We start from the raw sequence: 68,044 nt of genomic DNA on the forward strand, positions 1-68,044 counted from the left end.
GCTCCTCAGGATTATGGGCTTTTTCAAAAGTCAAAACTGCGCCGTACTGTATGGGCCGTAGATCTGCAAGAGAAGTAAGGATGGGCTTTAGTTGGGCCAAGATAGACTGGGCCGTACTTCCTTCTGGGCTCTACTCTTCTTTTACTCCCTCACACTGCACGCCTCCTAGCTTCCTCGCCGCCATGGCCGCCGCCGGAGAAGCCCGGAACCTCGCCGTCGTGAGCAACGTTCTTCCAGGCCTCGATATAAACCAACTTTGAGGTATCATTCATTCCTTGCTTATCAATTCAGTCCAAATATTTGAAGTACTGATTGCCATTGTAAATCATCCGATCTATCATTCAATTCCAATTTCACTATGCCGCCGCCGGCCCGCCATGAACAGAGGCACAGAGCAGCCGAAGCTTCCTCACAGAAACTCCCAAGAAAGGTAGGCAAGCGCGCCTAGCATCAGGCCAGAGACCGAGCTCAACGACCCAATCGATTGATTTGATAAAACAAGCGCGAGGACAAGATGCCTCGCTCGAACTAGCTAGCAGGTGGATCCAAAGAGCTCCCTTGGCATCACTAGTTGAACGACATGGCGGCATGCTCCCTTGAAACCGACGTGCCCCCAACCGATGCCGTGATCTGCAGGCAAGGCAAGACGGCGATCGAGCAATTAGCAGTCCTTGTTGAAACCACGGGCCACCAATTCAGTAGCTAGCAAATAGCATTAGCAAGCTGCGAGATCAGTTGCATTCAAGAGATCTGTGCATCGAGATCCTACTACAGATGGAATCGTAGAAAGATGAAGTACGTATTTGTGGTGGTATACAGACAATCGACTGGGGCTTCAGAGAGTGACCTGAAAGACTTTAAGCTTGGAGACTGAAGAGTTGGGGAAGAATGCAGTGCACAGAGCTTGCATTTTGGAGTGTTTCAGTTGTTTAATCCGAGCTATTAAAGAACCGAGGAGTTCGTGGATTGGCGCTTAAAGAGTGCAAAGATTGCCGACTGGTATCGATTCCCTGGAGTTAGGGTTATCCTTACCAGCCTAGAGATAAGAGATAGTTACATGTATGCTAGTTAATCTGCCAAGTTGCCCAAGAAAATCCATTCTATTCTGGAGTATGTGATTGAGCTCTTTGTTGCTGCATGCAGCAATGTCACTGTCGGAGTAGCTACTCGGCCGAGAGGATCAATCCATGTACGATTCTTCTTTGACAGTTTTTGACCTTTTGCGTCATCGTAATTCGGCCTTTTGTCCGGCTTTTGTCTGCTCGTATGAAATTTTCAGAACCGAATGAACGTCGTGGCGTTTCTGAAGGCGATTGAGAATGACAGGTTGCATGTTTGGTGCGAAACAGACGTTTTCGTTGAACGGATTGGCTATTTTGAACTGCTTGCCATTGCAAACAGACAATTTCTTTTTTTGAAACAGTTGCAAACGGACAATTGGCAAATATAATCAGGCCAGCTGTGATGATAGGAGGCATCTTTGCTTTGCTTTTCAACTAAAAGTCAGTGGGGCATTGATTTGCAGCAACTTAATTAGGAACTTTTTGAGTGCTTACATTGGTCACTAACCCTACATTGACTACCTTTGACAGTTAAAAGATAGCATATGACAGAGCAGCAATAATAATTTTATATTGTACATACTACTGAAGTTCAGTACTAAATTCAACTTGATCGATGGAACCCATCGATTTGTAAATAAATCTTGACTATCAACCCAAGGGTTGAAACTTGATACATCCCTGCAGATTATTTTTTTCACGAACATGTAAAAGAATTACACGTCAATCAATCAGAAGAAAGCAGTAACAAGTTACACAACGCAGCGAGGAGAATTAGAGGGTGATACAGAAACCGGCTTTTACATCTCTGCAGATTAGTCGCCTTGTGATTTACTATGTTAGGAGATCTTCCACTTGCACGTCACTATCACTCGAATTGTTTCTTGATGATATTTGCTACAGAAATTTGAACTTCAGACAGATTTTGCATGGCTGTCATTAGTACCCCCTACACATGTTTGGTCAGTTGGCAAACTGAATTTTTCTTTGCTCCTGCTTACTTATTGACTTAAGTGTTTGTTAGTGTTACCGAAAATAGATTTTTTTTAAAAAAAAGAAACTGACTTTATATATTAACAACTTAAAAATAACAGTACTGTATTACTGTTCTGCCTAATTCTTGTGACTGATGCCAGAGGTAATTGAACAAAAGTTGACCCAATCTGACGTGGATGCATGAATGTGCAGAAGTTCAGCTTGGTGCCAGCTTATTTGAGGCCCAAATCTAGCCAGGAACTGCGGAAAATTCTATCACCAAGAATCAAATATAGCCATGTGCGTAGCCATCTCCCTTGACCATTAGAGAAGAAATTCAGTTCATCTGCACCATCTTTCATATTATTTTAAGACAGATTGATCTACAGACAAGCATTACCAGTGTTATAAGGATTGAGATCATCTGACTTAAAATCACGTGACTTTGAGTCATTGATATGTGAGCCTTCTTTGCCATGGACCCACATATCAATGACTATAAAATCACCTGACTTAAGGCAGAGGATCTCAACCCGTGTTATAAGGGAAGTAATTTCATCCTTAAGAAGATATATCGTTCCTTTTTGCATGCTATCCAAATAATCATGAAAAAATATGAAAAGTTTTTTTACAAGATAGAGCATTTTTAATATATCATTTCACACAAATGGAAGTTTAAATTTGGCATATACAAGTTATAACAAATATGTAATAGTATGCATATTTAGCATCATTTTTGTTTTTTTTCACAACATATGTAAGTTAAATTTAAACTTGTATATTTGTGAAGTGATACATCACATATTGAATATTTTTTTCATGGCTATATAAAAGACATACGAAAACGAGAGGGATGAAAAATCCATCTCCATGCTATTAGTGATGGTGAGGTGATTTGCAACTTGCAAGATTGTTGCCCTTCGCATAAACTGGGTAGGTCTGCAGGCTTTAGCGACATCTACTGATGAACACTTTGAAACAAAAGGAACTGCCAACTGCCATTATCAAGGAAAGCAAACATCTTCTTTACATTCTCCATGTCCACTTAATAAAGCCAAACCCAAGCAAGCATGCATGCTCTGTTCTATATTCAGGCTTATCAGACAGGAGTACATGACCAACCAATATTCTCAACCTTTTAGCGATGATCGTGATTTCTCTCCCATAACCATATCGTACCAGCTAGCAGGGTTGCCGTCGTGTGGCTTCCATGTCCATGCATTGTGATAGTAACCATACTAAAACCATGAACAAAACGCATCATAAGTACATCACATCTCTAAAAAATATGCAGCATATGGCTGACATGCTACCAACAGACTGTCACGGGCGCAAAAATGACAACACATTTAGCTCTCACATATAAATGCACATATGCAACACATGCAATTCAGGCCATTGCATACACACACAGAGTTGTTTGCATTGTAGATTGACAATGGCCTCTTGTCTGTCAGTCCTGTTGCTCTTGTGTCTAGCACTTGCAGGTTCAGTCTCCGGGCAACAACTGTCGGCTACATTCTATTCGAGGTCGTGCCCGAGAGCTCTGGCCATCATCAGGGCCGGCGTGAGAGCTGCGGTGGCGCAGGAGCCTCGCATGGGGGCGTCACTGCTCAGGCTTCACTTCCATGACTGCTTTGTCCAAGCAAGTCGTGCATTTCCACACTACTTGACTTACATTTTTATATCCATCAGTCAATTACATTGTGGTCGCAGCCTTTGCAGTTTCAGTTCTTTACACTCTTTCAGTCTCTCTTCCAGTTTAATGTGCTGCGTCAGAACAGAATGGACTCGTAGCACTGTGTTGACGTTGGATTAGAGAGACTATGGCCACCGAATTTGCTCTCAAGTCATACTAGTTCCTACTACTACTCTGAATTAACCTGAAAAAATTAACTCAACGTGCTAATTGTGTGTTGTGCATCGTGGGTGACATGGATCAGGGGTGCGACGCGTCCGTACTGCTGAACGACACGGCCAACTTCACCGGCGAGCAGGGGGCGAACCCCAACGTCGGATCCATCAGAGGATTCAACGTCGTCGACAACATCAAGGCGCAGGTCGAGGCCGCGTGCAAGCAGACCGTCTCCTGCGCCGACATCCTCGCCGTCGCCGCCCGCGACTCCGTCGTCGCCGTAAGATCATGCCCATCCTTGAGCGCGCAGCTATACGTACTATACGGCGAGCGGCGAACTGAACTTGTGTGTGTGCAGTTGGGTGGGCCGTCATGGAGGGTTCTTCTCGGGAGGCGTGACTCGACGACGGCGAGCTTGGCGCTGGCGAACAGCGACCTGCCACCTCCGTCCTTCGACGTCGCCAACCTCACCGCCTCGTTCGCCGCCAAGGGGCTGAGCCAAGCCGACATGGTGGCGCTCTCCGGCGCGCACACGGTCGGGCAGGCGCAGTGCCAAAACTTCCGCGACAGGCTCTACAACGAGACCAACATCGACGCCGCCTTCGCGGCGGCGCTCAAGGCCAGCTGCCCGCGGCCGACGGGCAGCGGCGACGGCAACCTGGCGCCGCTGGACACGACGACGCCCACCGCGTTCGACAACGCCTACTACACCAACCTGCTGTCGAACAAGGGGCTCCTGCACTCCGACCAGGTGCTCTTCAACGGCGGCGCCGTCGACGGCCAGGTCCGGTCGTACGCGTCCGGGCCGTCGAGGTTCAGAAGGGACTTCGCGGCGGCCATGGTGAAGATGGGGAACATCGCCCCGTTGACGGGAACGCAGGGACAAATCAGGCTCGTCTGCTCCAAGGTGAATTAATTAGCGGTGATCATCAACGAAAATTCTGAGTGCATGAGGGGACAATAATAAGGCTATATATGCCACTGAAATCGATATTTGTGCTTTGCACTGATCAGTGATCATGTTCACGCTTTCTTGGATCAAATTGTGTCCGAGAAAGTGGCGTGTTTGCAAGAATTTGATCGTGTACACTGAATTCTGAAGAGCCCTCATGCAAATGCCCGCGAGATTAACTCCCTTGCCTAAATATGTCCTTGTGCTCGGTTACTTCTTTGCAAAACGCTGCATGGTTGGAATATTTCACTGAGCTCCCCATATATTGTACATATTGCTTAAAACGTTATTATAAAAAAAGAAGTGCTAAAAATTTGGCGACAGTTTTTTTATAAATATTATCAATTTTCTAGCCTTTGGATTACCTCCAAGATTCGTGCAGCGGGGATAGGAGAGAAAAAAATTGGCTCTTAACAAAACTAATCGATTTTCTAGCCTTTGGGTTACCTCCAAGATTCGTGCAACAGTAGAGAAAAAATGGAAGTGCGCAGGCGGACGTTGGGAATCGACCAACTCTGTAACACTTTATAAATATGTAAGTTTAAATTCAATATATATATAAATAAGAGAAAATAATAAATTTAAATTCAAACATATATGCTTGTGGAGTGATATGTCATCTGTATAAAAAATATATTTTTTATGATCTTTTTGGTGACATGAAAATAAATGCACCGGTCACACGTTTGCAGACTATCTGATCGTCCCACAAAAGGTGCAACAAACATAATATTGTCAAGCTGGATTGATTTTTCTTCTATATGAAGTTATAAACCACAAATACGTACGTACACATGCTGTGTATCTCTGAAAAATACGCAGTGTGTACCTGAAGCACGCCGCAGATTATTGGTCAAACAGCCACAATTGTTGATCTCTGCGCTATGCTTATTCACACTCACAGGAGTGTACGTTAATTTGCTTCGTGGATTTATACAGAAATTTTGAAGGAACCATCCAAACATTTTGCGCCGACCGATCGAAACATTTTTTGAACTCTTATTGCACTGTTTGCCGTAGCTAGCTTGCAAAAGAACAACTTGGAATAAAAATGAAATGTACACATGCAGTATGCACTGTCGTCCATCCCTCTCCGCGCTCATTGTGTGCAGCGTACCAAGTCGTCCACTTGTGTTCATGTCGCCATCGTCATTCAAATTTTGAAATCGATTTTTAACTACTACTACTACATCATTCAGTATAATTCAATTTCAAACCTACAAACACACTTTCTGCATGTTAGGGTTACTAACAAGAGCAAACTAGCTAAGGACTAAGATATTCGAGATCACGATTGTATTATCCTAATCCAACAGGATCAGGCCTCCGCCGCCATCGCCTCCAAGTGATCTCAGTTCATACCCTCTCCTCTGTTCGTTCTTCTGTTTATATCAGTCTCAACACCTCATGACAGCTGTCGGAACAGCACAACTCACGCACGCCATCGCGCAGGATGGACTTAGTTACTTGGCCCACTCTGGCCCGACAACACGCACACTGGGCTTCTTATGACGACGCCCCCGGCCCAGGATAGGTGCCTCCTCCCTGTCGCCCTGTAGCGCGTCATCTGCCTTGCCGTCCATCTTCAGTTCTTCAGATTCTTCAGACTTGTCGTCAGCCCTCCCTCCTGGAGCCTGAGTCCTTCCAAGGCTTGGCCTGACAATCCCCCATTCTTGAAAATTGGCTTGTCCCCAAGCCAATGCTCGCGGAAAGCGATTGCATAAATCCTCCATATCCTCCCAAGTGGAATCCTCTGCAGATGAATCTGACCAATGCGTCAGTAATTGAACCACAACGCGATTACCTTTTTTAGTCAGACGTTTATCCAAGAATTGGAGGGGAATCTGAAATGCTCCCAAGGAAGATGGTAATTCCTCTTGCACTGGTTTAGAAAACCCCACAGCAGCTCGTAATTGGGACACATGAAACACTGGATGAATGGAACTGCCAGCTGGTAGCTGTAAGCGATAAGCAACAGATCCCACCCTGTCAAGAATCTGAAATGGGCCAAAGTAGCGGAAAGCCAATTTGTGACAAGCACGTTGAGCTACCGACGTCTGTACATAAGGCTGTAGTTTTAAGTACACCCAATCCCCTACTTTAAACTGCCTGAAACTGCATTTCTTATCAGCTTGATGTTTCATCTGTTGTTGAGCTCGATGAAGATGCTGCTGTAATAACTGTTGCATCAGCTTCCGCTCATTATGCCATTCCTGCAAATCAGTGATCTGACAATCCTCTATAGTAATGCCAAAGTGAGCTGGAGTGTACCCATATAAGACTTCAAAAGGAGTTTTGCCCAAAGTAGAGTGAAAGGAGTTGTTATACCAGAATTCAGCAAGATACTACCAAGATGCCCACTTCCTTGGAGTAGCATGCACAAAGCAACGAAGATAAATTTCCAGACACTGATTAACTCGTTCGGTTTGCCCATCCGTTTGAGGATGATAAGCTGAACTTTTATGCAGTTTAGTTCCAGACTTAGAGAAGAGCTGCTCCCAAAATTGACTCGTGAAAATCTTATCTCTATCAGAAATAATCACATGAGGTAGGCCATGGAGCTTGTAGATGTGTTTCATGAACTCTTGAGCTACTGCACTTGCTGTGAAAGGGTGGGAAAGGGGAATAAAGTGACTGTATTTGGAGAACTTATCAATTACCACCAACACACAATTATAATGAGATGAACGTGGCAACCCTTCTATAAAATCAAGCGAAATCACTTGCCATGCTCCAGCTGGAACTGGCAACGGCTGCAGTAGTCCAGGATATTTAGCCCTGTCTGGCTTGGCTTGCAAGCAAACTTGACAGGACTGCAGATGAGTCTTAATCATTTTCTTCATTCCAGTCCAAGCAAACATGCCTTTAGCTTTTCTATAGGTTACAGGAAAACCTGAGTGATCACCGAAAGGAGTAGAGTGAACCTCAGTGATGATCCTGTGCTGCAATGCAGGATTGTCTCCCACCCAAATTCTGCCCTTGTACTTCAATACTCCATTGCACAATTGATAGTGGGGTCTGCTGCTACCATTGACAATTAGCTCCGAAATGATCTGCTTGGTGTGAGGATCCTGATCATAACCTTGAATCAGGTCTTGCATCCATAGCGGTACACATTCAGACACAGCGTGTATCTCACTGGTAAATGGCTCCCTTCTTGAAAGAGCATCGGCAGCAGCATTAGAAGAACCCTTTCGATAGCAGATCTTATACTGAAGACCCAAGAGCTTAGTGAAAGCCTTCTGTTGCCAAGGAGTATGCAACCGTTGATCAGTTAAATGCATCAAACTATGATGATCAGTGAGGATAGTAAATTCCCCATGCTGCAGGTATGGTCTCCAATGTTCTACAGCCAGCAATATAGCCATGTATTCCTTTTCATAGGTGGACAAGCGTTTAGTTTTAGGACCAAGAGCTCTGCTAAGGAAAGCAATGGGATGCTTGTCTTGAGAAAGAACAGCTCCAATCCCAAGTTCACTGGCATCAGTTTCTACAGTGAATGATTTAGAAAAATCTGGCAATGCGAGTACAGGAGCAGAGCATAATGCTTGTTTAAGTTGTTGAAAAGCAGTTTCAGTTTCCTCAGTCCACTTGAATGGTATTCCCTTTTTGAGTAATTGAGTCAGGGGTCGGCTGATCACACCGAAATTCTTAACAAATTTTCTATAATAACCTGCTAAGCCCAGAAAGCCCCTCAACTTCTTGATAGTAGTTGGTTGGGTCCAATTAACTACATCTTGAATCTTTCGTGGGTCAGTAGATACTCTTTGAACTCCTATCACGTGTCCTAAATAAGATATCTCTTGTTGAGCAAAGGAACACTTACTTAGTTTGACCTTCCACTGACTAGCAGAGAGTAATTGTAAAACTGTTCTGATGTGGAGCAGATGTGATTCCAATGTGGGACTATAAATCAAAATGTCATCAAAAAAGACCAAGACAAATTTCCTTAGGACAGGGGACAATGTGTCATTCATGGCATTAAGGAAAGTAGCTGGGGCCCCAGTAAGGCCAAAGGACATCACCTTGTACTCATAATGCCCAGAATGAGTTTGGAAGGCTGTTTTATACTCATCTCCCTCAGCCATTCTGATCTGATGGTATCCAGCTCTTAAATCTAACTTGGAAAACCACTGGGCCCCTGATAATTCATCTAACAGCTCTTCTATTACTGGGACAGGATACTTGCTCTTGACAGTGATATTGTTCAACTGTCGATAATCAATACAGAGACGCCAGGATCCATCTTTTTTCTTGACAAGAAGGGCAGGAGAAGAGAAAGGACTGTGGCTGGGTTGAATGACTCCAGTCTTAAGCATTTCAGTGACTTGTTTTTCGATTTCATCTTTCAGAGCTGGCTTATACCGGTAGGGTCTCAAATTGACAGGTTTGGCTCCTTCAATGAGGGGAATATGGTGGTCACATGTTCTCTTAGGAGGTAATTCAGTAGGTTCAGAGAATAGTTCCTGAAATTCTTGAAGTAAGGGTTGTACAATAGTGGGGATGACAGCATGTTCAGGAACTTCCACAGCATTCAGCTGAACCATACACATGATAGATCCATTCTTGGACATACCCTGTAACTGTGCTCCTGTTATGGTTGGACAGCAATCAGTCTGAGGAACAATGCCCTGAAGTTTCACCAGCTGATGTTGATGTTGGAATTCAAGCCACTTATGAATCCAATCAATTTGCATAGGGCTAAACTGCTCCAGCCAATCCATTCCCAATATCACATCATAATTACCCAGTGGCAATAACCTGAAATCACTGGTAAAATTATGACCCTGTGTCCACCAGTTGCACTTAGGCAAAAACATATCACAAGCTATCTGCCCTCCATCAGCCACTTGTACCTTAATGGTCTGAAGTAATTTCTGGACACCATGCAATTTGGAGCCAATCTTAGTGTCAATAAAAGAATGAGTACTACCCGAATCCACCAGCATGAGTAACTCTGTACCCTGGACCCAGCCTCTGAGTCTAATTGACTTAGGAGAATCGGTACCATGCAAAGCATGAAATGATATTGCCATCAAAGAATCGTCATCAATTTCAGGAGTTCCATCAGAACAGCTATTTTCTTCACCTCCAGATTGCAGGGCATGAATCAACTCCTCAACAATATGGAGTTGGACTGATGTAGCACATTTGTGATCCTTACTCCATCTCTCACCACAAACAAAACAGAGCCCCTTTGATCTTCTGTAAGCTCTGAGGGCCGATATCTTATCATCCTTGGGCCTGCTAAACTCTGCACTCCTTTTCTCTTCAGTATTTATCAAGGCTGTACTCTTGCTAGGAAGGACAGACTGAGAAAAATTTGAGGTGGATTTAGATTTAACAAAGGTTCCAGAGTCATTTTTCTTGACATTGATAGCCTGGACACCTTCCAAAGCTTCTTTCTGCAAAAGAGCTAAAGTACATGCAGTGTCCAGGTCCTGTGGCCTGTGCCCCATCACACCAACCCTGATATTGTCCTTGAGTCCATCCACAAATTTGGTCACAAAATAGATAGGTTCATTTGCCCCCCCATAAGCCAACAATTGATGCATGATACTATCGAACCTATCCACATAATCAGCCACAGAAGAAGTCTGAGAAACATGAATCCACTGTCTAATAAGAGCTTGCTGTCTGTCCCGAGAGAATCTAGCACAAACTCTGTCACATAATTCAAACCAAGTGACCCCCATCAACTGAGCCCTCACTGACTGAAGCCAGAACGCTGTGTTCCCACAAAAATTCAGAGTGGCTACCTTGACCCAATTTTGAGGATGAATCCCATACACATCAAAATACACTTCACAGTTGGATTTCCACATGTGAGGGTTATCTCCGTTGAATTGCGGACAGGACATGGGCGGTACATTACCAATCATCCTGGCACTGAACCCCGTGTTTTCAAACTGAGATCCCCAACCCTCATTTGAATGATGAACAGGAGAAGTGGGGTCAAGCTCACGCGTACCTTTGGTCGGTGGTGTCGCCTTGTAGATCGGCTCCTTCTTGGGTAACGCCACGGTCGTCACCTTGCCGGCGAATTCATCTCCTGAAGGAGGCTGATTGGGGTTGTGCTCCAATTGCTCCACCTTGTTACTCAGCGCCACCAGATCGATCCCGAGGTCATCCACCTTCTTCTCCACCGCGGGCAACCTGATCTCCAGAGACTTCTTAAGTTCTGCGAAATCAGCTCGCATGCGGGCCTCAGCCTCTTCCCGTTTCTTCTCGTTTTCCGCCATTGACTTCAACAGCAAATCCAACTTACTATCCTGCGCCATACCTCCACTCTCGTCTCGATCTCACACACCAACTCACCCACGCTCCGAATTCAGCTAACCTGAGGAAGGCAAGTTGCCTTTTCGCGGGGTCTGATCCGAAGAACAGCCCCAATCCTTCCCCCGGAATTTCACAGCCGAATCAAGAGATTAGAGGGGCGAGTTTGGCTCTGATACCAATTTTGTTAGGGTTACTAACAAGAGCAAACTAGCTAAGGACTCAGATATTCGAGATCACGATTGTATTATCCTAATCCAACAGGATCAGGCCTCCGCCGCCATCGCCTCCAAGTGATCTCAGTTCATACCCTCTCCTCTGTTCGTTCTCCTGTTTATATCAGTCTCAACACCTCATGACAGCTGTCGGAACAGCACAACTCACGCACGCCATCGCGCAGGATGGACTTAGTTACTTGACCCACTCTGGCCCGACAACACGCACACTGGGCTTCTTATGACGACGCCCCCAGCCCAGGATAGGCGCCTCCTCCCTGTCGCCCTGTAGCGCGTCATCTGCCTTGCCGTCCATCTTCAGTTCTTCAGATTCTTCAGACTTATCGTCAGCCCTCCCTCTTGGAGCCTGAGTCCTTCCAAGGCTTGGCCTGACACTGCACAGCGCCTGTCATTAATTATATCTGCAGTTATTAAGCTCCCCAGGCATGTGTATGTCCTAGCTCGCCTAGTTGACTCGAAATAACTTCGACTTAGAGTGACTTAATCCTTATCCTTCCAGATGATGCAAAGAACCAGTTGAAGATTTGCATGACCTTCTTTGATGCTCCCATCTGCAAAAATCACAGTCGATGTCCAAAATCAATCAATTAAAACCCATAGTTATTGTTGACTGGAACACGTACAGCTGTAAAAAAATATATTAGAGAATTAATTAGATCGAATGCTCCAAACTGGAAATCTAGCAGCATGGGCATTTGCCAATTTCAAATTTTCAATTTGCATTCCGTGTCATGTAATTGCCTGATGTGAGTTTTGCCTAGATTTGAGGCTGATATCTAGCAAGGAACCTCGGAAAATTGCAATCTAGTACTCCCAACGTTCCAGAATATAATAAGTTTTAGAGTTGGATACGGTTATTAAGAAAGTAGGTAGAAGTGAATAGTAGAGGGTTTTGATGGGTTGGGAAGAGAACATTGGTAGATAAGTTGTTATATTTTAGAACAAATTCTGAGAACTAAAAGTTGTTATATTTTAGGACGGAGGGAATATCAATTATATGAGCCATGCTCATAACAGAAAAAAAACACTATACATATTGACATGCACATTTGCTTCACGGTCAAGACTTGAGGCACACACGAAAGGCAGCCGACATATCGAATACTGCAAAATACTATAGCTTATATATATATATATATATATATGCTAATCCGTCTATCGTGCATTACAGACAAATTATCTGTCATGCAAGTTGAAGAAGCAATCATAGATATATCGTATATATTTTTCAGATGTTCATTTGACTCCATGCACAACACTCCACAGAATGCAGAATTCTACGATTCTATATCTGCTATCAAAATAGCACGAAATGGCCATGTGGCCAAAAACGACATTACGATATGGAGGGCTATATATATCTGCATGCGACGCAGGCATTGCATTGCATCGCATCGCATTGCATCTGCAAGAGTAGTAGTAGTGGTGCTCTGGTAGTCTACTGCTGCTTGATCGATCGATCGATCGCCATGGCTTCTTCTCTTTCAGTGGCCGTGCTCCTGTGCCTCGCCGCCGCCGCGGCGGCGCAGCTGTCGCCGACGTTCTACGACACGTCGTGCCCCAGGGCGCTGGCCACCATCAAGAGCGCCGTGACGGCCGCCGTGAACAACGAGCCTCGCATGGGGGCGTCACTGCTCAGGCTGCACTTCCATGACTGCTTTGTCCAAGCAAGTCCCTGATCTCATCGATCTCATGGCTAACTTTAGCTGCAGTAATTAATAAATCTATGTTCAGTTTTCGTTTTGCGTCTGATTGCACTGTGTTCAGAATTAGCTAAGTTATGTGACACTGTCAATTCAGTTGGACTGACAGAATTACTAACGTCAAAAGGCTAGCTTTGGACTCGTCACTGACACTGATACGAGATTCCATTTCCAAGCTTAGCTTTGACCATCTCTAGTTTGACTCAAGTAAAAAGAGAGAGTAGGAGTTGATAACAATTGACTATTAGTACTCGTAACAATTATTATTATTATTATTATTATTATTATTATTATTATTATTATTATTATTATTATTATTATTATTATTATTATTATTATTATTATTATTATTATTATTATTTTATTTTGCAACTAGGACTGACAAAGTAGTAGTAACTGTCAATTTATCAGGGGTGCGATGCGTCCGTACTGCTGGCGGACACGGCCACGTTCACCGGCGAGCAGAATGCTCTTCCTAACAAGAATTCTCTCAGAGGCTTCAACGTCGTCGACAGCATCAAGACGCAGCTCGAGGGCATCTGCAGCCAGACCGTCTCCTGCGCCGACATCCTCGCCGTCGCCGCCCGCGACTCCGTCGTCGCAGTAAGCTAGATCATCATCCTCGCCGCCGCACCGGCCGCTTGTGCGACATGAAACTCACGACGATTAATTAAGGAATTAATTAATTTCTTCTTGTGGTTGCAGCTGGGAGGGCCGTCATGGACGGTTGGTCTCGGGAGGAGGGACTCAACCACGGCGAGCATGGACAGCGCTAACAACGACCTGCCTCCTCCTTTCTTCGACCTCGAGAACCTCATCAAGGCGTTCGGCGACAAGGGTTTCAGTGTCACCGACATGGTTGCTCTCTCAGGTAAACTGATCAATCGATCGGTTTCTGAATTTTCTGAAGTCATAGCTCACTCTACATCGCGATATGACATGATGGATGATGCAGGTGCGCACACGATCGGGCAGGCGCAGTGCACCAACTTCAGGGGAAGGATCTACAACGAGACCAACATCGACGCCGGCTACGCGGCGTCGCTCAGGGCCAACTGCCCGCCGACGGCCGGCACCGGCGACAGCAACCTGGCGGCGCTGGACACGACGACGCCCTACTCCTTCGACAACGCCTACTACAGCAACCTGCTGTCCAACAAGGGGCTCCTGCACTCCGACCAGGTGCTCTTCAACGGCAACAGCACGGACAACACGGTCAGGAACTTCGCCTCCAACAGGGCGGCGTTCAGCAGCGCCTTCTCGTCGGCCATGGTGAAGATGGCCAACCTCGGACCACTCACCGGGAGCCAGGGACAGATCAGGCTTAGCTGCTCCAAAGTGAACTAATAATTAAGTAAAGAATCAAACTGGATACAAAAGCAAACACAAATTTGGGAATAAGGCTGGGCCATATATGTCACAGTAGTAGTATTTTACTAGTCTGAAATGTTTGCTAAGAGTGTTTTCTCTGATCAGCACAAAGTGTTTGAAACAGATCAGGAAGCCCATGTTATGTACCGATCAGTATGGTTTTGAAGTTATCAAGGAATGCATGAATGATAATCTCTAACTGTCCCTTGCTTCAATATGTTTGGCTGCTAGGGGCATTTTAGTTTGATGCCCTCAATCTTAATGACATTCGGATGGCCCTTTCTTCGGCCATCCTGGCCAAAAAATAATTAAAAAAAGGTTTAACGCCTATCAAAATACTAATAGTCACAAATGAAGACACATGATAGAAATAGCACAATTTTCAATGTACAAGGTGTATACATATTACACTGCACCATCCTAGGAAAATATACAGTGAAAACCACCTATTTGATGAAAACTATCGTATAAAAGTCTTTAAGAAAATCACATATCTAGATAAGATGATATTAAAGAACCATATAAAATTGCACGACCAAATTCAACTTCGTTCATGAGATATAAAATTATCAAATGTCTATGAAAAAACATAATTCCTATTTTTTTGTCTTGTTCTTCACTACTTTTCATTCATACAACTCATAAATAAAGTCGAGTTTGGTCTTGCAATATTGTACAAAACCTCCGTTTTTTAATAGATAACGCCGGTGGCTTTTTATCACACGTTTGAGCATTCGCCTTTATTTTAAAAAAATTATGTTATTATAATTTATTTTGTTGTGAGTTGTTTTATCACTCAAATTACTTTAAGCATGATTTATATATTATACATTTGCATAAAATTTTTGAATAATACGAATGGTCAAATATGTGTTCAAAAGTTAACGGCGTCATCTATTAAAAAGGAGTATAATTCTCAAATATCATCTTATCTATATGTGTCAATTTTTTTTAGATTTTCTTGATAATTTTTATGATGTTACTTACATAGTTTTTACCGTTGTGATTTTCACCGTATATTTATCCATAAACCAGAGCCGTTGTGCCTAAGCATATAGGTCAAACTAGAGATGATCCAGAATAAAGCCTAGACAGTTGAGGCAACAACTGGTGGTCATTTTCCTTGGACTGGGAGAGCAAAATGGTTGCATAACGGTCAGAGCAAGATAGAATTGTATTTGGACAAATGCGGACCTTTTGTACGTAATCAGTCATGATCATGATGGACCTACATGTTGATGTCCAGCTAGCTACACGAAAATGACGTGCCATTATATAGCTGCTGTTATATATTACTCTATTAATTACTCCATAATTAATCATACTCGCCTACTAGCATGGCTCTTTCCGATCCAGAGCTTATTTAATTTGTCTGTTCTAGCTCATCCATGATATAATATGTAGTATACTATAAGTAACCAAAATGTATCACCAAACATACCTAGATTAGCAATTTAGTGTATCAAGGAAAATTTAGCACGTCTCTGTGCCTTCAGTCTTCAGTATCATGAGATACCAAATTTACACTAAAATTTGATATTTCTTGATATCTATTAGGGACGAAAATTTCTCGTCTCGAATATTAAAAAATTTGGTACCTCTCAAAAACTATAAAATTTCTTGTCTTCAATATCACCATATTTAGCGATTAATCAACTTTTTTTAATCATCCGCATATTACACTCGACGATGATTTTTTTAAAAAAATCTTGTGGGACTTTGTTTATGTTTTGTTGCAATTTTTTATGTTCTACTTATCCAATATAAACCTTGTCACTATTTGTGTATAACTGCAAGTGTTGGAAGTTATATTTTAAGTTAATGTCAAGTTATGGCTTTCAATTGAAAAACAACACTAATATATTCTGATTTTGTTGTTGTATACATTTAAATCTCAAAAGAAGGCCATAATATTGTAAGATGTGCACATATATATTCATGAACGCCAAATTTCCGTATAATTCTGACTAACAATCATATTTCGTCTTTCACAGTACTGATTGTATGTATTATATAGTGCTATGTGTGCGTGTGCGTCTTCTGATGAGCCTAGAAAGGCAACTTGCCAAGGGGATTGAGCCATAATTTGCGGGATGCATGTATAATGTATTCCAGCTTATCATGCCATGGCGCACCAGGAAGAAAAATCTGCCGTCCGACGCATGCCGCCTGTTTATCTTGACCAACAACAGCACAATGGGCTAATTAATCAGCAACCATTCCGAATCATACATATATCATATTCATGCTGCAAATATTGTATACGTCCGGAGAGAGATGTATCGAACAGGCCCTACACTGAATGAGTGATATACAGAGTTGGTGTTGGATGTAGCAATTTAAGTCTGACGCTATCACAACTGCCGGATGGGGGCATGTATGCAGATGACGAAACTTCTATTGTTCAGGTTGAACGTCTTGTACGTACGCTTGTATGCCAATGTGGACAAGTTGGACTTGGTGGTCACAAAGTTTGGATGTTTATATCCCTACAAGAGTGGCATGCTCGTGGCAGCGTACAAAATCTCTGGCTATAAATATGCATGCAATGCAGCAATCTCTTGCAAGCCACAACGGCCAAGCAGAAAGTGCAATTAGCCTGCAGGCAGCTAATCAGTAGTAGCTTGCTAGCCATGGCTTCTGCAACTAATTCTTCACTTAGCTTAATGCTGCTGGTGGCTGCAGCTATGGCGTCAGTGGCATCGGCGCAGCTCTCGGCGACGTTCTATGACACGTCGTGCCCCAATGCGTTGTCCACCATCAAGAGCGTCATAACAGCCGCCGTGAACAGCGAGGCTCGCATGGGGGCGTCGCTGCTCAGGCTGCACTTCCACGACTGCTTCGTCCAAGCAAGTTTCACACAACCAATTGTACTAATTTTCATGAAATTATAGTATATTTCGGACGAGAAAATAACAGAGAACATATATCTAAAATCACTGCAGGGGTGCGACGCGTCAGTTCTGCTGTCCGGGCAGGAGCAGAATGCTGGCCCGAACGTGGGGTCGCTGAGGGGATTCAGCGTCATCGACAACGCCAAGGCGCGGGTGGAGGCCATCTGCAACCAGACCGTCTCCTGCGCCGACATCCTCGCCGTCGCCGCCCGTGACTCCGTCGTCGCGGTAAGAATGTCACAGCCCTTCGATCGCCCGTGACTTTCTTTCTGTTGTTCTTTCACTGATAGAGCTAGCTCCCTCTTGGTTCGCAGCTGGGAGGGCCATCATGGACGGTTCTGTTGGGGAGAAGGGACTCCACCACTGCAAGCGAGGCCTTGGCAAATACCGACCTCCCTGCCCCTTCCTCTAGCCTCGCAGAACTTATCGGCAATTTCTCCAGAAAGGGACTCGACGCAACCGACATGGTTGCTCTCTCAGGTAATCCGATATGGAGTATTATATACGAGTATATATATAGATAGATTAGGATACCATGTATATATGTGTTGCAGATTTTCTGATAAGATGAGAGCGCGATTAATTATTTCGCAGGAGCACACACGATCGGGCAGGCGCAGTGCCAGAATTTCAGGGACAGGATCTACAACGAGACCAACATCGATTCCGCCTTCGCGACGCAACGCCAGGCCAACTGCCCACGGCCGACGGGCAGCGGCGACAGCAACCTGGCGCCGCTGGACACGACGACGCCCAACGCCTTCGACAACGCCTACTACAGCAACCTGCTGTCCAACAAGGGGCTCCTGCACTCCGACCAGGTGCTCTTCAACGGCGGCAGCGCGGACAACACGGTCAGGAACTTCGCGTCCAACGCGGCGGCGTTCAGCAGCGCCTTCACGACGGCCATGGTGAAGATGGGGAACATCTCGCCGCTGACCGGGACGCAGGGGCAGATCAGGCTCAGCTGCTCCAAGGTGAACTCCTAATTAAGGAGTAGTATGACGGGATGCGTTCGTTGCTGGAAGCAAATCGTGTCGACGACGACATAAACGGGCCACACCACATATACCCATATATGTAGTATAACCACAAGTATAGGTACGGTGGTGTTGTACTAGTACACGTAAAGTATATGGCAGCCAGCTCGCTCTAGCAATCCATCAAGTGTATGGAGCAGAGCAGCCATGGCATTAGCACCTAGTATACCAAAATAAAAGCTCCTCATGCGAAGGCATGCATGGAGGATTAATGAACTGTTACCTTCACACACATGTCCGTTCACAACTTCTCCAGACTTTTACGGTACATCAAGCTCCGTTTTTTCAAGTAAACAACACTAGATTATGTTTTTTCATTAGATAGAGAAAAAATAAATACAACCTGCCCCTAGGAGCGAAAAAAAGAAGAAGAAAAAGCCCGTCTTTACAAATTATATACTGATAGGTAATAACTCTCTAAGTCATTTTGTTCCTGCCATAGTCCAAGTCTTCTTCCTCTATTTTTGCTAGGAGGGTTATTGTCGTGGTCTCCTTGTTAGAAATTTTGTTGGTTCCTCTCCTTCCGTATCTTCTAGACGACAAGGAGAATTAGGGAGCGCAATCCCCGCTTTGGCATAAATGTCGTGTTTGGCACACACATTGATAGGGGTGGCTAACAAGCCGACTCGGCTCGACTCGTAAAAACTCATTAAGTTAATGAGCTAGCTTGGCTCGACTCGTTAACATAACGAGTTAAAAATGGAACTCGACTCGACTCATTAAAAAGTCCGAGTTGACTCATTAAACGTGTTACACCAAAAAACATGGTTTGAAATTCATATGCAATATAATTTGTGATTCTATGACAAAAATTATGATTGGCGTGCTATGTATCATGGCTCATAAGATTGTACTACAATGTATAATTATGAGTATATGACTTTTACACCTGTAAAATATGAACAATTAACTTCTATCTTAGTGTATCATGAGCTCAACGAGCTAATCGAGTAACTCACGAGCTAGCTCGAGTTGGCTCGTTAAGTAAACGAGTAAAAGTTCAAACTCATTAACTACTCGAGTTAAGTCGAGCCGAGCCGAGTTTTACACAAGTTGAGCTAGCTCGTAAGTTCGATTTTTTTTCCACCCCTGCACATCGAGCTCTGTTTCGCTATTGATGTTGGTTGACACGGTGAACTTTGACTCTTTGAGTATCAATTATCAAACGGTGTACTCCTACCGTCTTACGTGCCATTGCCATCCCGCGCGGCCGCACCGTCCCAAACTCCCACCGACGCAAGCAAGCGCCGCCCTTCCGCTTGGGCCGTTTTACGCCCGAATGGTCCGAGACCTACCTATTGGGCCTTTGGACCGTGTGACGCCACATTTCGCTCGCAGTGTCTGTCAGACCAGGGATGGTGGCCCGTGGGCGCTGAGCAGGCCGGCCTTTCATTTAGTTCGTGTCACCTGTAGGCGGCTAGGCCGGAGGGAAACTAACGTACACTTTTGTTGTTATTTATAACTTTATCGACTATAAATTTTGATAAGCAACAAATCAAACATGCCATAATCAATTAGGCAAAATTCAGTAATTTACCTTAGCAAAATTTAGTAATGGAAAAATTAGGAAAAACTAAAGTTATATTCCCTCCTCCTCAAAAAGAATACAATTTTAGATTTTAAATTTATTCCAACATATAACGTACTCTATAGTATTGCTTTTTCGTCCAACCACCACTCATTCACCCATATATTACTAACCTAGCTACTCCACCATTCCCAACTGTCCCTCATTTGATGAGTGGTCGAGTATTTTTCCTATACTATACTAGTTTGTCTTTTAAATATTACAATTGTATTTTTCTTTTTTAGAATTGAGGTAGTAAATTTGTAAACAAAGTGAACAGGCCACCAACCTACTAGGTGGACCACTGTACACGATAATATTATTTGTGCTATTGTGTTTATTTTAATCTAAGTTGCAAATCAAGAGAGTATTTTATTTCATTCAAAAAGGAATAATTTGTGAAACACTCAGCAACTGTATAATATTAGCCGTGAAACTCGGTTAACCATAATTTTTTTTCAAAGGAACTATACGATAATTTAATTATTTTACTATCCGCATTTTATGGCTTAAGAAACAAGAGTAACATACGGCACATGCAACAACCACCATTCTAGCTAGAGCTAGAAATGTCGGCCCAACTTGTGATAGCTAATTACGTTCGAATGGAAAATCATATCACCAACATGCATGGTTTAATCATGGCAACGCTGATGCGAAAGCTCTCGCAGATCTATTATTTTTTCCCTGGAGATTGATCGAAAATGATGGCACAACGGTATGTAATGCTATAACAGCATATATTGTCTTGTAACACACCGTTTGCACTTAAATTAGACAATTAGTCCGAACGTACATAAGAAGATGAATTGCGATAGACCATTCTAGCTCGTCACGAGCTGAATAGTTCTCGCACTATTATACCCGAGATCAATTAGCAGAGTATTAATAAGGTAAAGTTATTTTCATAAACTCTGTACGACGATAGTGCATACATACCAATCTTTAACAAAGGGACAAATTATCGACGGCATTTGTATGTTCATGTGCTATTCTATGGCACGGGTGCTCTTTTTTTTTGGCTTAAGCAACGCGTGATTAATGGTTAACAGATTAAGGTCAAGCGAAATGGACCGAACTGACCCTACATTGCATGAATAATGCAGAGGTGATGATGTTGGCCGTAGGCCGTACGTAGAAACTTATGTTGGACACACATGTAAGTACTAGTAGTCTAGTAGCACTAATAAAGTTAACTAATAAATTATATATGATGTCACTTTAAAAAATACAGATTCAAATTCGATATATTGAAGTTGAACAAATTAAATTCTAGCTAGTTAGTATGCACACATTCACACTCATATTTGTTTTTGTGTTGTAATTTATAGAAGTTAAAATTCAACTTGCAATTTGTTAGTAAAAACATAACTATTTAGATGACTAGAAACATATCCTTCTGTTGTAATGTGCCAGGCTCATATAAGTAGAAATATGCTATTAGAAAATTAGAGATAGTACTCTGTGCGTGGTGGGAGGAGGGATGAAAAAATGACGAGTTCGATTTTAAGGTAGTAGAGATATGTACAAAGCAATAGGATATTCCTATTGAGATTAAAATACATTCCCCTGCCCAGCTCCCCTCGTATGATTAATGTACCTGCATATTTCGTCTCATCTCGGCACCAATCGATGGCGTCAAGCCTGTAGCTAAGCTAGCTATATAAGATGCAGCGTGGCACCAGCCTCTCTTGCAAGCCACGGCCAGCGAAAAAGCTTAAAAAAAACTGCAGTTATTTAGGTAGGATTAAGCATACGCGCACGGCGCATCATATCGCTCACTCTGCATGGCTTCGGCTTCTTCTGTCAGCTTAATGCTGCTCGTGGCTGCAGCTATGGCCTCAGCCGCCTCGGCGCAGCTGTCGGCGACGTTCTACGACACGTCGTGCCCAAACGCATTGTCCACCATCAAGAGCGCAGTGACGGCCGCCGTGAACAGCGAGCCCCGAATGGGAGCCTCGCTGGTCAGGCTGCACTTCCACGACTGCTTCGTCCAAGCAAGTTTTGATCACCTAATCTAATCAGCTGTACAAGTAGTTCTCCTTAGACTGTACTTTGAGACAAGGAAATTAATAACAGAGGATGTATCTATGGACTTCACTGATGATGCAGGGCTGTGACGCGTCTGTTCTGCTGTCCGGCCAGGAGCAGAATGCAGGCCCGAACGCTGGGTCACTTCGGGGATTCAACGTCGTCGACAACATCAAGACGCAGGTCGAGGCCATCTGCAGCCAGACCGTCTCCTGCGCCGACATCCTCGCCGTCGCCGCCCGTGACTCCGTCGTCGCGGTAAGATCACGGATGAGATTACTACATGATGCATATATTTCTTGTAGACTGTAGTAGTACGTACTCCTAATCGCTCTTGGTTTGGTTTGGAATCCTTATATTTGCAGCTCGGAGGGCCGTCGTGGACGGTTCTATTGGGAAGAAGGGACTCCACCACTGCGAACGAAAGCCAAGCAAATACCGACCTCCCTGCCCCTTCCTCTAGCCTCGCTGAACTTATCGGCAATTTCTCCAGAAAGGGACTCGACGTAACCGACATGGTTGCTCTCTCAGGTACATATATATGTACACAGATTATATCAGTGATTGATTCTCTTACAAATTTTCTGATAAGAATCATAATACGATGAGAACTTGCAGGCGCACACACGATCGGGCAGGCGCAGTGCCAGAACTTCAGGGACAGGCTCTACAACGAGACAAACATCGACTCCAGCTTCGCGACGGCGCTCAAGGCCAACTGCCCACGGCCGACGGGCAGCGGCGACAGCAACCTGGCGCCGCTGGACACGACGACGCCCAACGCCTTCGACAGCGCCTACTACACCAACCTGCTGTCCAACAAGGGCCTCCTGCACTCCGACCAGGTGCTCTTCAACGGCGGCAGCACGGACAACACGGTCAGGAACTTCTCCTCCAACACGGCGGCGTTCAACAGCGCCTTCACGGCGGCCATGGTGAAGATGGGGAACATCTCGCCCTTGACTGGAACCCAGGGGCAGATCAGGCTCAACTGCTCCAAGGTTAACTAGCCGGTGATGACGAGTACGTGATGGTCTCAGGGAATAAAGCTAGGCCCCGACATTGCTGCCAATAGCGTGCAGCTAGCTGTGGCCATCTCATCACTTTCATGGTTCAATGGTTTCATCAGCAAGTGCACGGAACAGACTAGAGAGTGTAGGTGTATGCATGTGTGATGTCATGTAACGAGTTGCCATGCAAAGGCATGAGGATTACGGACCTCTCTTTCGTCGTAATCCTAGCAGCTACAGATTTCAACTGTCGTGTTAACCAAGTGAAGTGCTAGTTTCGAATGTATTGGCCCCTCTCTGCTCTTCTCTGCTCTGGCGATCTGGCCTCTGCGATGGTTTCTTCTGGGGAATAAGTTCATCTAAGTTCCCTTAACTTGTCAACGAATCCGATTTTTATCCTTCAACCACAAAACCAGATACAATTGGTCCCTCAACTATCAAAACCGGTGCATATTATGTCCCTCGGCGGTTTCGATAGTGGTTTTGGCTGACGTGGCGCCTACGTGGCTAATTTTGACTCGGTCTTGATCTGACGTGGCACTGATGTGGCGCTTACGTGGCAATTCGATCCGGAAAATAATAAACCCCGTGGGACCCACATGTCAGTTTCACACACAATAATAATAATAATGGTGGGACCCACGCGGACCCCACATGTCAGTCTAATTAACCCCTCCTCTTCTGCTTCCTCTCTCTCCTCCTCCCCTCTCTTCGTCTCTCTCTTGCGCTGGGTCATTCTGATTCTCCTCTTCCCCATCTTCTCTGTCTTCATCTCTCTCCCCTCTCCTCTCTCTCTTCTCTCCGGTTCACGGGCGGCGGGGAGAGGACGGTGTCCGGCTGGGAGAAGGGGCGCGGCGCGGCGGCTAGTGGGAGGGAAACTAGCGGATAGAAGGGAACCAGCCCGGTGGCGGAGGCAGCGCCGCCGCGGCCGTGGCTGCGGACGACGTCGACGTCGACCTCGGCATCCTCGGCGGCGGGATGAACGTGTCCCGCCGACCGGCCGACACACGCGCGCATCCTCGGAGGTGGCTGTCCACGTGGGCGGGTGAGGGGGCCACCTCGCCGGCGGGAGAGGGGAGAGGCGGCCGGCTGCGAAGACGACCCTAGTGATGATGACGACCGTGCGGCGCGCGGCGGAGGCCGATCCCGTGAGCAGGAAGCTCTTCGTCCACGGCCTCGGCTGGGGCACCAGAGCCGACGACCTCCGCTCCGCGTTTATATGCCTAATCATACAAAGGTAGAAGAAATAGCGACTAGTACTAGCTGACTGGAGTATATTTTGCTTCGTCATCATCATTTGCTTGTGTTATGACGGGGTTGATGAATGAATAAATGATCATTGTTTTGGGCAAGAAAACACCGTTCCGGCCGGACTGACGAGGAACCCATATCGATCCGCTCGCCGCGGCCCATGGAAACCCAACAGGAGATGGCAACGCTACCTTCCGCCGTCGGCGACTACTAATGGTGGGTGATGCTCGAGCACATTGATGAACTCGAGGTCGACGACGAGGACTCCAACTACAACTCCTGCTCCGCCGCTGCCGACGACACCGCCAATCCCGTGAGTCCATGACGACCTCGCTCACCTCCAACGGCCACGTCGTAAGAGTCTACTTCCGCCTCAAAGCGCCCCCGGCGACGTCACACCTATGCCTCTGGCAATCACTCTTCTCCATTTCCGCCGCCGTCGTCGTCGCCGGCCGCATCCCCTAGTGCAAGAGAGAGATGAAGAGAGGAGAGAATGAGAGAGAGGAAGCAGAAGAGGAGGGGTGAGTAGACTGACATGTGGGGCAGCGTGGGTTCCACCATTATTATTATTTTTTTTTGTGTGTGAAACTGACATGTGGGTCCCATGGGGTTTATTATTTTCCCGGGTCAGATTGCCACGTAAGCGCCACGTCATACCACGTCAGATCGAGACCGAGTCAAAATTAGCCACGCAGGCGCCACGTCAGCCAAAACCGCCATCGAAACCGCCGAGGGACCTAATATGCACCGGTTTTGATAGTTAAGGGACCCGTTGTATCTGGTTTTGCGGTTGAAAGACGAAAATCGGATTCGTTGATAAGTTAAGGGACCTTAGATGAACTTAAGAAGTCCGCCTGGAGAGCTGAAATGGGCTGCACCTTTTAGTGTCCCCGTGATGTGGCCCAACTACGCCTAGTTAATGGGCTACTGGTCTGGAAAGTGGATTGTAGTCCGCTTGTGTACGCTGGAATAAGTTCACTTTGCGTCCCGCATCTTTGATGGCAAGTTTGAAAATTCGTTGCTGAACCGCAATATCAAGTATAGCCTGTCCCCGAACTCGTAAAACCGTGTTAACTTTCGTTCTAATATAGTATGGCTCCTGATTTCGTCCGATGTGGCGCTTTGACTCTGGTCAGTTGTGCTGAGTTAGCGTGGGACCCATGCTAGCCCGTGTGTTAGTAACTAACTCTTTCCTCCTCTCTCCCGCTCTCTCCTCTCTTCCCAATCCCCAACCAGGAAGCAGGTCGCAAGCAGCGTGGATAAGGTTGGCAGCCGACGTCCAGCGGGTGTGTGGGGAGAAGGGCGGCCAAGCCCGATGCGATGCAAGGAGCCATGTCCAATTTGAGAATGTAATTCGAACTCAATGTTAAGAGGACAGATCCCCGGCTGTGTTCGGGAGGAGGGGTTGGGAACCCCTCCTCTCCGGCAGGTATAACGAAACAATCATTAGTGTATAACTAATTAAGTATTAATTTAAAAATTTTAAAAAATAAATTAATATGATTTTTTTAAAAAAAACCTTCCTGTAGAAAACTTTTGAAAAGAACGTATCGTTTAGTAGTTTGAAAAGCGTGCATATGAAAAAAAGAGGAAAATGAGTTGAAAAAAAAAGGGAATAAGTGGACTTATTCCTGTGTACGCCTTAAATCGCCATGTGCATGTGTATAGCAGGGTTGTATGGCGTCCAAAAAAACACGCACACGGATAGTTTTGTTCGGTTTGGCATAACAATTTATAGCATGTTGACTGTTGACCTCATCCTGTCAGTCGCTCGGTTCATCATTTCAACTGCTTGTGCATCACCCAAATAATTCGACTGGCTAAGGTTTATCAGAAAATGTGTGTTCGTCTATTTTTTCTGGTAGAAGATTTACTTCGGAAATAGTTGTGGTCCAAATACTGTCCAAACTCTTTTCCAAACGAGTGAGAAGAGAAATGGTGGCCAAATGGAAGATGATCACGTACACCAAAAAATAGTAATCTTATAGATATATCATCAACTAGTAGTGCACAAGCTCCCACGTTAATTAAAAATTTTGATCAATTTATTGTCTACATGCCCAATTAATTAATGTTTGAATCCTAATACATGCATGGAAGATAAAATTAGAACCAGATAATAAAAGCAATGATGTACTCACTCCTTCCCATGTTTATCCATCATATAATGGAATTTAAAATTTCTTAAATCGATCATCATATAACCGCATGGACACAGATTTTATCAAAATACAATTAATACAGCATGAAAGAATGTGTACATGCTAAGATGTAATTGACATGGTGTTTTAATCGATACATACATTATGGGAGAATGTGTGCATGGTGTTTTGATTAATGTGATTTAAATTATACTTGGTCCTCGTGCATAAACATATATGATGATCAATTTAGGAATGAGGAAGTATTTAGTTTGTGTGTTTATATGAGCGTTTGCACGACTGTACTATGTTTTTAAAAAATACTGTTACCTTTCTACTCCCTACATTCTCCCATGATGTATTAATTGTATTCTGATAAAATTCGTGTCCATGCAGTTATATGATGATCAACTTGAAAAATTTTGGATTCCATTATATGATGATTAAATTGGGAAAGAGAGAGTATTAGCTTTTTCAAATAAATATAGGGGGGGGTGGTTCAGCAATTAAAATGGGGCTAACCTACCTGTAAACTCTAAACAGAAATCTGTGCCTAAAGTGAAAACCACTTATGTCGGACAGGTATAGAAACTAAAAGATAATTAAAATTGTCAACATCGGTTTATCCAGCCAAGAGGAACTAGAATGCAAAATTACTTTACAGCAATGCAGCTCTGGCGAAACGTTGACAGATTTGGCCCTCTCCCACACGAATGCTGCATATGTTGGCTTGTAGCAGCCATCGTTTCTAGCAAATCAAGTCTGGTGTTATCAGACTTGGACACATGCGTACTAGTAATATTAGGGAGTCCCTACAGAGAAGTAGAGAACGACCAAGATTTTGCACTTTTGCTGGCATATGTGAAGACATAACTCCCGAATATACTTGTTGGCTGTTTATCTCCAATGTATCTACTATCTAGCAATATGCAGGCTCATTTTGCTGGGAGAAAATCGCGAGCTATAAATATGCATGCAATGCAGCGTTTTCTCTTGCAAGAGCTGCTTAGACAGGAGTAGTTGCTACGAGTACTTGCTAGGAAGAAACTGCAGTGTGCTCTGTTCCAAAGAGTAGTGATGGCTTCTGCCTCTTCTCTTGGCCTATTACTGATGCTCGCGGCGCTGGTCTCCACGGCCACCGCGCATTTGTCGCCGACGTTCTACGACACGTCGTGCCCCCGAGCCATGTCCATCATCAAGAGCACCGTGACGGCCGCCGTGAACAACGAGCCACGCATGGGCGCGTCTCTGCTCAGGCTGCACTTCCACGACTGCTTCGTCCAAGCACGTTTCCATCTCACAAACCACCCTGTTTTTTTTTTTTACTTTGATTTAAGGCCGAAAAGTAGCTAACAGGTTTGCCTGTCTGTCAGACTACGTGAGTTAGCAGCGTTGCAAGAAAATAATCGTGGCTTAATTTTTGTCTGAATCAACACAGGGCTGTGACGCCTCAATTTTGCTGGCCGGAAACGAGAGGAATGCAGCCCCAAACTTTTCTGTCAGAGGCTACGACGTCATCGACAGCATCAAGACGCAGATCGAGGCCGTGTGCAAGCAGACCGTCTCCTGCGCCGACATCCTCACCGTCGCCGCCCGCGACTCTGTCGTCGCGGTAACCATGCATGCATATATCAACGACACAAGATATCGAGCTCGCGATTACGAATTCTGTGATGCTGAATTGCTTTATTTGGTTTTTAATTTGGCATGCAGCTTGGAGGTCCGTCATGGAGTGTTCCGCTAGGGAGAAGGGACTCCACCGGAGCCGCTACCGCGGCCCAGGTGATTAGCAGCCTTGCTCCTTCTACAGATAGCCTCGCACAGCTCATCAGCGCGTACGCGAGCAAGGGACTTAGCGCCACTGACTTGGTTGCTCTCTCAGGTGCACACAATATATATAACTCCTCGATCGATCTCCTAATCAACCATGGAAGTGTAGTAAACAACAGCTTGTGTTGAAATTTGAAAACGATATGTTTTTGTTTCAATTATGCAGGTGCGCACACGATTGGTATGGCACGGTGCAGGGGCTTCAGGACGAGGCTATACAACGAGACCAACATCGACGCCGCCTTTGCGGCGGCGCTCAAGGCCAACTGCCCGGCGACGCCGGGCAGCGGCGACGGCAACCTGGCGCCGCTGGACACGACGACGCCCACCGCGTTCGACAACGCCTACTACCGCAACCTGCTGTCGAACAAGGGGCTCCTGCACTCCGACCAGGAGCTGTTCAGCAACGGCAGCACGGACAACACGGTCAGGAGCTTCGCGTCCAGCGCGGCGGCGTTCGGCGCCGCCTTCGCGACGGCCATGGTGAAGATGGGGAACATCTCGCCGCTGACCGGGACACAGGGACAGATCAGGCTCATCTGCTCCGCCGTCAACTCGTGATCTGATCGACCGGTTTGTATATATCCAGACGCTGGGCACTCGACAACATGATTAATTACCAGTGCACGAATGCATCAAGGAAAGAATTCCAGTTGCAATTAATTACAGGTGAAACATACTACTCCGTCTTAGAAAGAATCCAATCCTAACAATGAATCTTGACACATGTTCGTTATTAGGATTGGATTTTTTTTTTTTTGGAACGGAGGAGGTACGCTCGTATTAGCATACGCAATTATAGTCCTTTAAAATCGTAGAGCATTCAGTGAAGATGTCACCGAGAATGTCACGGGGAATGTTACTGAATCTGCGTCCGTTTATTAGCAGGTTTGCATGCTTCTTGATCTGTACCGACTTCTCTCTCCAATACAAAATCCACTCCTGTTACAAGTTATTTTTTCCCTCTCTCTTTTTTTTTGAGAGAGAGAGGACTCCCGCTCTTGCAATCTTGCTAGACCTGTTCGTCCTCCATCTTGCAGTAGCAAGATTTTTTGTTTTCTGGATTGCCGTCGGCCGGTGACCACACGCGCGCCGCCGGCGCGAGTTAAGATATCTCCACCGCCTCGGCGATATTTTGCTCCACGTTGCAAAGGCCCGTGAAGGTGACGATTTGGCCCATCTATGCCGGTGAGCGTGCTACGTGGTGGATGGGGCGTGGGCCGGCTTATTTTCGCGGCGCAAAGGCCTACTCTTTACTTGGCAGGCTGCCACTACTTCGGCCCATTAAAATTCACCAGCGGCAGAAATTGAAATGCTTTTTTTTGGCGGGTAGAAAATGAAATGATTTGTTTTTACAGGAAAAAAAATGAATTGAAAACTAAAAAAAGCTGTCAACGTCGTTTTAAACATTCTGAAGGTGAAAGGAAAGCAAAATGACTGCACAACGGTCAGAAAAGGAGAGAATTATCTTGGACAAATGCTGACCAATCGATTCATCTAGGGTTGTGTTTCGTCTGTTAGTACGGAGTTCCACACCGAGTGCACATCCGGTGGATTATGTTGGACCTGCACTTGTCATGAAATATATTGGGTGAATGTTTCTCGTATACGTCCTTTTTTCATTTTCTTCGCGAACCCTTTATGTTTTTTCTTCTTCTAAATCATCATTCATATGCTGCTGGACACGATATTGTAAATACATGTGTTTGTATTTCCAGTATTTGATTTCAGTTTAAGAATCATAATGAGTGCTTAAATTTTGACTAATTGTTTCTGCCATTCTTCTCGAGGACAGTCCATATATTTGAACTAATCTAGATTCTGAACGGTGAAGTTTTACCTGTATATTGAAAATTCTCCAAAAAAAATTGACAACATTCACAACATATATATGAACTACTCTAAAAAAAATCAAGTAAAGACTCAACTCACACATTGAGAAATGAAATTAAAAAACAAATCCAGCATTAATTGGTACTATTCACATATGAATTTGTCTTTTTATTTCTCAATGCGCGGATCAAATTTGAATATAATTTTTGGTAGAATGGTATATGCTGTTTATACTCTACATTAGTAATTTTTTAAATAATTTTACAACTATTTATATTAAATATAAAAGAAAAGGTTATACGCGTTGATATTCTCTCGGGGGATTAGAATCCCTCTTCCGTGAAAGTAACTTACAACTTCAGATTCTTCTGAATCTTTGCTGATCAACTAGTATAATGTACGGGTGTACAGATTCTGATTAATCACAAACAGATACTGAGAGCAGAAGAAATATCAATATATTGTCATTACAACTTAATTCAGTACTGGCCTTGATTGGCTGCGATTGCTGCTACAGACGCTGTGGCTGAGGTAGTTGAACCGTTGCAAGCTACAGCCATTTTGAACTGCCGCAATAACGGCTGTTATGGTAGCAATCACATCCGAACATGCCCACGTATGTGATAGATCGAAATGGCAATGGAGTTCGGCCCCAGCTTAACTGAAATGAACTCTGCTTGATTGCATGGCAGACAAACTCATTATCATGGATGCGAGAGCTGAACATTCAACTGTTACATGGTTTAAGGCGAGGCGTGGTGTCCTAACTGTTAGGACATTCTCTTGGATCAGTGTCACAACAGTTACTGTTCTGGTGCTACCTACAGTAGTAGTGCACTGTACTGTTATTTGTTTCCTACGAGTATATACTGGTAGCCCAAAGACTGTTTAGTGAAATGGATGACCAGGGATGGTGGCTGTTCTGTTCTCCTCACTCCGTTTTTTAATAGATGACACCGTTGACTTTTTCTCACACGTTTAATCATTCGTCTTATTCAAAAATTTTATACAAATGTATAAGATATAAATCACACTTAAAATACTATGAGTGATAAAACAACTCATAACAAAATAAATTATAATTACGTAAATTTTTTGAATAAGACAAATGGTCAAACATGTAAGAAAAGAAAGTCAACGGCGTCATCTATTTAAAAAACGGATGTAGTATTCCACACTTTTCCACTCACTTGCTCATAGAAAGTTCACGAACACAGCTGTAACTAAAGTGACAAAGCCATGTTACGCCATTGTTTCACAGACTTTTCCTGCAAGCGATGCCTGACAATTCCAAGGATATACTATAATTTTGCCCGGTGAAAGAGGGAAGCAGGGGTTAGTGTTGGCGGTTGCAATTTAAGTTGGGCGCTGTCACCCGATCATGTCTCTCTTGGGTGCATGCAAGCCAAATTACTTCACCACACAACGTGAGCACGTCGAATGCCAACACACGTTGGTCAATACTGTTCATACCCACGATCAAAATGGCTGCACAACGACAGTGGATTGTGAGGACTAACCCTGGACTGGTAAGGCATCAAATCTGAATGTTTTGTCTCTGCTGGAGAAGTACAGAGATATGCAGGTAACCAAGTGGGCTAATTAAATCTCTAGCTATAAATATGCATGGGATGCAGCACTCTCCTCGCAAGCCACAGCCAAGTGCAGATAGCTCATTGCTAGGCAGAGATAAACGTATATATCTTTGGTTAATTGTTAGCTTAGCGATGGCCAAAGCAACTTGCATTTCCTTGCTTGTGGTCGTGGCTCTGGCCACCGCGGCGTCGGCGCAGCTGTCGGCGACGTTCTACGACACGTCGTGCCCCAGAGCCATGTCCATCATCAAGAGCGCCGTGACCGCCGCCGTGAACAGCGAACCCCGCATGGGCGCGTCGCTGCTCAGGCTGCACTTCCATGACTGTTTTGTCCAAGCAAGTTCCACACATAACCAGCGCCTTTGTTCCATTTTGACTTAAACGTTACTGCAGTATATCTCTAGTCAAGCAACTTGAGTGATATTTGAATTGAACTAGAAAAGTTAAATATATATTGTACATGTGTGCATGCAGTTAGATGACATGTTCAGACAAATAACCATATATTGTACATGTGTGCATGCAGTTAGATGACAATTGACAAGCAAGACAAATAACCATACATTCTTCCTGTTTGACTAACTGTACAGGGTTGTGACGCGTCTGTTCTGTTGTCGGGAAACGAGCAGGATGCTCCTCCAAACAAGGATTCTCTTAGAGGCTACGGCGTCATCGACAGCATCAAGGCGCAGATAGAGGCCGTGTGCAATCAGACCGTCTCATGCGCCGACATCCTTACCGTCGCCGCCCGTGACTCCGTCGTCGCTGTAAGATCACTTTCCCTGCATGCATAGCCTGCACGCTTGGTCTCGAACTCTCCTCTCGATCGATTCCTGTATGGTTGTACGTGGGAAACGGATCCTCTAACGTGAACTTCTTCCTAACGTGATCACTAACAGTAACAGGTGAGCCCGTCAGTGGTGGAACTCATATATCAGTTATCACGTTCCTCTGGTTTTACGTCAGATGATCCCGATCCATATATATGACATTATTAGGCTTCGGCTTTTGTACTTAACCAATGGAGTAATAATCATATGAACGCGCATGCAGCTGGGAGGGCCAACGTGGACTGTCCCGCTGGGGAGAAGGGACTCTACAGGTGCAAGCGCGGCGCTCGCGATCAGCGACCTCCCTCCTTTTACCGCTAGCCTCCAAGAACTCGTAGACGCATTCGCCAAGAAGGGCCTTAGCGTAACCGACATGGTTGCTCTCTCAGGTAAAGATCCACCATATATGCTCACAAACCATCAAACCAAGCAAGCTTAATTTTCTGCACTCCTATTTCAGGCGCGCACACGATCGGGCAGGCGCAGTGCTCAACCTTCAGGGGCAGGATCTACAACGAGACCAACATCGACTCGGCCTTCGCGACGCAACGCCAGGCCAACTGCCCACGGACATCCGGCGACATGAACCTGGCGCCGCTGGACACGACGACGGCGAACGCGTTCGACAACGCCTACTACACCAACCTGCTGTCGAACAAGGGCCTCCTGCACTCGGACCAGGTGCTCTTCAACAACGGCAGCACGGACAACACGGTGAGGAACTTCGCGTCCAACGCGGCGGAGTTCAGCAGCGCCTTCGCGACGGCCATGGTGAACATGGGGAACATCGCGCCCAAGACGGGAACAAACGGCCAGATCAGGCTCAGCTGCTCCAAGGTGAACTCGTAAGCGAGTACCCTGCAGACACTGCAGTAAGTAGTAACAACGTTTGTAGCAGTATATGCAGTTATGCACGTATAAGACGATGGAGTGCGTGAAAAAATAAGGACCCCCACAACCACTACGACTGAATGAATAGCAATGTGTACGTGGAGATGTGGTACATGCAGATTTGCCTTGCTCTGTTTCTTGTTCCATCTGTATGTGCATGGAATACAGAGGACAGAGGGGCATATGCATGGCGTATATGTAACGAAATTTCTGGTGCAAAGGCACGGAGGATTATACTATACTCATCTTCTAAATATTATTCCTACAAGCTACTAGTATTCCACACGAGAGACCGAGAGACCCATCAGAAGGGATCAGAATGCGTGTGGCTGGGCTGCTGGGTCATCTCCACATGAGACATTTTTTATTGGGCCGTGAACTTTCTCGTTCGTAACATGTCGGTGCTTCTATGAAAAAGCCCAGTATAACTGGGTCACGTCCCATTAAGGAAGTAGCTCATTCACACTAGTACTCCTGTGTCCACCGTCGGATCCGAGTTTCAAAAATAAAAGGGAAAGGTCTGAACAGATATTAAATTTTTGGTTGAAATGGAACATAATTTTCAAAACAATTCAAATACAAGAGCAGGCCATCACAAAATCAGAAGTACATGCAAGCACACCCTTCAAGAAATCAGCAGCTACCACAGGTGCCATGCAAATTCGTGGCGATGACTCGTGTCGTGTGTCGCTTGACCACACCAGGATCGATCGATCACTCACTGGTTAACAACCCGGCAGTTCTCCCTGATCTCGCCGTCGTCGCCGGTGAGCGGGCTGATGTTGCCCATCTTCACCATGGCGGCGCCGAAGTCCTCCCAGAACTTGTCCGGGTTCTCGCCGTAGTACTTGACCAGCTCGTCGCTGTCGCCGCCGCCGCCGCCCTGGTACAGCTGCTGGTCCGTGTGCAGCAGCGCGCGGCCCTGCGTGAGGCCCTGGTAGTAGTCGGTGTCCACGGTGGTCGGCGTGTCGTCCAGCGAGGCGAGCGCCTCGTCGTCGCCGACGATGGGGCACTGCTCCTCGAGCGCCGCGGCGTAGGCCGGGTCCAGCGTGTCGGTCTCGTTGTAGAGGCGGCTGCGGAAGAAGAGGCAGCGGGAGTAGCCCAGCGTGTGGCCGCCGGAGAGCACGACGAGGTCCTGCAGCGACAAGCCGTGGGACTCGAAGTTGTCGACGAGGTCCGGGAGGTCCATGAACGGGTTCGGGATGTCGTCGTTCGCGTCGTCGATGCTCGCCGTCGTCGCGTCGCGCCGCCCCAGGAGCACCTCGTACGAGCTTCCCCCGAGCTGCAAACAAAATGAATCGTACGTGTCACGTTGCATTGACATCAGGGTCTGTTTAGTTCCCTAAACTCCCAAACAAAATTTTTCGTGCTGTCACATTAAATGTTTGACATATGTATGTAGTATTAAATGTAAAAAAAATCAGTTACATAGTTCGCCAGAAAATTATGAGACGAATCTTTTAAGTCTAATCGCGTCATGATTTGACAATGTTGTGCTACAATAAATATTTGCTGATGACGGATTAATTAGGATTAATAAATTCGTCTCGCAGTTTCCTGACATAATCTACAATACGTAAAAGTGGTTGTGCCTTATATTTTACGATGGATGGAGTATTAGACTACGTTTAATACTTCAAATATATATCTATATATCCGATGTGACATGCAGGGGCAAATTTTTTTGCCAACTAAATAAACCCTCATTTTGGCCTCACCAAGTCAACAGGATCAGGATGTGCCGCAGTTTTTCAGATAAGTGAATCACGACTCATTCTCTTGTGAAAATGATGTCATGAAAGCCGGTTATTGGGTTTAGGTTGAAGAAAGATTTTCAAAAGGAGCATGGTTTGTCTTATGGTCGATGACGTTGCCCTGTTCGATAGATAGCTTTCTACTACTAGTAGTACCTTTCAATCGACAGTATGTGTAACGTGGATAAGTTTTACACTTGTACTGAACTTACCGCGACGATTGAATCACGAGCAGCAACTGCCAAGATATCAGCGCAGGAGACAACATTCCCCAAGCAGGCCGTGTTCACCGCCACCTTGATGGCGTCGATCACGTCGAACCCTCTCAATGACATGTTGTTCGGCTTCGCCAGCTTCTCCCCGATCATGTCGTCGGTGTCGTCCAGCAGAACGGAGCCATCACAACCCTGCATCACGTTCGTTCATCACCAAAACATCTCATCTGCTTGTAAAATCTGCAGCAATTAACCACTAAGTTGAAGCGTGCATGATTTAGTAGCTAGCTCACATTGACGAAGCAGTCATGGAAGTGCATCCGGACCAAGGACGCGCCCATCCTCGGCTCCTTCAAGATGGCGGCGCCGACGACGAGCTTGATGGTCGTCAGCGCCTGCGGGCACGTCTCGCTGTAGAAGTCCGGGGTGAGCTCGCCGGAGCCGGAGGCCGACGCAAAAGCCGCGGCCATGACGGCGAACACAACAAGAAATGGCGCCATTTTTGGCAAGCTGCTACTACTGCTTCCAGTACCAGCGATTAGCTAGTGAGATGGTCGAATGTGCTGGTTTGGAGTGTGATGCTGATGAGACTGTGTGCTTATATAATGGGCTAAATATGTGCGATTGACCCGTCACTATTAGCCAGGTTAACAACCGGTGCTTTTTTTCGGTGTATGATAGAGATCTAATGCAAATCCAGGCTTTCAGAATGCGTCAATGCGAGGCTTGTCAAAGAAGAGATCAGTTTCTTCTCCATCTTATCAATTACCAAATTGTGACAGGCATGTAAAGTGCTACTGGTTTCTTGCGAGTAATGCCGACCTCTTTACAGGATTTTTCTTTGTTTATTTTCTGAAACATAATACAGGCTTTTTCTTAACAAAATGTTACTTATTACACGGATATTTACCTGATGAACCTTTTTGGTACCGAATTGAATATGAGCCATCGTCCATAAGTAAAATAATGAGGAACTACTTTTGTTAAGCAAGTTTGTTAGCATAGTTTTCTTGCAGAAACCAGCAAAATCGACTGATCATATCCTCCTTTATAATGAGCCAGTTTAACACGATAAGAAACCATCCGAACGCTATAATCTATGCTCCAGCACTGCGTATAAAATGCTTTATGGAACAGCTGTTTTTGGGTTGTTTTGCAGGTTAATAAACTGCCACTGCTTTAGAACAGAGGCATGTATCAAGGCGATGCTTGACCTAATCAATGGATCACAATCACACGGTTTGGTCAATCACTTGCCGCAAATATTTAAACGCGTGCTTTAGACATAGGTTGAAACTTGAAATATTTCTCTCTGTTTCCTCCTTGGAATAAGTTCACTTTGGGTCCCTCAATTTGTCACCCAGTCTGATTTTCATCCATTGATCGTAAAACCGGGTACGACTGGTCCCCCAACTTACGAAACCGTTTAAATAAGGTCCCTGGGCAGTATTTGACCCCTGTTTTGGCTAAGGTGGCGCCTACGTGGCTAATTTGACTTGGTCTTCATCTGACGTGGCAGTGACGTAGCGCTTACGTGGCAATTCGATAAAAAAAATAATAAAACCTACAGGACCCACATGTCAGTTTCACACACACACACACACTAATGGACCCCACCTGTCATTCTCACTACCCCTTCTCTCTATCCCCTCCCTCTTCTCTCTCCATCCGGAGCGGTGGGGGTGGCAGCGGCGGAGCGGCAGGGAGGAGTGGCGGCGGCCGGAGTGGGTGGGGAAGGAGCGGCGGCCGCCGAAGTGGGGTGGGCAAGGAGCGGTGGCGGTCGGAGTGGGACGGGCAGGAGCGGGCAGGGCACCTGGCGGCGACAGCCCCCGCACCCGCGACCTCCCTCGTGGCGCGTCGATCCATGGGTCCCCCGCCGCCGCGTCGCGAAGCCAGAGCACGGCGGAGACGTAGGCGGCGGGGAGGCAGTGCTCAGGCGCGAGGCGGTAGTCGAGGGAGATGACGATGGCTGGCACGGCCGCGGCCATGGCCTCGCACGAGGCGTGGTAGAAGACGCTGCCGGTGGAGAAGAGGACGAAGCCACCGCCGTGGAAGTAGACAATGACAGGGAGCTTTGACGCTGGCGGCGGTGGCGGGACGAGGTTGGGGAGGTGTCGAGGGAGGCGTCGAGCGGCCCGTCGCGGGAGAGGACAAGGCCGGTGGCAGACGGCGGCGCGTCGGGGACGAAGGGGCGCGTGATGGTGCCGCCCGGGTGAAAGAAGGGGAAGGGGAAGCTCCTCGCTCCGGCGGGCGGCCGCTGACGAGCTTGGTGGCGGTGGAGAAGAGAGGGGCGACGGCGAGGTTTTATTCTCCTCTCTCCCCTCCCTCTTTCTCTAGATCCGCGCACCGCTCCGCTGCTGCCGGCGGCGTCGAAGAGCGTGAGGAGGCGACAGTGGTGGAGGCTAGTTGCGGCGGAGGGCGTGCGCCGCTTCCTCTCCCGTCGGCGCCGCCGCGTGCCGCTCCCTCTCCATCACGCGTGAGAGAGGAGGGGAGAGAGATGAAGAAAGGGGAAAGAGGAGGAAGAAGGGGGAGGAGTGAGGATGACATGTGGGGCCCACGTAGGTCCCACTTTTTTTATTAATTTATGTGTGAAACTGATATGTGGGTTTCACAAGGTTTATTATTTTTCTTAGATCAAATTGCCACGTAAGCACCACGTCTGTGCCACGTCAAATGAAGACCGAGTCAAATTAGCCATGTATGCGTCACGTCAGCCAAAACCACTATCAAAACCGCCGAGGGACCTCGTTTACCCATTTTCGTAAGTTGGGGGACGGGTTGTATCCAGTTTTACGGTTCAGGGACGAAAATCAGACTGGACGACAAATAGAGGGACCTAAAGTGAACTTATCCCTTCTCCTTTATGTTGATTTCGGACCATCAGGCCCCTGTATCGATACTCTGTGGGCCTTTTATGGCCTGTCAGCAGGCTCTTTTACGGCCGTATATCCCGTCCCGTTGTAGGGCCGAAAGCGGAACATTCCGGCCCATTTACTGCAAAATCTCATAATCTAAAGCTGGCACTTTTGCTAGCTTTTGATTGGTCCACTTGGCGCCTCTTACCTTGGAGAAAAATTATAAATTTATACTAGAGAACAAACACCTAACAATCATATGTGAGAAAAAATCTAGAGAAAAATATCACATATAGATTCGGCTTCCAGATCTTCTCTTTCCAACCACACGAACTTCTACTCCCTTGTCTTCTATAAATATACCACGCCTACTCGGTACTACTCCTATAACTCTACAATATATAATAAACCTAAAATTATTAAGAAAAAACAAATCTAAAATAACGAATTTACATTCATTTTCCTTCTTTAAATATCCTACGTCTACTCGGTACTATTCATATAACTCTAGAATATACGGTAAACCCAACATTATTATGCAAAAAAAATCCAAAACAAAGAAAAAAAGAAAATCTTGTTTTCTTATATCACAGAATAGGATCATTAATACCTACTCAGCTAAAAAATGATTGTGTTTTTTTGTTACACAGGATATGTTAAAAAAACTCTAAATATAATAAATAATTGATCTTTCAAAAATTTAAATCCACAAGTAAATATATTTGAACCAATTAATTCTGATGAATCTTAAAATTTATTTTACTTGTTTGAATTCATCAGAATTTATGCATAAAATGACACATTAAATTTAGTACAACTTTGGCCTATAAACTATGAATAGCAGGAATCATTTGAAAAACACATTTTTCTTACTTCCAAGCAATAGAAAAATCAAATAGAGCCGCATATGATCTTGCTGAATATAAGTAACTTCAATTTTAGGACTAAAGGCAGCACTACTTTACAATTTCAGAGATCAAGTACTTTACAATTTTAGAGATCAAGCAGTTCATAATTATGCAGCAACCCAAATTTAGACTCTCAATGCCGTGCTTTCACATGCGTGTCCCTGTCTCGGTCATTGCATAGTCATGTTGTATTTGAAGTCGCGGTATGAGTGCAGCCATGAAATTTATGTCTCTGGTGAGACGAGTATTGCGGCAATAGTGCAGCACAAACCAATCGTCAATCGTGCTAAAAATACAAACATATTTACCACAATAAATAAGATAAAAATAATATAAAAAAGTTGAACTAGATTTGCATCTTACCTGCAACGATATACCCTCATGCACAGGCATAAGTTGAGTTGTAGAGAGAACTCCATAATCGCACATTGGGAATGTTGTTATTGACCTAATATCAAAATAGCAATTTGTATAAAAAAAACTTATTTTCTATTCAAAACTTCATTCAGTGGCCATTATTTAAAAATGTTTTTCTTTTTAGGATAGATTACATAAAAATCGATAAATTCATAGTTTGCAAGGAATTACCTAGGCGACGACTAGTACATAATCCCGTGGGCGCATTTCTTTTTTAGATAGATTACATAAAAATCGATAAATTGATAGTTTGTAAGGAATCGCCTAGGCGACGACTAGTACATAATCCCATAGACGCATTTCACGACTAAAGTATTCTGTGGGCCATATACGGCCCAATTATGAGGAAGTTAGGCCTTACGGTCTAATAAATCGACGCGTGCATGATGAACTTTCATGAAAACGCTTCGTGTAAGACATTCGACCGTGTTCGGCCCCACCATCATTTACCCATCTCTTATGGGATCATCTGTACATTTGTCGACAAATTTTCTCCTAAAAATTTCGCATCCAATTATAGTACAATCGTGATGTGATTATATTGTAACTTGTATATAACTCTTAACAATCTCTTCGTAACATGCTATTTTGGTGAAACGGAGATCGTGGGAATGAATCCTCTCACATGTGTGCGTGTAGTGACTTTTTTCCTTCTTCACTTGCACATGAAACAAATCTAATGGTTCAAAATTGTTGGAACAAAGTCTAAAATGCATGGCAAGGGCCCTCTCCTCTATAGGAGAGAGCCCATGCTTGAGTTCTTTAGGAGAGAGGTTGAGAGAAAGAGGATAAAGTTTGGATGGCCGAGAATGGAGTGGGGGTGTGGGGGGGAGATCCTCTTGTCCTTGGAGGGCTTATTTTATTCATATGTAACGGGAAATTACATCTTTACCCTTAATTTACTATATATGTACAACATCCTCTTGGGGGTATTTTAATCCTTTTATACATTAGTTTATACGACACTCTAAGTATGTGGTTATTCCCCAACAAGAAATATGTGAAAGTTACATGCAAGTTGCATTATAGTTACATGTAAGTTACAATGTAATTACATGTAAGTTACAGTGTAATTATACTATGATAGTACTTAATTACATCTGTCAAATTTTTAAGAGGAAATTTATAGACAAATATATAGCAAAATTGTCTCTCTTTCACGCGATTTCCATCTAACACATCAAGCCTCTTTGACCCCTTCCCTATCTCTCTCTATATTTTTCGTCGGCCTGACATAGGGGGCCCAAGGTCGTTTGTTGCCATCCCCACAATCTCCGGTGAGCGACCAAAGATTGAAAGATCTTACAATAAGGGAGACAGATCCATTTGTCAGAGTGGAGGAAGGATGCAGGAGGTAGGCCATATCTTATTTTTTCTTTTTGGAGCTTTTTGTGAGGATGTTGCAAGCTATTATTTTCCCATGCATGTTACGCCTTGGTGTAATTGAATGTTTTACTATATTTTAATTGTATGTTGCGCACTTTAATTCTTAGGTGTTGCGACTAGCTTATTTAAATATTGCATTTGGTTGAACATTTTTCTCTAACCGCTGAAACATTTTTACCGAATATTGAAACATCTTAAATATTTTTATTGTAACATTTCGGTGAAACATCTAAAACATTTTTGTACGGACGTCTGGGCCTTGCTCCTCTCCGGACTTTCAAGGTTAGTGCTGTAGAACTCTGGAACTAACATGCGGCTGATTAAATGAGTTGATGGGCAGCTTAATTACGGCCCGCCTGTTTAGCCAATTGATACTCAGCTCACATACGGCCTAATTAAGTTAGATTAACTAGATAAAAGAACATCCAACACAGGGGCCCAGCTCCCAGCTAGTAGTACTCAGTACTCGTCTCGATGCTACGAAACCCCACCTTACAGAAGCGTAAAACTGCGTAAGCCCATCAGGACTGGGCCCACATGGCAGATAAGCATGGCCCGAGTTCGTAGTAAATCCCCCAAGTCCTGCACGGGGTGATCACATCAACAGTGTGTTCCTCAAGGAGCGTTGTCACGCTACAACGTGATGGTGGCGCGCCACGGCGGAGAAATGGCACTCACTGTTTCCTCGTGACGTGCGCCAAAACAGGCTCGCCACGGCACGCCCCTTGCCGCCGGGGAAATGAATGATCCAGGGCGGCAGCAGAGTACCAGACCCTAAGCTTCAGACGCGGCCCCATCTACAGCCACTGTTTCGCAATGCTTAGAAAGATGGCAGCCTGAAATAATTGAACTCGTTCGGCCGGGCCAACCCGGCAGAGAAAAAAAGGGATTATTGAACTCCAAAAGTGATCAAATGCGGTGGAGCAGAGCTCTCGTGAGTCTAATCCCGCAACGAGAACGCATATGAATAATGGTTTTGCGGCGGGTGCGTTCTGCAATGACAGGCCAACGGTCAAAGCATCCCAACTCCCGCCTCCTCCTCGTCTAAAACCACTCGCTTCCAAACAATCCAAACCTTCCATGCCATTTGGCATTTTTGGCTTTGCTTCTCTTCTCTTCCTTTGCTTTGGCTCTTCCCCAAAATCACAAGACCCAAGAAAGAAAGAGAGAGAGACAAAACAACAGATCATCTTTGCAGCACTGTATTGGCACTGTACCGCTCGACATGAACGGCGAGGAGGCTCCGGCCGGGAGCGGCGGCGGCGGCGGTGGAAGGGCGGAGATCGACACGTCGGCGCCCTTCGAGTCGGTGCGCGAAGCCGTCGACCACTTCGGCGGCGGCGCCGCCGCCGTCTGGAGCTCCTGCCTCGTCAACCGCATGCTCACTCCCCCGAAGGTGACGCCTCCTACAGTAATCTTCCCAATATTCGTGCTTCGTTCTCCATTTCTCCCAAGTCCAAACACCGTGCTGTTGAGTGTCGAACGAACTGTTAATGTTTCAGTACAGTTGGGAGTGTTTTGTACTACTAGTTTTGTCCTCGTTGTATTAGCAAAATCAGCTTGCAAATCTGCATCAGTATTTGTATGCTCCCTTTTGTCTTATGCTACTAATCCGATTGCAGGAACATGACCAGATGAATGGGCAGACCTTGCAGCTAGAGAAGGAGCTCATCATCAAGGAAAGCCAGACGCTTGATGTGCTCAAAGAATTAGAGTCCTCCAAAAGGATCATTTCGGACTTGAAGCTAAAAGTGCAGAATGATTCAGCCATCACTGGACACCCGGGCCAAACTGAAGCACCAGGTGCAGGGCCTGAGGAGAGGCGCTCTTCTGAAAATGTTGAAACTGATGGGGAATTGGGTGGCCTGGATTCACAGAATCTGCAGCCTCCAAGTTCAGTGCTAATGCAGCTTGAGCAGGCAAAAGCGTACTTGACCAGAACCACAGCTGATCTAGCCGAGATAAGAGCCTCCGTTGAGTCGCTGTGCAATGAGATAGCAAAAGAGAAAATCTTGGTGGAGAGAAGTCGAGAGAAGGTTTGCTCCAACACATCCTTGATCTCTTCGCTGGAGGGTGAATTGGATCGCACTACACATAAGCTGCAAACGCTGAATGATAGGCAAAGAAGGCGCGAGGATTCGTCACACATTCTGATGGAGATCAAGAAGGTGACATCAGAGATAGAGCAGCTCAAGAGCGCATCAAATGCATCGAAATCTGAAGCTACGATGTTGGCTGCCGAAATTGAGCAGACAAAGGCAAGCATTGCAACCGCTGAGGTGAGGTGTCTTGCAGCCAAGAAGATGGAAGATGCAGCAAGAGCAGCAGAAGCTCTTGCACTTGCTGAGATCAAGGCCCTACTTAGCGGTGAAGCTTCAGCTGGAGATCTCCAGGGTACTGATGGAGTGAACTTGTCCTTGGAAAAGTATTTTGAGCTTGCTTCAAAAGCTCAAGAGTGTGACGTCAGCTCGAGGAAGAAGATTGAAGCGGCAATGTTGCAGGTGGAAGAAGCCAACCGATCAAAATCCAACTCGCTCAACAAGCTGGAGGAAGCTAAATTGGAATTTGAGAAATGCAAAATTGCACTGCAGGATGCTCTGAAGAGGGCACACGCTGCCAATCGGGGGAAGCTCGCAGTGGAAGAGTCTGTTCGTAGATGGCTATCTGAGAGTGGCTACAAGAGGCACTCATTTCATGATTCTTCCAAGTTAAAAAATGCAGCAGATATCACTGACGTTTCAAAGAGCTTCTTGAAGCCAACACTGTCAATTGGGCAGATATTGAATCTGAAGCTAATGGGACCTGATGGGTATGACAAAAGCGTTTGGGATGATACAACTGAAGCTTCAAATGTTTCACTTGGTCAGATCCTGAACCGGAGGAATGCTGTTTTCTGTAACAGTGATATAACTTCTCAGAAGATATTGTCAGGAAAAAGGAAGAAATTTGCCTTCACAGGGCTTTCAGTTTTGTTGGCAAAACAAGCCAAGAGGCAAGAGCAAGAGAAATAGAGGATCAGATTAGAGCCTATCTGCCCAAGGTTTACCTAAGCCTGAAACAGTAGGTGATGAATGTTGTGACCACTATTTCCATGTTCATGTATGTTAGTTGGTTCTGGCCCTGCGTCCTCTGAATCTGTTATTGCCCTCTCACACATGATTTCTCTAGGATGACTGGTTGCGGATTAGGAACGTAAAACTGACGGTATTGCAGTCCTTTCTATAAATTTGCAACTATGCTTAACATGAGTGAGGCCACAAGATGAGCTGTTAGTACTTTCCCATGCTTGATTTTAACCGTTCATATTGTGTGCAATTATTAATCCCTAATAATTACTATAAGTCTAAACTTTAACTTATTTATTACCCACCAAATATAGGTATTGCTAATTATTCTTGCTCATGATTGTTACCTACAAGTGTCCGTAGAAACGTGCGAAGTTACACATAGTTGGAACCACAAAGTTTTATCACGTACTGCGTGCTTTTGAAGTATAGCGAAATGCATTTCTTGTGGCCCTTAATAGTACTTGTGTTCAGAATTAATAGATATAAAGACTTGAAGTCGAGCAAAAATCATACCGTCGATATGTCCGAGTGGTTAAGGAGACAGACTTGAAATCTGTTGGGCTACGCCCGCGCAGGTTCGAACCCTGCTGTCGACGCATGATTTTTTGTCCCTCAACTAGCTAATTTAACTCGGTCTTCAGACGTGACAATTCGATCCGAAAAAACAATAAAACCCGTGGATCCGAAAAAACAATAAAACCTGTGGAACCCACATGTCAGTCTCACACAGAAAATAATAAAAAAATGGTGGGCCTCACATGTTAGTCCAACTCACCCCTCCTCTTCTTCCTCCTCACTCCCCCATCTCCCCTCTCTTCATCTCTCTCTCCTCTCCTCTCCTCAGACGACGGAGAGGCAGCGGCACGCGGTGGCAGTGCGGTCGGACAGTGGGGCCTATGCGGAGGAGCTCGGACGAGCGACGACGGCGCCGGTGCAGCGGGGCGCGGCTGAGCGGCGGCTCGACGCGAGCGTGGCCGTGCGGCGGCGCCGGCCCCGGCGCGGGTACAGCGCGGGTCGCGGCCTCAACGGTGCGCAAGGGCAACGGTGCCGATGCGGAGGAGCTCGGCCTAGCGACGGCGGCGCCGATGCGGTGGGGCGCGGTTGGAAAGAACAACACGGAATCAATCGACACCAAATTTTTATCGTATTTCTTTTATGCTGTTTTTCCTTCTCTACGTTTTGCTCCTCCCGATCTACTGCAGGCAGCTGTCATCGTCATCGTCGTCTCTCCGGCCGGCTGGTGGTGACGCTGCCTCGAAGCAGCTGCTGGCTGCTGCGTAGATGCACACGCAGCAGCGTTGCTGCATGAGTTAGACGCAGCAGCAGGTGAATTTTTGTGTTGCTTTCCTGGGATAAATTTTGGTGGCAACATTTTCTTCTTCTTTCCTCGGTTCTCTTCTTCTTCCTATGGCGCCGGTCGCCGTGGAGTGGCGCTCGCGGCTGCTCGGGCGGCGCGGCTCCTCCGGCCATGCGCCCCACCGCATCGGCGCTGTCGTCGCTCGGCCGAGCTCCTCCGCATCGGCACCACTGCCCTTCCGCACCCCCGAGGGCGCGACCCGCGCTGTGCCCGCGCCGGGGCCGGCGCCGCCGCACGGCCACGCTCGCGCGGAGCATCCACTCAGTCGCGCCCCGCCGCATCGGCGCCGCTGTCACTCGGCCGAGCTCCTCCGCATAGGCACCGTTGTCCGGCCACATCGCCGCTGCCTCTCCGTCGCCTGATGACAGAGGAGAGGAGAGGAGAGAGAGATGAAGAGAGGGGAGATGGGGGAGAGAGGATGAAGAAGAGGGGTGAGTTGGACTGACATGTGGGGCCCATGTGTGTCCCACCATTTTTTTATTATTTTCTGTGTGAGACTGACATGTGGGTCCTATGGGTTTTATTATTTTTTCTGGATCGAATTGCCACGTAAGCGCCACGTCAGTGCCACGTCAGATGAAGACTAAGTCAAATTAGCCACGTAGGCGCCACGTCAGCCAAAACCGCCCTCAAAATATCGAGGGACCTAATCTGCACCGGTTTTAATAGTTGAGGGACCCGTTGTGTGTGGTTTTCCGGATGAGGGACGGAAATCGGATTCGTTGACAAGTTAAGGGACCTCAGATGAACTTATTCCTTTTTTTTATATCATTTTTACCGAATTTACTGGGTCTTGTGTTGCCAAATGGAAACCTTTTTTCCTTAATGGGCTGGGCCTTGTGTTGACATATGGGCCATTTTTCTCCTAAATAGACTGGGCCCAGTGGACATATAGGCCCTTTTTCCTAATGGACTGGGTCTTGTGTTGACTAATGGGCCCTTTTCGTGATACACCGGGCCTTGTGTGGACATAGGGCCGTTTCAGCAACTCGTTACTTACTATCCTCTATCGGTTCTCTATTGCAAAAATTTCTTCTTGCTTGCTGCTTTGTTCATGCAACACCCATGTCCCCGAATTCGCCCTACTGCAGAAGCTTGGATTGGAGCCAATTTTTCCCTGCCAATATTTTGGCACTACCAAATTTAATACAGCACTAGCGTAAAATTTGACTAGTGAGAGAAAAATGGGTAGCAAACCAAACACCCATGTAGCTCCGATCCAAAAAAGCCATAAACATGATGACGTGCCCTTTTCATACTACAGTAGCAAGAACAAATGAACAATTCCACGGCGTAAACCATTTACTGTCTGTCTGTCCGTAGGGTTATGATTCCCAAATTACGTGCTTGGGTTGGGTTAGACCAAGCATCGCTGCCTGCAAGCAGCAGCTTTTCTTCAAGGCTGAACTGCTGGAATCAGATCAGAAGTTTTCCGAGTTCACGTGCAATCCAATGCGTCTGAAGGTGAATCACGTTGTTTGCGTGGATGGAAAAAATATGTTGCTCCGCCTTATCGTAGACGGACGTGCTGTCTGTCCAGGTTCAATACACTTGCCTATAAAGTATAAACTCCATTCTCTCATGTGCAATTCGAAATAAACTAGTGATAGTAGTACTGAATAAACAAGTCGTCGACACTGCAGCATTATAGTACTGTACTACATTTCTGAACCGGAAACGGCTGGTATACTCGATTGTAGGAACCAAATCGACCAATACATTCCATGCTCTCAAATGGGATGGATATATCAACCTTCGTCTTTCTGCTCGAGCAGTTGAACCGAACGCGAGCCACCACCGGTTCTTGAGAAATATCAGGCCTGAACATCGACCCAAGTCCCCGACATGAATACATGATTGATGATTGAGTATGGGTCACTTTACTGAAGATACGCAATGCGGTGGCTGTTTACAGTTCAGCTCCGGCCAGCTTATCAATGATGGCAGAGCAAATTTCTATTACTTTCTCCGTTTTATATTATAAGATTTTCTAGTATTACCCACATTAATATATATGTTAATAAATCTAGATATATATATTAACATTTATATAAATAGATAATACTAAATAGTCTTATAATCTGAAACGGAATAGGTACATTACATATATGCCGTTTCAAGAAGTATATGAAAGCAAAGCCCGTACCATGCCATATTGCCATACACCTAGACGAACAGTCCATCACCATGGTTAATCAAGGAGCACGCATCAGCGAAAAGCAGCACACGTATGATATGGGTGGTGCGCATTAGCGTCAAGTATGATGAGGATGGAGCATCAATGAAAGCATCGGCATGATGTAACGCCACGGAGACATATGCGACGTGGACGTGTCGAGAGTAGCACGAACGCAGACGCTGTTCCTGATTGGATATTTCTTTTTATTAGTGTACTAGAACTACTATCTTGCCAATACTTGAAAACTATAATAAACTCCAAATAATTGCGATGATGTTGAAAAATATAGTACTAATAAACTCCAAATTATAATTGCGATGATGCACTAGTAACATCACTTACACGTGGGGTCGTACGTTCTCCATTATTGGAGCTGGAAGAATTCTCTGGGCAGCTGCAAACGTAACCAAACTCTCTTTGGGCTGGTGGTGGTGGGATCAGAACTCACGTACAACACTGCTGGCCCAATAAGCAAAGATGCCAGATGCACGGGATTTTTCCGGTGGATGCCCAAGCATATTCCGAGCAGAAACTGCCGGCTTGCGGCAACCAGAAACTCTCCGGATCCAGCCAGGAAAACGAAGGAATTTTACTACTTCGTCCGAAATTATAGACGGACAAATCCATACTGGAAGGAGTACGACACGCTAAGCTCGTAGCGAGAAATCTGCGGGCAATCGAGCCGTGGAATCGTGGTTTTGCCGTGTGCGCGGCGCGCCGCACCGTACGCGCATGCGTACGTGGTCCAGGAACCAGGAGAGCGGTCGCCCACACGTACGGCGCTCACATGGATCGAGCCGCGCGTACGGGGGAACAGCGACTAGCCTCCCTCCCTCCCACCCACGGCGCGGCGGCACACGGCCCATCCGCATCCGCGTTCGCGCTACGTTGTCGTACACGAATCATCGTGTGGTTGGGACTTGCTTGGGCGCGGTTGGGTCACGTTTCAGGCTTCAAACAGTTGAGTTTGAGAGATACGGTACGAGAAGATTTTTTTTTTCACTTATTCCTTTTTCACGAACACACAAAAGGTTTACACGTTAATATATTAGAAGAAAAAGAGTTTTTATTAAATAATGCAATCAATCAGACTGGCTTATGCCAATGAAAGAGAGAAAAAGAAAAACAAAAACCGAAGCCAGGAAAAGATTACTACCGCGGTTAAACGCAACTCCTAATAGCGGGAAGGGGCAGAGCCACGCTACACTCCCAACAAATTCCCAAAAGCGGCAACGCCAGCTAGAGGCCACATATTACCCTCCGAAAGGATGGACTACAGCACCGAGATCGAAGAGAGCGCGGAGTTGAAAACCCTAGAGTTTCATTCCTTCCATAGCTACCAAGAGAACAGGAGAACCAGGGAGTCAAAATTGGCGTAGAGATGCTCAGGCAAGCAGGCCCTGGAGGAAGACCACCAGTCCTGGAGCTAGCTGCCACGGGAGGGGGAGAGAGCAATTCAGCCAGGAGTGATAACACATGGAGCCAGACTTGCCGAGTGAACACACAATCGAGAAGGATGTGGTTCGCCGTCTCAAGCTCCTGATCGCAAAAGGGGCAGGCCAAGTGGCCATCGATGCCACACTTCTGGAGGAGGTTGCCGTCCAGTAGCGCTACTGAAATGCAAAAAAAAAAGAACATGTATTTAGCAGGACCCTTTGCATGTCAGAGGAGATCAACACATGCAAAAAAGTGTTGGCCATAGAAGAACGCCTGGTACACCGAACGCACCGAGTAGCGCTGGTCACTCATCCAACGCCACACAAGACGATCCCCGATGCCCGACAAGAGCTGTATGTGAAGCACCACATCCCAAATAAGAAGAAACTAGGAGATGACATGGACAGTGAGGGCGCCGCGGATGTCAGAAACCCAGGAATTGTTCGCCAAACAGGCCAAAAGCAACTGTGCGTGAGCCTCAAAGGCGTTGGGGCACGCCGAAGAGGAGATCTCGAACCAAGGAGGCCACCGAGCGGTCGTCGATCCATTGTTCAAACCAAAAAGAGTATTGACTCGCCATCTCCCGGCATGAAGAAGGTGGACGCCTCGAACATGTCGAAAATGGTCTGCTCGGCTGGGGCCTTCAGGCCATCCCAGTAGGGATGCTCTGAACGCTGAAGCCAGAGCCAACGAATACACAGGGGCACAGGGCAAACCCTGCCATCCTAAGATCATGAATTCCCAAACCACTAAAAGCTTTGGGACGACAGTCATTCGTCCAGAACACTCGGCACTGCCCCCATGAGCCGAGTCCATACCCGTCCACAAGAAGGCGCGACGCTTCTTATCAATGGCCTTAATAACCTGGACTGGAAGGCAGGATCACCATAGACACATGGACTGAATTGGAGGAGAGAACCGACTGGACCAGCATAGAGCAACCAACCAGAGTGGTGAGTCGTCCCTTCTATGGTGGAAGTCGATGGAAGACTTTATCCACAAACGGTTGCAGGGCCGTCTTTGGCAACTTGCGAACGGACAGCGGAATGCTGAGGTAGGTGCAAGGAAAATAAAAAATCGAGCAAGGAAAGCAAGGCTGAACCAGTTCCAGGTCCTTAGCCGAGCAACAGATCGGAGTAACCAAGCATTTGGCAAAGTTGGTGCGTAGCCCGGACGCTGCACTAAAGACGGAAAGGATGCTCTGGATGAACTCAAGATTAAGGCATTGATGCGGTACAAGATTAACATGTACTTAGTAGTGATAGACTGATGAGTAGGTACTTTTTTTTAATGTAAATTTAATAACTCTTAGTATCTAGATACTATGAGATACTAAATTTAATACTAAATTTTGGTTCCTCATAATATCTTCCCAAGAATTGTAAAATTACTCTAGACTGCTAGCCTCACATAGTAGCAGGCTGCAAGAAATAGGCCACACCGAACGGGACTTCACGGTTGTACTGCATCTGTGACTGTGACGATGGCGAGGCTTAATTTCGTGGATCTCGAACCTTCTTAATCTTGTTTTCTCGCATGACAAACAAACGAAAACAGGTGGAGCTACTGAATCATTAGCCTTTTGTTACCAAAACAGAAAAAAAAAACTGAATCATTAGCCTTTTTCTATGGTGGCGAGACACGTACGGCCGGCCCGTGCGACGTGCCAAGGGCTAAACTGTGGCCGTGACGCGGTGCACGGTAGAAAAAAAAATTGCACCGTAGTAGGAGTAACAATTATCACCAAACAATATTAGCAAGTACGCTTTGCGAATGCCTTTGTTGGTATGATCACGACGTCGCGACGTTGATAACATAGAGTAAGGGGCCATGACGTATTTCGATTTGACATAAACGACAATACAAAATTGTTTTCAACTTTTTTAGTGAAACAGACAGCTGATTCCACCCTCTAATTGGGTGTCATTTTCCAGCGGGCGGCGGTCGATCTGCTAGATTTGATCAATCGTGGATTCATCAGTGAATTCGTGGAAAAACTGGGGTAATTTGTGAGGTCAAAAGAGAGCTAAACGGTACAGTAATATCTCAGGAAACCACCAGGAAAGATCGATGACGTTGATGCTTCATAGATAGGGTAATTAATTAGCAGCTGTATATTGGGAGGACTTTGGTCCTTTTTGGCTGCATGCTTGGAAGAAGAAGAAGAAACAACGTGTACAATGCGCAAAAACAGTGACAGTTAAATTGTTGGTCCATTATTTATTTATTTCCTGGACATATGGACTTGGTACAGTTCCTTAACTCGGACAAAACACATGGAAATTCCAAGCCGCCGAAATACACTGGAGAGTTTAGTTGATACTAGATCGAACATGATGTTTTTCTTCTCGATCGGCGGCTACTAATTATTTTCTCAAAGAAATGTTCGTAGTACATACGAAGTAGACTATAGAGTACGTTTTACTAGTTAGAGTACTTGGAAGAGAAGGTGCAAGACGTGCACAGTACGTGTAGGGAGGATGAAGCAACAGTCCAAACCGCCAGGGCGACGGTAGCACGCCATATACTTGTTTTTTTGAGAGAAGAACTATGTATATATGAGTACTTGTCCATGTTGCCAGCAACGTATCAGTTGTGGACCACAATTATCATTTGATAAGCTTGTTCAATTCTCATTACAACAGCTGGAACCTTACATGATCAAACAAAGCAGCCAGCTACTGTACGCTCCTCTGTTTGACCGAAATCACCATCTGAAGCTGGAAATCTGCATTTGCCAATGCCATAAGCTTGCATTCCCAATTCGTCGAGCTTGCCGGCCGGTTTCATGCATCTGCCAATTGCTCATCCACGCAATTGCCGAATGCATGTGACACTCTGCCCGGCTTGAGCAAATATCGGGGAGAGAATTAAACACTCTAGCTACTAGATTGGGCCAAAAGACGTTTTTAGTGTGAACTATTTTCTGGTTCCGCTTTGCACAACCAAATCACCTTGTCATGGTCATCCCTGTTTCGTTTTCAGAGACTCCGACCCATTGAGAGACGAACAAGTACACTCCATACCCTTCATGATAGTTTCACAACACCCATTGTACAGCTAGAGACCGATAAAGATCACTAGCTAGTACAATGAATCTAGATAGAAGATACTTTCTAATACAACGAATCTGAACATATACAGATTAATTATTTTTAAGATAAAAGAAGTGAGTAGAACTTCGGTAGAAACAAGGTACTCGTGTTCATATAATAATATAAACGATCACGTTTTTACTGTCTTTCGTAAAAGAAAAGAAAAGGAAAACAGAAGAGGCATTGAAAAGGAAAGGGTGGATTTGTGCTGCATGCTGTTTTCCCGTGGTGAAAATGGAACCGTGCAACAGGTGGGAATCCTCCGCGTCGTTGGACGCATACGTACGTGATGCTCCCCTTTGCGTCCGTCTGCTCCACGAGTTGTATCTCTATCGATCCTCTCTTTCTCGAGTTGTGCGATGCAGATATCGGACGGATGGATATATCTGTGACGGTACGCGACTGTAGATCTATATATATCTAGATTTTCGCTTTGAGATGTTTGTGTCACTTGTGTGACGTATACGGGCTTCGAAACGTTTTAAACTCGACTATACGAAAGGACTTCGATCTTTATGGTGCTGGAAAGTATTTTTGCCAGCAATGCAAAGACGCCTTGCTTAAATGTTTGTTTTAAAATTGCACTTGTTCCAACTGGAGCTTAAATGTTCGCTTAAGTGAAACAAACATTGCTGTTCTACATCAATAACACCTTCCAAATGGTACTATTTCGGGCATCAATTTATTCCTACTCGATCAGTGCTACCCAACCAGTCCACTACAATAATTTATTTAAGTGTTTTTCTTTTCAAAAGAACAATTTAATTAGAGGCGTTTTTTTCCTAAAAAAAGAACAATTCATAATCGTTTCTTCTCTGCACCAAACACGCACGACAGCACACATGATTTTAATTTTAATTTGAAAATCAGAACAGTACACATAATCATAAGACGTAACTATACAGCTAGTGGTACCACTCCATCTAAGAGAGATACTATCCACTTATACTTTAAATGCAATTTTCTCTTAAAATACTCATCCGATATACGATCCGATTGCACCGTTGTGTTCGTAACAATTAATTCTTTATAACAAGATCTTACATGATTATATTTTGATGAAAAATTATAAATTACTTTTATCATATATCTAAATTACTTCTTAGACATATAAAAATAAATTCAATAAAGCCTAAAAGTAATTTACATATATTATAGAAGTAACTTATAATAAAAAGAAAGTAACTCTAATGAATGCCTTTTTTCATTGGACGTGAAGTCATATTTTTATCCCTACAACGAATTTACTTCTAATGTCGTGACAAAGTTACTTCTGTTTTGTTTTTAAGTTACTTTTATAATATATGTGCATTACTTTTAGACTTTATTGAATTTACTTTTATATGTCTAAGAAGTAATTTAGTTAAATCTAAAAGTAACTTATATACATGATAAAAGTAACTTATATATATAATAAAAGTAATTTATAAATATAAATATTTTTTTATCATAATATAATCATGTAAGATCTTGTTATGAAAATTTAATTGTAACAAACACAATGGCGTAATTGGATTGTAGATCGGATAAATAATTTGAGAGAAAACTTTGTTTGAAGAGGAAAAATACATGCATGTCTATTAAAAAAATGCATGCATGTAGTACGAGTACGATGTAGTAGACTCCACGTCTTCTCCATATTTAGGCGTCGCTGGTTAAGGCAAAAACGGGAGGCCTCTCTAAATAGATTTTATGATAATCATATAATAGCAACGCAATCACACCGTATACGAACACCACTAAACATAATCCCTCCGTCCCATAATATAGCAACGGGTACTAGGTTGCTATATTATGGGAGAGAGTAATAAACATTGATAAGTACGTGTTGTGATGACGTGAACTTTCTCGGTTGCTACCATTGCCAATGTGCCGTCGGGCCCACCCGGCAGTGTCACCGAGAGAGTCCCGTCTCCTCCCGCAGCGACCAACCGCGAGACGGATAAATACCGCCACGCGCTCGCACCCAAATCTTCTCCAACTCAAAACGAGCCCCCAAATCCCAGAGAGGAGTCGCGAGCTTTTCATCAATCCTCTGATTTTCCCCCAGGTTTCCCCACCCGCAAAGAGCCTCAAAATTCCCCCTCCTCTGTCGCGACCGATCGCGACGACGGCGCCGGACGAGCAGACACCGCCGCCACGATGCCGCCCTCCACCGGCTCCGTCCCACCCGCCGCATCAACGCCGGCGGCTGGGGACGAGGCCACCGCCGCCGGGAGGGTACTCCTCGGCAGGTACGAGCTCGGCGGCCTCCTCGGCCGCGGCGCCTCCGCCAAGGTGTACCTCGCCCGCGACCTCCTCACCGGCCGCGACGTCGCCATCAAGTCCTTCCCCAACCCCCGCCACGGCGGCGGCCTCCGCGGCGGCGAGGAGGATGTCCTCCTCCGCCCCGCGCCCATCGAGCGGGAGGCGGCCATTCTCCCCAGGCTGCGCCACCGCCACGTGATGCGCCTCCGCGAGATTCTGGCCACGCGCAAGAAGGTCCACTTCGTCCTCGACCTCGCCGCCGGCGGCGAGCTCTTCTCCCTGCTCGACGCGTCCGGCCGCATGACGGAGGACCTCGCGCGGCACTACTTCCGGCAGCTCATCTCCGCCGTCCGGTACTGCCACTCCCGTGGCGTGTACCACCGCGACATCAAGCCGGAGAACCTCCTCCTCGACGACGCGGGCGACCTCAAGGTGGCCGACTTCGGCCTCGGCGCCGTCGCCGACGGCGCCCTCCACCACACCCTCTGCGGCACCCCGGCCTACGTGGCGCCGGAGATCCTGTCGAGGAAGGGGTACAACCCAGCGAAGGTGGACATCTGGTCCTGCGGCGTCGTCCTCTTCGTGCTCGCCGCGGGGTACCTCCCCTTCAACGACGCCAGCCTCGTCAACATGTACCGCAAGATCTACGCCGGCAAGTTCCGGTGCCCGGCCTGGTTCTCGCCGGAGCTCCGGTGCCTGGTCCGCCGCATCCTGGACCCCAACCCGGCGACCCGCATTGACACGGAGGAGATCATCACCCACCCGTGGTTCCGCCAGGACGCGAGCCACTTCGCGATGGCGCAGCTGATGCAGCACGGCCACGACGAGGAGGCCAAATTCAAGACCGAGTTCAAGGAGGACGACATGGCCCGGGACATGACGGCGTTCGACATACTCGCATGCTCCCCTGGCTCCGACCTCTCCGGCCTCTTCGGCGCCGAGCCGGGGAAGGAGCGGGTGTTCGTCGGCGAGCCGGCGGCGGCGGTGCTATCCCGAGTGGAGGAGGCCGGGAAGAAGGAAGGGTACATGGTAACGAGAGAAGGGAAGAAGGGCACCGGGCCGGTGTACGTGAAAGGCGAGAACGGCGGCATTGTGGCCAAGGTCTGCGTGTTCAAGATCGCCGACGCGGTGTCCGTCGTCGAGGTGGTGAAAGGCTACGGCGCCGAGGCCGCCCGGTTCTGGAAGGCCAGGCTCGAGCCGGCGATGAAGCCTCCGGCAGCCATCTGAGCTGCCGACGAGAGGGTGAGCTGGTTCGTTGCCGCGTGCTTGCAAATTGCAATCGAGATTTGTTCTTGTGTTGTTCAGTGTAACCGTGTGAGTGATGTCTCCCGTCGGCGAATTGTTTGGGTTTTTTTGGGATGTATTTGTTCATGGACGGCGTCATGGAGGTGGTATGTAAGCACGATTTGGTGATGTCTGGGCTGGAAAATAAGAGGCAAAAAATTCCCTGCTATGATGAGCGGACAAGAATACAAGATACTGAAGTTCGTCGACTCGTCGGCGTCAGATGACACAGGATGGACGAAAATCTTGCCTCTCTTGTGGACGAGAGCTGCCGTTCGACTTTTCCTCCCTCGATCGATTGCCCGATAAAACAGTCGACCAGTTCTTAGTTTACACAGCTTCTCATGGAACGATGCCAATTGGTTCGCTGAAAATTGTTGGAAGCCAGAGTCAGCTATGCAAGTGGCGTTAAAAAAAAAACAGAGTCAGCTATACAAGTTGCTGCTGGTGCGAACCCGTCGCGGATGGGCAGAGAGAGAGGCTGGCACTGCGCTTTTGTGGCGGTTCTCGCTATCATCGTGTCGTGCGTACCTCGAACGCGTCATCGGAACACCGTTCAGAGGCTACTGTCTACTCCCTCCATCTATAAAAAAAAAAAAAGACAAACCGTGGTTTTCGTGTCTAACGTTTGACCGTCCGTCTTATTTAAAAAATTTATGAAAAAAAATTAAAAAGACAAGTCATGCATAAAATATTAATTATGTTTTATTATCTAACAACAATAAAAATACAAATTATAAAAAAATTTTATATAAGACGGACAGTTGAAGTTGGACACGAAAATCTAGGATTTACCTTTTTTTCTTGGACTGAGGAAGTACTAGGCGCCACTTGCAAAAGGGAACATTATCCCCTACCTAACGTTGTTCTTTCTCCAGGCTTCAGCAGCCATCCGTTCGTTTGGGCTCCTTTAGAACGTATAAGAAATTAAGAAAAAAAAATGGAAAAATAGAAAAAAAAACACAGTAATTAAATGTCATGCTATATGAAATCTGACATAAACTCAAAATAAAGACATTTGTCAAATTAGTCGTTTGGATACTTCACAGGAAGAAGAAAAGGCATTAGAGTAGTCTTAGACTTCTCAAAAGGAATTCAAACTATGAGGTTTGAGATCATGTTTAAAATTGTTCATAGTAGGAGCTGGGGGATGATAAGAGGGCCGGCGAGTCGATGTGTGCATTATCGGGTAGCTTCGAGATCTGATCTGATATGATATCTCCATGGATGATGATACTAGCACGGGGTGACCTGGACTGTAGCGATAGGCCACACCTACTGTTTGGCCGTGCTCTAGGCGCTGATCACCAGAGTACATGTTGGTACAGTTGCCATGTGACCTGGTCGTTGGATTGGCCCTGCGTGAGAGCAGTATAATAGGGGCTATAAAAAGATTTATAAAAAGATTGAATGCTGAGGTAGATGAAAGAAGAGAGAAAAGATGAAAAACGAGCTATAAACCTAACACAGATTTAGACATAGAAAAAAAATATATAAGACAAACAAGTAAAGAGCTAACCACTATATTTGCATGCAAGAGACTGCATGCAGCCATGAACCTGACCACCGCCCGGCCCGGTCCCGTTGGCCCCATGCCCCGGCGCAACCGGACGCCGACGCTTTTCCTGCGCTTTATTGCGGTGGTCCGCCGCCACCCTCGCCGTCGGCCTCAGCTCCCGGAGGCGTTGCCGTGCACGGGTTCGTGTGACGGCGATCGCCTGGCGGCATGACAAGTTCAAAATGTAATGTACATGCCGATCCAAGTTCAGATAACTGTAAAAGGACGCCAATCGGTTTCAATTCGCAAGCGCGTAAAAGTTCAGTGTCCAGTCGGATTGATGGCGAGAATAATAATGCGTGGTGTTCTAATTTCCTCTCTGATGGCGAAGCCTGTGGCCGAGATAACCTCTTCGAAGAGGTGTAGTTATCCAGCAGGGCCTTATTTATGGCCAAGTGATAAATTCTACGTACATTTCTATGAATGGATGTCAGTTCACGATTGTACTATCAATTGAAATCCGACGTCTCACTAATCCTGAAATGTAACAACCAATAATGTTAGTAAGGAGGATCACGGTGATAAAAGAAGTGCTCCAAATCATTCTCACATCAAAATGGTACAAAGCGATCAACTGGAATCGTCAAAACTTGTGGATGTCACAAAACTACTGATCAACGAAATGGCACACTTAGCTACTGATGAATAGTGAGCGAATACAACGCTAGAGTAGATGCCACGAATTTTCACAGGCTCCTTGTTTCAAGCCAATACTCCTATAGTCTGTCATCAACACATCTCCACGTTGTTACCTGGGTTGATGCCGTCAGAGGGAGCTTCATGATGGTGCAGAGTTGGAGCTCGGCTGCTTGGGACTGTAGTACCACAGAGGGCGGGAGGTGGAGGGACGAGACGAACGGACGAGCCGGCGTCCCCGACCCTTCATTTCATGTTATATAATGTCTGTAGCATCAAATATATTATCACATGAGAAAAATCTGATATGGCAAGAGAGTTAACGAGGGGAGAGGTAAAAAGATGAAGAAAAAATTTCTTATGCAAGAAACCATTTCTACACAAGAATTAAGAATGAAAACAAGAGGATAGGTAGATAAAAAAAAAAGATAAAGGAGATGATTAGATGATAATTTAATTTGAAGACACCATCCATTGGATTCGTAGTTTCTATGCATGGTGTCTATATAACATGGTAAATATGAAAAATACTTTATAGTTTCTGGGTTGGGGATGGCCTAAGAGAGAGGGGAGGAAGTAAGGCTAGACCCAAAAAAAAAGCGCTCGTCGGTAGCTAGCTTACTCAGCTCGTGGCTAGTTTCGGACATGTTTGGCGGAGTTTAAAATTCTGAAAAATTGCTTGCTGGTATCCAGATTCTGAGAATATGAAAAAATGCTTCTAGTTTATTTTTAGATTCTACAACTATAATTTCTCAGAATCTGGCTTAAAAAACTGACTGTTTGGGGGATCTTTTGAATTTGGAGAATCTACAGCTACCAAAGCTTCTCAAACAGGCCCTTAGTTCAAACTCGTTTTGATTTGTTAATGACTTGAGCTAAGGTTCTAGTTCGTTAGGTGTAATGAGGTAGCTCCTGACCTGCTTGCAAGCAAAAAGAGCCAAGGCAAGCAACAGGTTAACAAACACAACATTCTAACAAAGAAATTAAAACACATCTCTAACCCTAGGATTCCAATCCTAGTACATACTATCTCCGTTTCGAAATGTTTAACGCCGTTGACTTTTTAGTACATGTTTGACCGTTCGTCTTATTCAAAAAATTTAAGTAGTTATTAATTCTTTTCCTATCATTTGATTCATTGTTAAATATATTTTTATGTAGGCATATAATTTTACATATTTCACAAAAGTTTTTGAATAAGACGAACGGTCAAACATGTGCTAAAAAGTCAACGGTGTCAAATATTTTGAAACGGAGGGAGCATGTTATCTTCACCTATGACATGTGGCTTTCTCGAGTCTCAGACTCATCCTTCCGTCCACTTATCGTCTTGCGTTGCTTTGTTCGATCATAGAACTGTATATTTAAATTGATTATATGGAAGTTTTGGTTGATTGTATAGAAGTATGGAAATAATGATACTTTTATTAATTCGTATATTAGTTTGCTACTTAGACTGTATGCAAATATTTGTATACTTAAGTTGATGTTGTTCTGAATGTGTTGGTTCGTGAGCTTAACAAGCCAGCCTAAGCAGGCAAACAATCCGATCCGAGTTAGTTTTTAGCTCGATAGGATAACAAGCCAAGCTAACTTGTTATCTTAAAATGAGCCAAGTCAAAGCAGGCTCTATGTACAGCCCTAAGGACAAGGGATGAGCGGATGGTTGACCGATTTTAGCTACGACGCACATACTAAGTTTGGCTAGCTAGATAACCAGCCGGTTATAGTTTCACTTTTTGTTATGTACTGTAGGTAAAATTTGGTATGGCTAGTCATATAGCTGGCCTGTTAGAGATACTATGCATTTGGTCTAGATAATCTCTACTGCGAGTAATTATTCAGCAAGCTTTCGATGTAGATCATAGGACCCTTTTGAATCGTATGAATGAAAAAAATAGAGAAATAGAAAAAATATATAGGATTTTTATAGGAATACAAGTGTAAATAGAGAATTGCAAAATACAGGAAAAAAAACATCAATGACCATTTGATTGGACCACAGGTTGAACCTCTTGCTAACTTTTCTTCAAAATCTATATAGTATTACTCATTTCATAGGGATTTCAAATGATAGGATAGATCCAATTCTTTGTTTCAAAGGCTTTCATAAGAATTTCTTTCGTAGAATTAAAATCCTTCAAATTTCCTCCGTTTTTCTTACAATACAAAGGGCCCGTAAAGGTCAGTTCGCAGTTATCAGCCTGAAAGCTGACGCCTCACTAATCCTGAATTCTGTCGAATCGGATAAAGAACAATCCCAATAATGTTCATGGGGATCACAAAGGCAAAAGTGCTCGGAATCACTCGCACATCAGAATACAGTAATAACGCGACCAACTGCAATCACCAAAACTTGTGGCTGCAAACAAAACTAGTGACCAATAGATCGAACTGCAAACTTCGCTACCGATGAGTACTTAACTTAACGAGTACTACAACGCTAGGAGCTGATCTATCGATGCCACGAACTTTCACGGGCCCCTTGATTCAAGAAAGCACTCCTATAATTGTAGCAATCGTACTACGATATATTGTCGTATAACCATTAGTCCTTATCAAATCTCTGCCACCTCACCTCTCATAATAGGAGCAAACGACGAACCATGAAAACGTTGCTCGCATGCCTCCAATTATTGGTGCTCCACATGCTCTGAACTGGTTAAAATAACAGCACATCGGTTCACGGAAGCGATGCTGCTGACGAGCCCGGGGATTCTCTTTAGGTGGTGTTAGGATCTGGCGATTTAATTTTAGTCCATGTATTTAGATACTAATTTAGAGTATTAAATATAGACTACTTACAAAATATATTACATAAATAAAAGCTAATTCGTGAGACAAATTTTTCAAACCTAATTAATACATAATTAGAGAATGTTTACTGTAGCATCACATAGGCTAATTATGGATTAATTAGGCTTAATAGATTCGTCTCGTAAATTAGTCCAAGATTATGGATGGGTTTTATTAATAGTCTACGTTTAATATTTATAATTAATATCCAAACATCCGATGTGATAGGGACTTAAAAGTTTTAGTCCCATCTAAACAAGGTCTTAATTTGGATAGATGCACACTAACACTTTACTGATCTGGACAGTACGTGTGCATTATTCAGTTATATACTCTACATATTTTGAGGGTTTGGAGAACTTGTGGCCATGTGACGAAGTGTGTGACACGGGGAGATGTAACTCGTCAGCTACCATGGCTAATGAGTGGCCAATATTTTTATCCAAAGAGAGAATAAATTGAAGTTCCTTGTTTTTTCCTCACTAGCTTTGCTGGTGTAGGGGTAGGAGTATTAACCAAACTTGTGGGTTGTCTGTACATGACTTGATGTATTTGATTAGGGTTGATTAGGCACAACGATGGTGATGGACATTTGGGTGTGAACCGTCGACTGCCTGAAAATGCGCTAAGCCGGCATAATCATAGCGAAAGAAATGCTAGACTGTTGACGTCGCTATTGGCAATATGTAGACAAGGCCTTTTAGTCCATAAATTAACCCATTTTGCTTGTGGAATTCAAGCTCTAATTCTTTTGGTTTTTTGGCTAGTAAATGGTGGCACATACTATTCTGACCGGGTACGACGTGACAACAGCCAATTAGCCTAACCTTTAAACGCTTTTGTGTTCCGACAATGCGGTATGCAGGCTGTCAGGTCTCAAAGTCGTATGGTGGTTCGTGAGTCCCCATCTTTGTTCCCAGAAGCAAGATAGGTAATGCTGCATATTTTCAAAATAAGAGATAGGTAACAGTACGTATTTTGAAAAGTTGGCAAACAAATTTGCAGCAGTAGAAAATTAGCATGGGAAAACGAGATCAACTGTCAAGAGTGACGAATACGAATTCAAATTGATACTCCCTCCGGTTTTATAATTCTCGATATTTTAGACAATGGTCTTCAAAATATAGGGTCTGTTCACTTTGATATTATTTTCAACTATACCTTTTTTTTTAAGTTGCTAAAATTTTGGTTACGTTTAGTTTGTTAACAAATTTTAGTAAGTGCATATGAAATCTTGCCAAAATTTGACAACCTTGCCAAAATTTTGACAATATTACCAAAATTTGGTAATGCCAAAATTTGGTAAGGTTGAAAATGGTAGCAAAGTGAACAAGCCCATATATTTAACCTTAATTTTCTATTTTAATATATACAGTAAATAAATGCATGTTTACATTTATTATAGTACGTTGAAAGATAAATATATATATATATATATGGTGTTATAGTTAAACAAAATAATTATAAAATTATTGATAGTGAAGTTATAAAAAGTTTGACCACAACCTTATCCAAAATGTAAAGAATGTAACCGGAGGGAGTACAACTTCTAGTTTTCACTCCATGGTATACTAAGGCGAATACGAGTTCTAAAGAGAAGTCAGGGAAGCTGGCTACTCTATCGCTCTCCATTAGCATATTTCTCAAACTCCTAAACGTTATATCAATAAACTCTCTCAGTTGTATGTAGACTGTTTTTTTACATATGACAGATTGTATGTAGATGACTAGATGGATAAAAGAGTTGAGGGTAATCCAAAGTGTCAATCTACATGCAAAATGAAAACATTTATTAAATGATGATACAAAACAAAACACTGCAATAAAAAGTGGCCAAAAATGAAATCAACTCTTTCTTTTATAAAAGCTTTCTATATAGATTTTTTTAAATATATTATATATATATATATATATATATATATATATATATATATATTTCAAGTTTATAGTGATTAATATTTAATTAATTATATGCTAATATTTGTCTCGTATTACATGTTAGAAAAGCTAAATCCCAATTTATCTTTTGAACGCAACCTAAATCAATTAACCAACGAAACCATCAGTTAATCAGAGCGTGGAAAAACCATCATTCACAAATGAATAATAGGTGTAAACGTAGCCATCAAAGAAGAGGATAACAAATTGTGCTACTCCTGAATGCAAACTGGTTTAATCCGGATAGTGAACCGTACGTACATTGGGGTCCGAGGGGATGAACCGTACGGCTCAACATCCGGTGATAATGTTGCAGCCGTATCATTCAGGTTATCAACTCAACTGTCACCGGCTAGCTAGGTTACAACTCATGTGTATGTCTGCCAGTTTTGCCGGCCGCCGGTTGTGGCTTGCCAGGCAGGCAAACCTGCGGCACAGCTCAGAGCACATGTTTTGTTTAGGCGAAATCACATTTCACATGGCAACAAATTGATAAGTATCTAGAAAATTAATTACAGTGTTTAAGCTGTGGCAGTGTAGTACCCCGGACAAATAATTTATTAGGATCGGGATACTACCTATGATAATCTTTTTCCTTGATAACACTAATAGAGAAGTGCTTTTTAGTCCCGGTTTGTAACCCTCTGTAGTCCCGGTTTTCACTACCAATCCGGGACTAAAGAGCGCTATCTTTCGTCTCGGTTAAAATACCCAAGACTAAAGAGTTCCGGTTGGTGTTACCAACCGGGACCAAAGAGAGGGTAGCGGTAGTGAGATGGTCTCTTTTTTTTTTCTTTTTTATTTTCTCCCGAATCAAGTGGGATACATATCCCAAATCAAACCCCAAATACCCAAATCAAACCCCAAATCAAAGTAACATCACAAATCTTATACATCACAGATCCATACAAATGTAAAATAAATCACAAAATTATCCATACAAAAGTACATCACAGTGAATCACAAATAAAAAAAACAACGTTGACTGCCGCTGCCGCCGGCCGCTTGCTTGCTCCCGCCGAGCGCGGCCCCATCGGCCGCCGCCGCACGGCCGCTTGCCACGCGGCCGCCTCGCTCCGCCGCCGCCGCACAGCCACGGCCCCGCCGCACGGCCGCAGCCCCACCAGCCGCTGCCACGCGGCCGCCTCGCTCCATCGCCGCCGACCGGCCGCAGTAGAGAGGGGAAGGAGGAGGAGGAGGCGGGGAGGGGAAGGGGGACCAGAGAGGGGAAGCAGGAAGGGGAGGGCCAGGGGAGGAAGGGGATATCGAGGAGGCGCTGGAGGTGGATACCGAGAGACTTAAAAAGGAGAGAAAAAAGGGGAGGGGTCACCGCAAGGAGATAATTAGGGCACGCGCTTGGCAGTCTATTTTGGTCCCGGTTGGTATAAACAACCGGGACTAAAGAATAGTTCTTTAGTCCCGGTTGTTTATACCAACCAGGACTAAAGATAATTGGAGCCTGACCCTACCCACCAATTTCTTTAAACCGGCACTAAAAATAATCTTTAGTCCCGATTGTATGAGTGGGTATCGTAGTACTTAGATTAGGATCACCGGCGACTGGCTCGCCATCCCACTGCCCATGAGTTCGGCATGCGGATCGAGCTCTGTATTAATTTAGTGATGGGTCTTCGACGATGCATAGTAGATATTTTGCCTCACCTCCGGCCACAAAGGGAGTAGATCTTTTCTAGTAGTCCATTGAATAGTTGTGCTATACTAATAAAAAAAAGAGAGACATTTAACTATTTGTCATTCTTAAGATGTGATGATAACAGATTTACCACTCGATGTCTAACATATGGGCCGCATGTGTCTATGACATGTGGACCCAGTGACAAATCTGTTATCACTACTTATAAAAGTGGTAAATAGTTAATTATTCCTTAAAAAAAAAGAAGGCAAGGAAAGAGTAGCGGAACGCGGAAGAGAATAAATGGGCTGAAGAGAACACAACCAGCCTGCAGGTTTCGATGCAAAGAAAGACGTAGGTGATTCAGCCCGCTTTACGGGCCTATCCACCAGGATTTGGTTGGGCGGCCTAGCGTGACTACAGCCCATGCAAGGGAAGCACGATTGCCACCGCCGATCTCCATCGCAAGTTACGGCCTGTGCAACACTGAGTTGGCGCTAGGATTAAGGCCGAGCGAGATCGGATATCACATGAAATGGACCGTACTTTCTCCACTAAGGAGAAGGAGAGAACTCTATGCGGGCCGGCGTAGCAAAATGCGTGGCTTGCCCACAACTTTTCTGGGGAGTAAGTCCACTTTGACTACCTTAATTAATTAGTGGTCGAATCTGATTCGTATCTCTAAATCAGAATACCGGATATCTCGACCCCAACTATTAAAACCAATGTAATTTAACTCACATCAGCGAAATTGCATTGGTTTTAAATAGTTAGGGTTCATGTATACTAATCAAATTATGTCACTAAATAAGGGAGTCAAAGTGAACTTATTCCTATTTACTAGAGAAATCTATGGTTGATCTGAAGAGGGCCCAGAAAACCGATGGGCCAACTTTTAGGCCCAGTAGAGCTGGGAGGAACTCGTCTACTGCACGAGAAGGATTTTCCCCCTTCTATTCCCCTTTATCTTTGCTGGCCTAGACTTTTTTCTATCGTATTGGGCTTTTTGAGGGGCTTTTAGGGCTTTTCATCTAGATCAGGACAAATTCAATAGGTGGGAATGGGATACCAACCTGGGCTCCTAATCGGCGACTGGTCGTGCGGGGGCGTGGGCGTGGGCGCGCGACCAGCACCACTCCCACCTACAATCCTAGTACTACTTGTCCCGTAGTACACTAGTACTACTCCTAATTGCTGATGCTGCCTCCTATACTACTACTACTCCTAACTACTCCGTACTGCTGATGCCTCCTACACTATTACTGCCTACGAGGAGTCGGGGCGTGGCTCGCCCGCGCGGCGCGCCTAGTAGTACTACAGTAGCACTACTATTAGTAGTACCTAATAAAAAATATATTTTTTATATGTATATATTTTTTTATGTGTAAAAAATATATACAAACTTTATATACGATATATACAAATTTTGTATACAACGTGTACAAACTTTATATACGGTATGTACAAACTTTGTATACGCACGTATTAAAAAATCGAAAAAACCCAAAAAACATCATGTATACAAACTTTGTATACATATTAAACCCGAAAAACCAAAAGAACCAAAGAAAAACCGAAAAGAAAAAAAAACAGAAGAACCAGCGGAAAACCAAAGAACAACAAAAAAACCGGACACACGTAAGTCCTCCAGCCGCCTAGCCCGCCGCGCCCCCCGCGCGCGTGGCCGCGCCGCGCGGGGGAGTAGGGGCGCGACTAGTCGCCGATTAGGCGTTTCGGATAACAACCGCTTGGATCTCAGCACACACATGTGTATTCTATATTTTTTTAAGTTGATTTAAATTTAATATTTTTAAAGTTTATACGGATAAAGTTTATACACCTAAAATTTATATAGTATGTTATAAACTCAACCCGAATTTGGATTAAATTCAGATAAAAAATGTTCCAATGTATTTATTTACATGTATAATGTTTACGCACACAGATATTTTTATATTTTTTTTCTTTCAAACCTTTTTTTTTTGAATTTGTTATCAAAACCAATCAAAATGCATACATGCGTAGGAAGAAGAGAAGAAAACCGCAGTGTCCTGGTGGGTGAGGCCAAGTTGACTGTGTGCGGTGACGCGGTCACTCATGCATAAGAGCATCTCCGAGAGAATGGCTAAGTGACTCTCCAAGCCAAATTTTAGCCATAGCAGAGAAAAAATAGCCTCCAACAGCATCTCCATCCCACTGGCTAAGCTATATGGTTAGCCAAATACTCCCCCCAACTGGCTAAATCTAGCCAGCCACAACCACATCCCTAAGGCTGGCCAAATGCTCTCCCCGCTACCTCCTCTGATGCAATGGCGAGGAGTAGCAGCGTTGCCATCCGTCGCAGCACCGCGGTCCCTTTGAGTAGCCTCTCTCTCTCCAGCACTGCCCTCCGCCGCCTCGAACAGGTCGTGCCCGGCGCCCGCCGCGGTGGACGAAGTCGACAGCGGCGGCGTTGACGGCGTCACCATGGGCGTGGACGACGCCAGCTGCTGCTGCTGCATCGGCACGCCGTGCGAGTGGTGGAAGTGCTGGGACGGCAATGAGGAGGAGAAGTCTTCATCCGGCCGCCTTCGCCCGCCTCATCGCTCGCCGCAGCCGCCGGCATCAGCTCGGCGCAGCGCGCCGCCTCTGCAAGTCGCAACCGCGGCCTCCGCTCGGCGTGGCCCGCCACTCCGCTCGCCGCAGCCGCCGGCATCCGCTCGGCGTAGCGCCCCGCCTCCGCTTGTCGCAACCGCGGCCTCTGCCGGTCGCCCCGCCGCCGGCCCGCCACCGCCCGCCCCGCTGCTCACTGAAGCCCGTCCCGCACGCCCATCGCCGCAGCATCAGAGGCAAGTCCATGAGGAGGAGGAAGGTTTATGTATGAGTGGGGAAAATGGGGTGGAAGAGGAGGAAGAAGGTTATAGAGACTGACATATGGGTCCTATTTGTTATAAACTTGTAATGGAGAGGGTAGATAGAGAGGCTGTTGAAGCGAGCAACGACTTTGACTTGCTAAATCAAATGGGTAGCTGGCTATATGTATATTTGAAGAGTCTATTTTAGAGAGGCTGTTGGAAATGCTCTAAGGCGGACCCAGCCTCCGGGCCACGGCCATTTGGTGGACGGCTGCATGGGACTGGGAGTCGCGGCTATACTCTCCGCTAGGGATAAAAACAGTCACGGAAATTATCGACTAATAGTGCTACCCAAACAAATCATACGTATGACTCAAATCATGAGACAAGTCACCTTGTTCCGATTACATCTATGTGGACTCATGTCTTTCATAGCTTAGTTATAGTCGTACAGTAGGTCATTATGCTCGTATTAGTTATATAATTAATTTCTATTTTTTTTAGCGTGATGTTTCATCGAATAAGTTAAACTAGTAAATATTAGTCTATTAGTAGCCGATGGAGAATAGTTTTTTAAAAAAGATTCTACCGTTTTCATCCCACTTACCGCGTGCGTAACTCGTGTTCGACGTGCCGCATGCTAAACCATATGCCAAAATTTTCTTGCTCAAATTTGTTTCAAAGAATTTTCTAGCTCAAACTGATCGAAGCAATTTGTTGGCCGACTGCACGAGCGAACTCAAACTGCTCTGCTCTTGGGCCGACTCACTCCATCCAGCGTCCTCATCAATGTCTGCATCTGTCCGCCGACTAAGGTCTCTCTCTCTCTCGTCCGTTTCCTGACAGCAACATAACCGTACAATTATTGCGAGGAATCAGACGGCGGGGGACGCAACGACGCAAGGCAGTTTCGGGAAGAAAAAACCCCCGCAGCCCACCGAATGCAACGTAGGAGTTCGCTCCAGTACAAACCTGTATGGTTTCTGCATCTCTGGAGGCATTCCATTGGAAGGCCAGCCAAGCTTCAGTGTTTCCATGGACCACGGCTCATCGTTCCGGTGTGATGTGCCATCGACCCTTCTGTTGCTGACAGATAGTCTGACTT

General features: G+C 45.3%; 10 protein-coding genes, 1 long non-coding RNA gene and 1 other non-coding gene across 13 annotated transcripts; 9 read left to right on the top strand and 3 right to left on the bottom strand.

The window, feature by feature from the left end:
• The first annotated feature begins 3,407 nt into the window (after positions 1-3,407).
• On the top strand, positions 3,408-5,036 carry LOC4344276 (peroxidase 70). Its single transcript, XM_015791729.3, has 3 exons — positions 3,408-3,681; positions 3,980-4,171; positions 4,250-5,036. Exons 1-3 carry the CDS (start codon positions 3,475-3,477, stop codon positions 4,805-4,807), a joined length of 957 nt encoding a protein of 318 aa, XP_015647215.2. The 5' UTR covers positions 3,408-3,474; the 3' UTR covers positions 4,808-5,036.
• A 1,040-nt stretch (positions 5,037-6,076) lies between these two features.
• Positions 6,077-11,427, bottom strand: LOC136357323 (uncharacterized). Of its 2 annotated transcripts, none has more exons than XM_066312494.1 (2): positions 10,815-11,427; positions 6,077-6,596 (listed from the first exon to the last, which is right to left on the bottom strand). In XM_066312494.1, exons 1-2 carry the CDS (start codon positions 11,122-11,124, stop codon positions 6,307-6,309), a joined length of 600 nt encoding a protein of 199 aa, XP_066168591.1. In that variant the 5' UTR covers positions 11,125-11,427; the 3' UTR covers positions 6,077-6,306. The 2 variants fall into 2 exon arrangements, with proteins under 2 accessions (XP_066168591.1, XP_066168590.1); XM_066312493.1 differs by having other exon boundaries at positions 6,077-6,608.
• A 1,311-nt stretch (positions 11,428-12,738) lies between these two features.
• On the top strand, positions 12,739-14,628 carry LOC4344277 (peroxidase 2-like). Its single transcript, NM_001403249.1, has 4 exons — positions 12,739-13,022; positions 13,470-13,661; positions 13,764-13,929; positions 14,014-14,628. Exons 1-4 carry the CDS (start codon positions 12,825-12,827, stop codon positions 14,403-14,405), a joined length of 948 nt encoding a protein of 315 aa, NP_001390178.1. The 5' UTR covers positions 12,739-12,824; the 3' UTR covers positions 14,406-14,628.
• A 2,366-nt stretch (positions 14,629-16,994) lies between these two features.
• PRX112 (Peroxidase 2) lies at positions 16,995-18,595 on the top strand. The gene is made up of 4 exons (NM_001403266.1): positions 16,995-17,278; positions 17,375-17,551; positions 17,638-17,803; positions 17,918-18,595. Exons 1-4 carry the CDS (start codon positions 17,063-17,065, stop codon positions 18,310-18,312), a joined length of 954 nt encoding a protein of 317 aa, NP_001390195.1. The 5' UTR covers positions 16,995-17,062; the 3' UTR covers positions 18,313-18,595.
• Positions 18,596-21,625: 3,030 nt separating this feature from the next.
• On the top strand, positions 21,626-23,284 carry LOC124849265 (uncharacterized). The gene is made up of 4 exons (NM_001403267.1): positions 21,626-21,927; positions 22,043-22,219; positions 22,327-22,492; positions 22,580-23,284. The coding sequence occupies exons 1-4, from the start codon at positions 21,718-21,720 to the stop codon at positions 22,969-22,971; spliced, it is 945 nt and encodes a 314-aa protein (NP_001390196.1). The 5' UTR covers positions 21,626-21,717; the 3' UTR covers positions 22,972-23,284.
• Positions 23,285-27,360: 4,076 nt separating this feature from the next.
• LOC4344281 (uncharacterized) lies at positions 27,361-29,148 on the top strand. The gene is made up of 4 exons (NM_001403268.1): positions 27,361-27,647; positions 27,802-27,975; positions 28,077-28,245; positions 28,360-29,148. The coding sequence occupies exons 1-4, from the start codon at positions 27,441-27,443 to the stop codon at positions 28,752-28,754; spliced, it is 945 nt and encodes a 314-aa protein (NP_001390197.1). The 5' UTR covers positions 27,361-27,440; the 3' UTR covers positions 28,755-29,148.
• Positions 29,149-31,677: 2,529 nt separating this feature from the next.
• Positions 31,678-33,612, top strand: LOC136357183 (peroxidase 22.3-like). The gene is made up of 4 exons (XM_066312145.1): positions 31,678-31,957; positions 32,212-32,388; positions 32,675-32,840; positions 32,912-33,612. Exons 1-4 carry the CDS (start codon positions 31,754-31,756, stop codon positions 33,298-33,300), a joined length of 936 nt encoding a protein of 311 aa, XP_066168242.1. The 5' UTR covers positions 31,678-31,753; the 3' UTR covers positions 33,301-33,612.
• Positions 33,613-33,848: 236 nt separating this feature from the next.
• On the bottom strand, positions 33,849-35,903 carry LOC4344282 (peroxidase RIP1). The gene is made up of 3 exons (XM_015789945.3): positions 35,605-35,903; positions 35,309-35,503; positions 33,849-34,624 (listed from the first exon to the last, which is right to left on the bottom strand). Exons 1-3 carry the CDS (start codon positions 35,809-35,811, stop codon positions 34,061-34,063), a joined length of 966 nt encoding a protein of 321 aa, XP_015645431.1. The 5' UTR covers positions 35,812-35,903; the 3' UTR covers positions 33,849-34,060.
• A 6,144-nt stretch (positions 35,904-42,047) lies between these two features.
• Positions 42,048-44,005, top strand: LOC4344283 (WEB family protein At2g38370). Its single transcript, XM_015790267.3, has 2 exons — positions 42,048-42,273; positions 42,500-44,005. Exons 1-2 carry the CDS (start codon positions 42,103-42,105, stop codon positions 43,886-43,888), a joined length of 1,560 nt encoding a protein of 519 aa, XP_015645753.1. The 5' UTR covers positions 42,048-42,102; the 3' UTR covers positions 43,889-44,005.
• A 454-nt stretch (positions 44,006-44,459) lies between these two features.
• TRNAS-UGA (transfer RNA serine (anticodon UGA)) lies at positions 44,460-44,541 on the top strand. The gene has a single exon. It is a non-coding gene; the product is annotated as a tRNA-Ser (tRNA).
• A 2,794-nt stretch (positions 44,542-47,335) lies between these two features.
• On the bottom strand, positions 47,336-48,092 carry LOC136357195 (uncharacterized). The gene is made up of 2 exons (XR_010742378.1): positions 47,824-48,092; positions 47,336-47,666 (listed from the first exon to the last, which is right to left on the bottom strand). It is a non-coding gene; the product is annotated as an uncharacterized lncRNA (long non-coding RNA).
• Positions 48,093-53,989: 5,897 nt separating this feature from the next.
• On the top strand, positions 53,990-55,711 carry LOC4344285 (CBL-interacting protein kinase 29-like). The gene has a single exon (NM_001422287.1). It carries the CDS (start codon positions 54,156-54,158, stop codon positions 55,485-55,487), a length of 1,332 nt encoding a protein of 443 aa, NP_001409216.1. The 5' UTR covers positions 53,990-54,155; the 3' UTR covers positions 55,488-55,711.
• Positions 55,712-68,044: the final 12,333 nt, after the last annotated feature.

The sequence above is a fragment of the Oryza sativa genome, chromosome 7 (genome assembly GCF_034140825.1).
Source record: "Oryza sativa Japonica Group chromosome 7, ASM3414082v1".
Classification (NCBI taxonomy): Eukaryota; Viridiplantae; Streptophyta; class Magnoliopsida; order Poales; family Poaceae; genus Oryza; species Oryza sativa.

Excerpts from the sequence above, each read along its gene's own strand:
- PRX112 (NM_001403266.1), top strand. The coding sequence starts at position 17,063 with ATGGCTTCTGCAACTAATTCTTCACTTAGCTTAATGCTGCTGGTGGCT. Across the intron at positions 17,552-17,637 it reads CCCGTGACTCCGTCGTCGCG|CTGGGAGGGCCATCATGGAC; the intron begins GTAAGAATGTCA and ends CTTGGTTCGCAG. Across the intron at positions 17,804-17,917 it reads CGACATGGTTGCTCTCTCAG|GAGCACACACGATCGGGCAG; the intron begins GTAATCCGATAT and ends ATTATTTCGCAG.
- LOC4344285 (NM_001422287.1), top strand. The coding sequence starts at position 54,156 with ATGCCGCCCTCCACCGGCTCCGTCCCACCCGCCGCATCAACGCCGGCG.
- LOC4344276 (XM_015791729.3), top strand. The coding sequence starts at position 3,475 with ATGGCCTCTTGTCTGTCAGTCCTGTTGCTCTTGTGTCTAGCACTTGCA. Across the intron at positions 3,682-3,979 it reads TCCATGACTGCTTTGTCCAA|GGGTGCGACGCGTCCGTACT; the intron begins GCAAGTCGTGCA and ends GACATGGATCAG. Across the intron at positions 4,172-4,249 it reads CCCGCGACTCCGTCGTCGCC|TTGGGTGGGCCGTCATGGAG; the intron begins GTAAGATCATGC and ends GTGTGTGTGCAG.
- LOC136357183 (XM_066312145.1), top strand. The coding sequence starts at position 31,754 with ATGGCCAAAGCAACTTGCATTTCCTTGCTTGTGGTCGTGGCTCTGGCC. Across the intron at positions 31,958-32,211 it reads TCCATGACTGTTTTGTCCAA|GGTTGTGACGCGTCTGTTCT; the intron begins GCAAGTTCCACA and ends CTAACTGTACAG. Across the intron at positions 32,389-32,674 it reads CCCGTGACTCCGTCGTCGCT|CTGGGAGGGCCAACGTGGAC; the intron begins GTAAGATCACTT and ends ACGCGCATGCAG.
- LOC4344277 (NM_001403249.1), top strand. The coding sequence starts at position 12,825 with ATGGCTTCTTCTCTTTCAGTGGCCGTGCTCCTGTGCCTCGCCGCCGCC. Across the intron at positions 13,023-13,469 it reads TCCATGACTGCTTTGTCCAA|GGGTGCGATGCGTCCGTACT; the intron begins GCAAGTCCCTGA and ends TCAATTTATCAG. Across the intron at positions 13,662-13,763 it reads CCCGCGACTCCGTCGTCGCA|CTGGGAGGGCCGTCATGGAC; the intron begins GTAAGCTAGATC and ends TTGTGGTTGCAG.
- LOC124849265 (NM_001403267.1), top strand. The coding sequence starts at position 21,718 with ATGGCTTCGGCTTCTTCTGTCAGCTTAATGCTGCTCGTGGCTGCAGCT. Across the intron at positions 21,928-22,042 it reads TCCACGACTGCTTCGTCCAA|GGCTGTGACGCGTCTGTTCT; the intron begins GCAAGTTTTGAT and ends CTGATGATGCAG. Across the intron at positions 22,493-22,579 it reads CGACATGGTTGCTCTCTCAG|GCGCACACACGATCGGGCAG; the intron begins GTACATATATAT and ends GAGAACTTGCAG.
- LOC4344283 (XM_015790267.3), top strand. The coding sequence starts at position 42,103 with ATGAACGGCGAGGAGGCTCCGGCCGGGAGCGGCGGCGGCGGCGGTGGA. Across the intron at positions 42,274-42,499 it reads GCATGCTCACTCCCCCGAAG|GAACATGACCAGATGAATGG; the intron begins GTGACGCCTCCT and ends ATCCGATTGCAG.
- LOC136357323 (XM_066312493.1), bottom strand. The coding sequence starts at position 11,124 with ATGGCGCAGGATAGTAAGTTGGATTTGCTGTTGAAGTCAATGGCGGAA. Across the intron at positions 6,609-10,814 it reads GGCGACACCACCGACCAAAG|ATTCATCTGCAGAGGATTCC; the intron begins GTACGCGTGAGC and ends CGCATTGGTCAG.
- LOC4344282 (XM_015789945.3), bottom strand. The coding sequence starts at position 35,811 with ATGGCGCCATTTCTTGTTGTGTTCGCCGTCATGGCCGCGGCTTTTGCG. Across the intron at positions 35,504-35,604 it reads TCCATGACTGCTTCGTCAAT|GGTTGTGATGGCTCCGTTCT; the intron begins GTGAGCTAGCTA and ends AACGTGATGCAG. Across the intron at positions 34,625-35,308 it reads CTCGTGATTCAATCGTCGCG|CTCGGGGGAAGCTCGTACGA; the intron begins GTAAGTTCAGTA and ends TTTTGTTTGCAG.
- LOC4344281 (NM_001403268.1), top strand. The coding sequence starts at position 27,441 with ATGGCTTCTGCCTCTTCTCTTGGCCTATTACTGATGCTCGCGGCGCTG. Across the intron at positions 27,976-28,076 it reads CCCGCGACTCTGTCGTCGCG|CTTGGAGGTCCGTCATGGAG; the intron begins GTAACCATGCAT and ends TTTGGCATGCAG. Across the intron at positions 28,246-28,359 it reads TGACTTGGTTGCTCTCTCAG|GTGCGCACACGATTGGTATG; the intron begins GTGCACACAATA and ends TCAATTATGCAG.